Source organism: Dendronephthya gigantea, unplaced genomic scaffold, assembly GCF_004324835.1.
Source record: "Dendronephthya gigantea isolate DGI-Jeju-01 unplaced genomic scaffold, DenGig_1.0 000052F, whole genome shotgun sequence".
In the NCBI taxonomy this organism is placed as follows: Eukaryota; Metazoa; Cnidaria; class Anthozoa; order Malacalcyonacea; family Nephtheidae; genus Dendronephthya; species Dendronephthya gigantea.
In genome coordinates, this window is record NW_021163062.1 from 306148 (window position 1) to 378236 (window position 72089).

A 72089-nucleotide genomic window follows, 5' to 3' on the forward strand; every position below is an offset into this window, starting at 1 on the left:
CCTTGCAATTTTTTAGAATTATTAACACTTTTCTTCCCCTGTCAGTTTTTGAGCTTTGAACATGGCATGTTCTTTCTACATTCGGTGACTATTTCATACAGATCTAGGCTTGCTTGGCTTTGCATATTTTTGGCGCGAAAAATGTAAACAAACGCAGTCAAAGTTGCGTTAGTCAGTCTAGTGAGTCTACGACGTTGTATTTTCACTTGTTGTGTAAAGTTTTGCTTGTTTTTGTCCTGCAAACCTTTGTAGAAGTCTTGGTTCTTTCTTTCTATTTGCCAGCATAAAGTACGTTCTAAATTTATTCTTAAATTCGAGAATTTCGGCCACAAAATCCTTTTTTCGTGGTCAGGTTTTTAAAATATATTTGTAGGTTAAGCTAAATTTTTTAAATAAGTTCTATAGTATATTCTAGGTAGCATTTTAAATGTAGTATTTTAAATTAATTGAATAGGTAAATTATTCTGGTTATTAAATAGTATAGTTTAAAATATAAATATAGAGATATAAATTTAAATATATATCTGGCAAAATGGGAGATGAGCCTAGCACCTCAAAGTATGTAGACAATACGCAAGCTAATTCAAGCACAAGTGCCTGCAAAGGTAAAAGTGGAGGGGTCAACTGCTGTGTTCCACAATGCAATAATAATTTACCATCAATTTTAGAAAGGTAAAAGTTTTTGTCCTTGTAAGCTTCATCTATAGTCATATCACATTTTGAATATGGACATTTAATTTCTCCAAGTCTGATTGACTGATTGGGTTCACTAGCATCATGCACAAGAAAATCTGGGCTGGCCCCCAACCAAGGTGACGTTTTATTAACAATAAAACCACATGATGAGCAGACATTCACACAATTTTGTTTATGTGAAATATACTGTTTCAATGCTTCACTTTCATTTTGTTTTCCCCATGTACAAGGCTTACGACATGATGGATGATTTTGCACTACTTGTTAGTGTTTTAATTATTGATTTTGGCAAAATTGTTTTTCTTCTTTTTATCACTAATCCAAAATTCGAGGCAGTGATACAATTGTTTTTTCATCGTGCCACCTATCACAAGAGGCCTGTCCGCGCGTATTTCTTTCTATTTCCAAAAACTGGTCATGATTTACTTCCAAACCAGCAGCATGTGCTTTATGTTTTGAAGGAATATCTGTTAGATCAATATTTTTGGGTCCCAATTGCTTCAGTGTTTGGTTTCGAACATGAGTGTCATTTAGGTTGCATGGAGCTTGTTTAGTGCAATGTTTTTTAGAAGGAAGCTTATTGTGTGTTTCTTCAAACAAAACTGGTTGACAATCATTAGATTGTAAAACAGTACTTAAGTACTCAGCCTTTCCTTTGCATTTTAAACTATCAACCAATGTTTTGATGTTGTCTTGTGATATAGCTTCATTAGATGGTGTTGGATTAAAGTCAGAATTTCTCTCATTTCTATGTTTTTGCTTTGAATCTTTTTGATAGGTTGATTTTTTTAATATTATATCTTCAAAAAGAACAGTGTCATCAGTGACTTGCCCACTAGGAACATTCCATTGTTGCAAAACCTGGGTACATGTCAAAACATCTGGGAGCTCTAGTAGTTCTAATTGTACATAGTCAATAAATTTAGAACGTACTTTATGCTGGCAAATATAGAAAGAAAGAACCAAGACTTCTACAAAGGTTTGCAGAACAAAAACAAGCAAAACTTTACACAACAAGTGAAAATACAACGTCGTAGACTCACTAGACTGACTAACGCAACTTTGACTGCGTTTGTTTACATTTTTCGCGCCAAAAATATGCAAAGCCAAGCAAGCCTAGATCTGTATGAAATAGTCACCGAATGTAGAAAGAACATGCCATGTTCAAAGCTCAAAAAACAGGGGAAGAAAAGTGTTATAATTCTAAAAATTGCAAGGTTTAGCGATACAATATGGGGGATTATTTCCATGTTAGAATAATGTTTTTATCGCGTATTGATAGAGTAACTCACCACTTGGAAGTGACTGGGAGCCTTGATTCGAAGGCCATTTTCGTCAAATTGGCGGTTCACTCCTTGGCATTTGAAAGGCCGTTTTGTCGTTTAAACTAGCCCGATTGCTTCTAAATTTAGATTTGCGTATACCTGCGACTCATATTTTTCGTAAGAAACGATTGATGTTTACTTTCGTTTAGAAAAAGGGCTAAAATCGGCACGATTTCTTTCGGAAAAAATATCGCTCCTACCGTCCTACGCTTAACGCCATGACAACTAAAATGAAATTCGATAATCAACTACCGTCATGCTTAGCGCGCGTGCTAAAAGTGAAAGGTCTATTGTCGGGTTGGGTACGCCACTGGTTTTCTTACTTCGAGATATTTTGAATTTCTGAAGTTACAATTCCTTTTTCGATTCCCAAGGTACAGGTATGTGTATAATAATATTTCAGTTCCGCTCTCGCAAACTGAAACTGGGGTATCTTAACCTCTCTATAGACTCTATTCTATCCTTCAAACGTTTCGTAACATCATAGCGCACGATTATATAACTTGAAGTCGTTCGGTCGTAACATTTGAATGATATAGATGCAAGTGTAGATGTATAGCTATAGCTGTCTGTGGCTGTATATAGCTGTATGGGAAACCTTTAAATAACCATTGTTATCTTAACAAGACTGTTTCGCTGAAAAAATTGGAAAATGAATTCATAATAATTATACATGTTTATTCAGTTACTTACTTGACATCGGCAGAATTTCAGAGTATACTATCCGCGTGACGGCAAAACATCTTATTCATACTTGAATGAGGCGATTGAAATATGCTTTGGCACTGTGGTGTGTATATTTTAATATTCGTTGTCTTGAAAAATATAACAATAAGATGAAAGAATTAAAGAAATCTTGAAAAGCAATGACGAACATGCAAGGTGTTCTGGGAAGCAAGACTAGTTATGTGGCGCGCAGCGGGGTCTAAACAAAATATTCGATTGTTATTCAAATATATAATACGGTGCTTTTTAATTACTTTGTTATAAAAGTTTGGTAAATTTAAAAATCAGTATAGGTTCGCCGAGAGAGATGTTTTGCTAAAAAATTTGTCACGTTACGCGCCCGAAATAATTTCATGATTGAACCTAGTTCCTTTGCCCGTACTTATTGGTACTTTTCACGTTTTATTGAAACTATGGAGGCATTTAATTAGCATGGAAAGATTTGTAAGAGCCTATACTCATATCTTTATTCTTTTCTCTCCGGACTTTGTGACCGGGCAGTTCGCAACTCGGGAGATACCCTCCATTATGTTATCTTCTGTAGATTGTATGCATGCGTGCACCTGTAAGGTTAGAACGAAACGTGCAGGCTCTCTTGTGTTTAGGGATGTTTCTAAAACAGCTGACAAGCGAATTCTTTTCAAACTTCCACCCGGTTGCTATACATACGCCTCTGTGTACGCCAACATGTTCCTTACTGACGTGCTGTTCCTCGGATCCCTGTTCATTTTCATTCGGTCCGATTATTTAGTTTATTAATAGCTCCAAGGAACAGAATCTTAGCTGCTGTAAACCCTTTTTGAGGCCATGATACTATCAACCAAAGGTATATCGATCAGTGTGTAACAAAATATAACACTCGCGCAGCTAGTGTAAAGTGTATTATTTACTAACAAAGCTTTAGATTTTAACTTCTAGTGACAATTTTAGGCCTTTTAGCAGTTTATATGAGGCAGTGTTGCCCGGCACTGGGCTGATTAATATATTATTATAAATGATATTGATCGAATAATACAATAATGCAGTAGCTATTTCATTCAGTTTTCACTTTATTTCACACGAGTTTTGATTAAGCGACAGCAAGTAGGTAGCGAAACAATTATACGCCTACACCACAATCGGAATACCGTAATTACTCGAATAAACGCCTCCCTCGAATGTATGCCGGGTCATATGACTGACTTGCAAAAACAGCTTCAGGGAAAACCCCCAAGAAGTAAATGTCAATATATATAAATATATATATAGATACATATACTTTGCCATCATATATAATTGTATACGTAATGCAGTGAGAAATGTTTTAGTACAAACATTAAAGTGGCGATGTATTATAAAAATCTGCAGAGTTACAGTGTGTTGAACGTCAACGACAAGCAATTATAATGCAGCGCGTAGATTAGACTGAACAAAAATATGTTGTTATTACCTTTCTTCTCAGCAGAGTAAGAGCTAAATGAAATAAATATCTAAAATAAACATGACATTCCTGTGGTATTAATCATTGGCTATATATCTACTGATATGATGCGCAAAATGAATAATTTGACAGAAATTTGACTGCCATGCACTGGCAAAAAAATTAGCTTGACGAGTAAAGACTGGTAATCAAGAACGTTCTTATTGGCTAAGACGGAAAGTTTACATTTTAATGGGAACGTCAGCAGTTTAAAAGTCAAAAAATAAAGTGTGTAAAAAAGATAAAGATTAAAAGTTACATAAGCGAATACCTATTTACTTTGTTTATTCCGTATGTTAAAATGAATATATGAAAATGTGCCCCCCAATTATCGTCTCCTGTACGCCACTGCGTGTTTTTGAGGGCGTAATTTGAATTTTGATAGAACAAATGCAACTACAGGGTGTCTCAAAAAAAACGCAACCACTTAAATATGCAGAACATTAATACAGCTCTTAAGCGCAATAGATAAGCACCTCTGGGAATTGAAAATGGCTCTTAATCCTTCATTTACAATGCTAAAAGCAGAACTATGGCAGAACTATGGTGCAAACCCGAACAATATTAATATTCTTGCATATTTAAGGGGGTTTTTTTTGGTTGGTTTGCGTTTTTTTTGAGACACCCTATATACTCAGTTGTCGTCACATATTGGATCGTGTTCCTATACCAAAACCAGTGTCGCCTATGCTATGGGGCAATTTAATAATGTAAACAACACGACAGAGGGTGCGTGGTTGAACAGTTTGCACAGTCTCGCGACGCGACATCCTTTGGCGACGGCTTCAAACATTTGTTGATAGTTTTTATCGCCCAACAGCCGCAATATCAGCGATTTAAAATATTCCTGGAGCATGTCGCTTATTGCTCGTGCAGTTTGGAACGCCAGGCGGTAGTATAATCCTTGTTCATGCCTGGTTGGCCGGTATTGTGTGCCGTCTTTTGTAAGGTTTCGATGTGGCTAACGCTCGTGTATTTATCGAATTCCGTTGGTGGACAGTTGGCGTAATCTATGGCTTTCTTTAATAGTTCTGCCACGTTCAATTGCCTAGTTGCTGCAGGGACCGTTTTAATAAATCCACCTCTGTTCTCAGTATCTATAGACTCTATATATAGACGGAAAAAATGCGTTTACTCATCTTTTATGCAAAAATTCTGCGTTACTTTATTGCCACCTACGACGATTGTGACAATATTCATGCGATCTACCGGATCACTTGGATAGCTGATCGCATGCACTATGAAATTGACACTTAGTCAGTTGTTCACCGGCGAGGACGACTTAACACACGAGGCACACGAGCACACACGTCACACGTGGCTTGGGTGAGGCTTCACCGGCATATCTTTGAGTGCGCTTGCAATGTCTATGCCACTCCATATTTGAGGTAATTATGCAATGTTTGGGTACGTTTTTATTAGTGTAACATAGCGTGAGTTTTCACTAAATCTGGTGCTAATGATCAATGTCGGTTTTTGACTTTTTGATATTGTGGGCGAGTTGGTCTCACCTGTGGTCTCACTCATGTGTTCCTGTAGATTATTGGTGACGGTGTGATATGGATGACGACGACTAAAGCAGTCGCATTAACTATAACAAAAGGACTAACATTATATGCATGATCATATGTTTAGTGTAAAAGTAAGGTGTTATTACACGCATATTTGCCAAAGCACAGGAACTAACATCAGGTGCCTGTTTGAAAAAACACGAGGGCGTATGAAGCGGTCATGTTTGAACACGAATTCGAGTGTTAGGAGGCCTTACAACATCGGTGTAAGGAGGTCGGTGCTGCCGTATTTTTGTTCACGCGGATATATAAGGCGAATACTTTTGATTCTTACCTCAAGCTCTTCTTTTGGTTGTGGCTGGGCGGCTGGCTGTGGTTCTGTGACAACTGGCTAAGTTGGGCTGTCACATGAGCTGGCGCTTCGGCCGGTGTTACAGCGGATAGTGTCCCCCCGCGGATAGTGTCTCCCCGCGGATAGTGTCCCCCCATAGTGTCCCCTTTAATTACTTTACCGCGGATAGTGTCCCCCATGTGAAAGTCCAAAACAAAAGTTAATATTTGCTAGAAAAGATATTTTATATAAAAAATTTGCTTAGTAATACATTTTAACTACACAACAACATACTTAACTACATAAAGGAACAAGAATAGCAATAATTTATCTAAACATTTAACTATGATACAGTACTTGAAAGTTCGTCATGCATATAAATTGTTCAGGATGCAGGAGGCGTGCATTCAGGGCACAACCACTGTTCATTTTCGTCCATACTTTCCACATTGACGCCACCAAAGTGAAACCAATGGTCGCACAAATCACACAAAATCATGTCGTCGCATTCGTGAAATGCTTTAGTGCTTTTGTTTTTGAGGAATGCCTTGCAAGTCATTAGTCATGTTTATGTCGTATATTAAAGTTATGATATTGTGTAATAACATGTTTAAATTTTTAGTCACTAAAATTCGAAATACAAATTTAGAACTTTTTCAATCACGTAATCGTGATCGACCAAAGAACTAAATCTTCTTTAGTTGTTTTTATGGGGGGGACACTATCCGCGAAAGGGGGCATTATCCGCGTCGCGGATAGTGTCCGGAAGGACATAATCCGCTAGCGGATAGTGTCCGGGGGGACACTTTCTGCGGGGGACACTATCCGCTAGGACACCGGTTCCTGGTCGTGTATCTGTTGTCGCACTTGCCTCTCCTAAGCTGCGTCTTGTTGAGGAGGTACACCGTACCCGCTGGTTTGGGTGCCGAACAATAGCTATAGGTCGCAAATTATGTTGCAATTATGCGGTCCGCATCGTACGAAGGCTTCGTCTGACTATTCTGTATTTAGTATACACCCGACTATTGTCTATTACACATCCTACATTCTGATTGGCTACTCAACCATTGTCTATTCGTGATGGTGATCGTTTGGGAAAAATTCGCTCGCACGACCGTATAAAATTGAATTAATTAAATTATTTTTCGGTGTAATTGCGGTGTATTGATTATTTTCTCGAAATTAATATATCTACAATCCTGGAAAAAAATTCGTAGACTTTCCTAATTTTGATATTTCCTCCCCCCTCCCCCCCCATTACAATGTTGAACTAGTGTTGTATCTCTTCCAAATTGTCATTAAACTGAACAACATTGTAATTGGGGGAGGGGGGGGGAATTTATGGCAACTTGTCTTTTAGTTGAGAGAATTGGTACATTTGCTGTACATAACTGGAAATCTGATTGGACTTCGAAAAAAGTCTCCCAATATTTTTTCCAAGATTGTCTCAGTTTAAATATTCAGTTAAAAAACGTTTCGCTAGCCTATTCGTTGTTTATGATAAAGTTCTGCTGTGTAGGTCTTTTTTTTAAGTGTGAGATGCCAGGGTGCCGTAAATACAAGTTTTTGCGTTTTTAGGGGGGGGGAGCTAGAGTTTATAAAGGGGGGATACATGTCTATATAAATATTACATAACGTCTCACCACCATGTAGAAGGCTCAGTGCGATCTTTGTTTTGCATTCTGAGTGGTAACTTTAAACTATTTGTTCACGAGTTTGCTATGTTATTTAAAGTTTAATGGATGAAATTGATAAATCTAAACCAAGACGAACATATTTGGTCACTTACAGTAGAGCGGATTTGAAGAAATTTCCTTCAAGGGAATCTTTTGCTAAAGTTGTAGTCGCGGCTTTTACATCGAACCGCAGCAAAGTCGTTCCACAACATTGGGCATGTTGCTTAGAAAAGCACTCAGATGGTGGTCTTCATTACCACGTAGCCTTGAAGCTTAGTGGTCCCAAAAGATGGCTGGAAGCCAAAAAAAGTCTTGAAGCACAACACCGTATAATGTCAATTTCTCTGACCACGATGGATACTACAGCGCGTATCAGTATGTAAACAAATGCGATGATACGGTTTATCACAGCACAGGCCACCCAAACCTGCAGGAAATTGGCTCTCCCAAAACCAAGAGATGTCAACAATTATATGCCAAACGGCGCCGTGAGAAAACGCAATGTTCAACGTTGAACAACGCTGGTGAATGTTCGACAGCTTCGAAAAGAAAGAAAAAGCTGTCGAATTTAGAAGTGGCTGAATTTCTAGTCAACGAAGGGATTAAATCTGAGACCAAATTGTTAGCGATTGCTAATGAGCGGCGCGAACAAGGAAAGAAAGATCTCGCAGATTTTGTGCTGTCGCGTAATTCTAAATGTCTTAACGACCTTATCCAGCAAACATGGAAGATGAATGACGCCTCTTCGACCCTAGAACGAGAAAAGAAATCACGAATTGACGTAATACGGAAAGCAGCTAGTGGCGAATGTGTAACGACCTGTGAAGGCCGATGGTTAAAAAGTGCTCACGAAGTGCTTATGAATAATAAAGTTCATCCGATAGTTTTTGCTGCTGCTGTGAGAGAGCTACTAGGGAGGTTAAGATCGACTTCCGCTACGAGTACCGATACCAATATTCCGTCACGCACATGCGCAGACGTAACAATCGTCCAAAATGTGATAACACTGGAAGTCGCGAGTACCGTTTTGGGGCTGAAAATGGAAGTCGATAGGTAGGCGAAGTACCGAATTATATTTACTGTATTATTACATTTCCTGCAGTTTTTTCTAATAATGTTATTTAGTTTTTAGTTGTGTAATGTTTCTGCTTTGTTTGTTGAGACTTAAGGATTGTGATTAGAGTTTTTGATGTGAATACAGCCGCTATACTCCGCCATGTTTATTCACTTCTTACGGAAGTCACAATCTTAACGCTTTAGATTTCCGCGCTGCCAAACAGTAATACGTCATGTATTTTTGTATCGGTACTGGTAGTGGAAGTAGATCTTAACCTCCCTACTGTTGCTGGGAAGAGGAAAACATAGGAATATTATTATAGTTGGCCCGACGAACTGTGGCAAAACATTCCTATTGAAGCCATTGCAGTTAATTTTTAAGACATTCTTAAACCCTGCAGCCGACAAATACGCTTGGGTTGGAGCCGACACCGCCGAGATTATTTTGTTGAATGATTTTCGATGGAGCAAAGAGGTTATTGAATGGAAGAGCTTGTTGTTGCTGTTGGAAGGAGACGTTGTAAAACTACCTGCTCCAAAAAACCACTTCAGCGCCGATGTCTGTATCGATAAGGACACTCCGGTATTCGCTACTTCAAAGTGCATAATTAAGTACAGGGGCAATTACAACTCAGAAGATCAAAATGAGGACGCAATGATGGCGTCAAGATGGAAAGTGTTTTACTTTTCATATGGTATACCGGAAAGCCAGCAGAAAGATATGGCACCCTGTGCAAAATGCTTTGCTGAGCTTGCTCTCTTAGGTGAAATAAACTAGAGTACGTTATAAACTTACACCTTTCATAAGCTGTTCTGTTAGTAAGCGCTAACGGTAACAATGGAGTCTACGATACTGTTGTGTTTATTTTAATTCTCGTGTGTGAGATACTGTTTGGACTAGAAACATTAATTTAATAACCATTACTTTCGTGCTTTATACTATATACACTTTATAAGAAGTCTAAAATATACATGTTACGCCATGTTACACTACATGTTACACTACATGTTACACTAAAATTACTATATTTTACTATAGTTTTTAACATGTTACAACATGTTACACCTAGTCTTTAAATAACTATAGTTTCTTTAAAAAGTAGGTGTAACATGTTGTAACATATCAAAAACTATAGTAAAATATAGTAATTTTGGTGTAACACGTTGTGTAACACACAGTGTAACATGATGTAACATGCGATAATTTTAGTCTAAGCCTTGTATGCTTAGAGTGTTGCTAGAACTAATATTAGTTTTTACATGGAAAAGTTTATAAAAAGCAAATGTTTCTGCATAATAGTTATACATGAGTTAAAATTAGCATTAAAGCACGTATAATGTGCAATTAGCTGAGTTATTTACACTGGTAAAAGTTCAACACTCTTGTCAAAGACTACAAAGGATAAATGACATTTTAAACTATCCACTCAGTACTTGGTTCTTTGACCCTTTTTCTTATAACCGCCGTAATCCTTCCATCCATGCTGTCAATGATTTTATCAATTTCCTCAGGACTGAAATTCAGCATGGTTGTTTTGACCCGATTAGACAGTTCTTTAATGTTCGTTTACGATTTGTTTTTCAAAATGCATCTGATTAAACGAACAGTAAGCGAATGAAAAAAATTTTCAATTGGATTAAGATCAGGGCTTCTAGGAGGAATTTTAAACACTAAACCACCGACTTTTTTGATAGCTTGCTTTGCCATCTTGGAATTTTGCCTTGGGCATCCATCCATGAGGAATCGTTTTCCTTTTGGGTTTGAAGATTTTTTAAATGTTTCGGGAAAAGATGACTTAACAATTTCGGCAAACTTATTCCCAGTAATCGTTCCATCATATTGCTCACACAAGACAACGCCTTTGCCGTAAGATATAGCAACCATGAAATTGACATTAATACCACCTTCCTTTTTTCCCTTGGCTGTGCAATTGAATTTTAAACCTTCTCCCCGTTTCCTCCATTCTCGAGCACCTGGTGCACGTGCTTGGTCGTAAGGATTACGTTTGTACTGAAATCCTTTCCCATCTAAATAGAAGGATATACCAGTTCTCCAAAATTCGACACCTAATTGTTGCCTTCTTATCTTTCTGCAAAAACTGGCTCTAGATTTCAGATCCTTGGCATGAAGAAGACCTTTTTTTTTGTTTGTAAATACCAGTAGCCTTCTGCATTTAAATGATTCCGTACCGTACGGCTGGTTACATGCTTTAAACCACTGTCCAGCTGAATACGCTTGGACGTAAACGAACCTTCATTCTTTCGGAGATTTTTTAACGAGCGTACCACACTCCTTTTGTCTTGAGGGGATAACTTTGTTGGTCTTCCTTTATTTTGTCTTCTTTTATCAAAAACAGGCTCACCATTTAAAGGTTTCTTGGCATGTTTATATATAGCAGCTTTAGAGTACTGAGGAAACATTTTTAAAAGCCTCGACCCGCGGACTTTTGAAAGCTGATATGCCGCCCTAATTTGAGCAGAATGCGCCAAAGACACCTTTTTGGCAGTTTTTTTAACCATCTAAAGTACAAGATACATAAAATAAGAAATTGCAATAAGAGTTTTTTTAAATATTGCCAACTCGCGACCTTTTATGCCAGTAAAATCAAAACGTATACAAAACGCTCATTTTAGAAAATATCATTTATGTAGAAAATTGAACGCAAATTAACCGTCCCCCCCCCCCCCGATTTTCCTCCATCATCCCCAAAATGCCTACTGCAACCGAAAAGTAGTTGCCACGATTATATCACTGCAAAATTGTGGAATTATAGTTTCAAATTTATTTCTAATTACCATTACAAACTTTTAGCTATTTCCCATTCTTCAGACAATCCTGGAAAAAAATTCGTAGACTTTCCTAATTTTGATATTTCCTCCCCCCTCCCCCCCCATTACAATGTTGAACTAGTGTTGTATCTCTTCCAAATTGTCATTAAACTGAACAACATTGTAATTGGGGGAGGGGGGGGGGAATTTATGGCAACTTGTCTTTTAGTTGAGAGAATTGGTACATTTGCTGTACATAACTGGAAATCTGATTGGACTTCGAAAAAAGTCTCCCAATATTTTTTCCAAGATTGTAGGTACAGGGTGTATACTAAAATAAATAAACAACTCGCCTTCGTTGTCTATGAGCGAATAGTCAACTCAGGCTTCTCCGTCGTTGACTATTCGCTCATAGATAACTCGGACTCGTTTTCCAATTTATTAATTGGACAGACACCTGAGTGACCGATTGACAAACCGAGAAGAATGGTTACCCGTTCCTGCATATTCCTCGATCTCCTGTGTTTTTCTAGCCTATACCTGATGCATTTTAAATTACATACTTGACCTTATGATATCTGTGCATATCATCAGTGCAAGGGTTGTGAATAGCAGCAGTATCAACCAAATAGCAATTGGAAAGGTTTACCCACCACCTAAAGCTAAAGATATTATTAATTTAAGAAGATAGGAATTTAAAGAGTGATCTAGTATTTGTTACTTTATTAGTAAGACTACGACTAAGAAGCATGCATGGTGATATGCGATATTTCTATCTATCAGGCAGGAACGCAATTTCATTTGCCTAGTCGAACGTATTTTTATTTAAATTATTTCTCTGCTGTCTGTAGCTTTGCAAAATTTAGGTAAAATTATTAATTACGTTTTAAAAACCATATAAATTGTATATATTCGTTCTATTTATTTCACGTTTAGAATACTTTTTACTGAGCATGGGGAGCACTGTTCGCAAATCTACCAGTCAGATATTTGAAAGAGACCCAGTTGATGATAAAGCTACATGTGCTCAAACACAAGGGCAGGACGTCACTTATCATTTGAAGGACATGAACTTCACGCCAAGCGTTTCTAATAGTGTTCTACGCAAATTTTCGAAAAACAGCAGTTTTCCTGGAGTATTAACAAAATACTTAAGTCGCCAGGAGATGCTCAATTTTGATGCTAAGCATTCCGGAAAAAGAAGTAGGTTTTTGAAGTTAGAAATACGAAAGGGCATTATACACATCATATCCATTCAACTTGCACAAGAGGGGCAATTAACGAAATTTTCGCAACATCAACTTTCTCAACAAATTGATGGTTTTAACTTACAAATTCTATCGCGTGTTATATACATATTATACAACCAGATAACGACTATCTCTACTGAAATGCCAAAACTAAGGGCCGAAGATTATTGTAATAAGCTTAAGTTAAGCGAAGATTTAATATTGGAAAATAAAAGGTTGTTAAATGAAAATGAGTCGGTAAAACAGTTATTACGAGAAAAAAATGACCTCATTGAAAAACTTCAGGAAGAGTATCTAGAAAAAGAAAGTCACTTCAAAGAAGAAAAAAAACATTTGGAAAGTGGAATACGGCAGTTCAAGGAAACAATTCTCAGTCTTGAGGAACATATAAAGGGACTTGAAAACGATAAAAAAGATCTGTTATCCGATATAGGAAGACTCTCGGTTGAGATCGACTCCAAAATAACCAAAGAAAAAGATATCGAGAATTTTAAGAAAATATTTTCCAGCAAGTCCGCTTCCTCTGTAAACGCAAGTGAAGAATCCGCCGAGATAGTCGTCTCTCCTGATAATCATCGCACTGAAGAAAATATTCCTCGAAATCAAAACCAACCAGACCGTGTTGGATCAAGTTCAGGTGTGCTCCCTTCAAATGAAAGCAATGGTTCATCTGAACCGCTGCGTTTTCCAGTCCAAATACAAGAAACAGATGTTGCTGATGGAGGGAATACATCTCTTTCGTCAGCCATATCTTCAGTCCATAATGCATATAAACAACTATTGCTAGCCGTTGCCAATAGTTTGCTCACCGGTGATGTCATGAAGCTAAAAGATTGGGCTCATGAACAGTTTTCAGTCGCAACGAATCTTACTTCAACCGAAGTCATTCTTCAATTGGACCGAAAAGATGTTATCAACATATCGAATACAAGCGTGCTTCGCGAATTCCTCAAGTCAATTCTGAGAATTGATTTAGTTCACCTCATCGATGAATACAACAGCGGAAACTATGTTAATTTGAGAAGGTATGTTGTTAAAATTAAGGAAAAGAGCGTGAGCAGCACACGGGAAGTAAATCGGGCGTACGCATCTCGTAGAATTCCGTCTCAACGAGAGATATCTGAACAAAACCTCCCCCCTGTTCGTACAGACACTATGGTCATGCCTCCTGTCAGTAATCAACATGACATAGCCAATGTTCATCATCAGAAGCCCAGCACAGCGGTCTCAAGACGAAATAGATTGTGCACGCTTGAAGATGTCCCTAATGGCCGTGCAAGAGATACAGCAAGAGGTTGGTTTGAAATAACTTTTATCTAATTTCACAATTACTCCAAAATTTTGTTGCTTTTAGATGTGCCACTTTGGAATCAATGACCATTAAGCAAAGTTGGGCACTATTTCTACCGATGTAGAATAACTAACTTATAAAGCTACAATTTTTGCAATTATTTTCAGGTAACGAAAGTAGATCAAGAGAAGCAAGCAATGGGACTACAGAGAATTCAAGACATCAAGAGCACCGAACACGTGCCCGTAACCAAAACGCACAATTCAATTTTCCATCCACATCAAATAATCCAAATGGTCGGTCTGAGAGATCAAACAATGTGAAGAAACAACCAGATAGGTGGTTGTGTAATCACTACAAAAGACGTTGCATGGTGAAATTTGAATGTTGTGATAAATACTGGGCTTGTCATCGTTGCCACAACGAGACGAGCACGTGTCAGCAAAAGAAACTGAAATCACGTGATACGACGATGGTAAAATGCATGGAATGCGATAAAGAGCAACAGGTAATGAACAATAGCATAATAGCTAATTTATTTCATATGGAAAATTTCCCCCGCTTGAGGATTTTTAATTTTTTCAGCCTCGAATTTCCTATATTTTTTTGCAACTTTTCCATAGCAATTTTTCTCCATTACCTTCTTATAGTTCGGTCAATTTTGTGTTTCGTGTAACAGTCAATTCGCTGATTTTTACTGTGGTCTTTGCAAACATCTTACTGGAAGAGATGATCATCCCTATCATTGCGAGAAATGTGGAATTTGCAGGTGGGAATTTTTGCTATATAGTTAACTCTATAGATCAACTTAAAAAATAATTATATTCTTTAATTACGATGTCTCAACTGACTTCATGACAACTTAATATTGCAGAATCCACGGAGATCGTTCATTTCATTGCGACGTCTGTGGTGTTTGTCTTGATGTTCAGCTCAGAGGAAATCATAAATGTCGTCCAGATTCCGCTCATGACAACTGTGGTATCTGTCTAGAGGTATAAAACTATAAGCGATATTTAAAATTTACTTGCAAAATCTGAACCCTCCTTCATGACTTCACGTCACAGTAATTTGTTTCCGGACATCATTTTTCAGTTTAGGTTTTCTGCTTTAAGAAACCCGTGCAATTTACTATTAATTTCAGTGAAACAAGCTTGGGAAACTTGGGTACTCTCGTGTAATTAAATATATCAATACATTTTAAAAATGTCCTTCATTTTTTTGCAGGATGCGTTTACGGGATGTCAAATTTTGCCATGTTCCCACAAAGTTCATAAAGAATGCTCCAAGTTAATGATTCAAAACGGAATGTAAGCTGAAGGTTACATTATAATATATACCCCTCATAGTTACGACTTTCCTGCTGGCAAAAAGTCCCCTTTAACAACACTACGTTTAGTTGTATACGAATGTCATTCTGACGTATGGAAATTGGTTTTGGTGTGAAAACTGTTGCCACAATTTTGTGAAAATTATAAATCTTACTTGCAGCTCTTTTTAACATCAAATTGCTAAGAATAGCCTGCATCATTCATTACTATTTTTAAAAGGAATGATGTAATTATACGGTTGACCGTGAGAGGTGACATAAGAGTCTTTTTTCATGCTATTTCTTCAACCCTTTTCATTCTTTTTTCAGGACTCGCTGCCCAATATGTCGAGAAAGTTTTGCCCACAAACTTCAAAGAAAACCAGTTAGAAAACAAACAATAAAAACAAGGTGATTTAAGTCAGTAAATCACTCTGCTCTCTTGGAATTATGGGGTGAACTGAAGATTTTTAGACTGATTGGGACATGCATTGATATCATTACGATAGCGTAATTATCGTATTTTTACGTCACTGAACCATTATCAGATTCCCGAGAAGGCAGAAATTTGTGGCAAACTCGTTATCAACCACATGATGCACGTGAGCAAGTAAATAAATTAAGATTTTGGATGGAATTTAACATGCACGCGCATGGCACGTTGATTGGGTGGATTCATTCAGAGATCGAGGAGAACATACATTTTCGGGAAGCAATGAAGAGCAAGTGAAGAAGCTATCAATATAATCGTAATTTTTGGGTCTTTTTTAATTTTTCGCATAACATGCAGTATATTAGCGATTTAAAAATTTTCAAACTAGGGCATAAAGAAATAAGTCTCCTTTAATTAATATGAGAGTATAATGAAGATGGAAGCTTTCGATCATTCTCATTTAACTTTCCATGGTAGATAGATAGATATCAGATGATATCAGACTTACAGATTTCTTTTGTAAGTGCAATAGCTCACAATGGAAATCCGTCGGGCAGAACTGAATATATGAATGAACACCCCCCCAATTATCGTTCTAGTTACGGCCCTGGATCGAAGGCCCTCTGCTGAGCACGATCTTTTTCTTTAGAGACCTGTTTATCCAGGGTGGTTCATTTACTACGATTGTTTAGGAAGACATAGGAATGATAATATCCATAACGGTTGTAACCACTTCTTCCAAGATATTTACTTTAGCGTCGCACGTAGTTTTGTTATGTACTAGTGCAACTACATTGCCAGACGCTTGGTTGGTTATCAATCTCAGGTTTTAATTGAGAACTTGGTCTGGTAGGTTTCTGGTTTAACTTTAGTTTGGACTTTAACTGTGACATGATCTGAGAGCCAAAATCGGGAGAGCTTTATTGGGGTGTCTTAATAAGGGTTTAGGTTAGTAAGGATAATATCTAACTTATTTTGTCCCCGAGTTGCATGCATGCAAATTTGATTATATATTTTTTTCAGCTTAAAGTCATTTTTCAATCTAGTCATGTCTATAGCATGTTGAAATCACCGAGTAGGATAATTCCAGTATTCCACTATTGAAGTACTGTGCTTTAATCAATGACATACTTTTAAGAAGGTAGTCTAACACGAGGGAGTCAACTGCGCTTGTTGGATGGTAAACAGTACCTGCTACATATATCTTACAACATATATAATTATTATATTCGCGTTTATTCAATAAAAACTTTGCGTATAGCTACACATAAGTTTAAATAATTGTTTCAAATTTCGAAAATGTTGATATTTCAACTCTTGTTAAAGCATTTCAAGTCCTAACATACGTTAGATGTAAAATTCCGCCATATTGACCGCGCTCCCCAATTTCTCCTCGATGCCCCCTCTTGTTTTATTTATAATCTCTATGGTCCGATGCATGTCTGTGTGAATCATTATTTTCAACGAAAAAAACCATCAGTGATCCATTGGAACTTCGCGGAGATCTAAATCGTAGTGAGGAAATATTTCTTTAACAAAGTTTTCATCTTTGGTACGTTCTAAGTCTTTGCATATCATATTGAACGGAACAGTGTATCTTTGGTTTAGTGTCTCTGAAATCGAGTGATCGCTGACAACAACGCATGTTTCCTGATGAAGTTGTTTTCCTTCTGGATGACCGACAATAACACTCTGTCTTTCCTGCAGTGGGCGACCTCTTATCAGCGCATTCTTTTTTCTGCGAGTTGTCGCATGAAGCTACTTTCAATGTTGCTGACTGGCTAACCATACCCGTGTTGCATTCCACAAAACGAACCAAATTTTCACTACCTGACAATTCTTTCTTGTTTTCCTGTTGATGCACTATCAAATCCTCTATTGGAATGAAAACATTTCAATCACACTTTATATATCATGATGTATGTAAATGTTGGTCAACTATGATAATTTGGATTTTAGCGCGTATATCCCGAAAATAGGAAGTTTTGTAGGTAAGAGACTTCTGTTAGGCAATTTTTTCTGTAAATCAAAGCATATATTACTATAGGATTTGGAAACGCACTTTCAATGTGGTTGCTCCGTTAAACACTTAATAACACTAAATTAATAACAGGAGTCTGATGATGCAATGATATTTTTGTTGTGATCCATTTTGTTTCTAGATGGAGAACGCCCTGTTCTCCTGGGAGCTTGTCAAAATCACGAGTCAAATAAACCGCTGTTCTTAGCCGCTCAACTGCGAGACAAGTTGCAAGAGAGATGTTACACTGCATGCGCAATGCTCTAGAAAAGCATTACTGCGTTGCCGCAATCATTGCGAAAAGCGTAGAAGAACTTGATTCTACTTCGTGATTGGTTGCTGCAACAAAAATGTAGCGAAACTTGATGATTGCGTGGTATGTTACACGTGGTATGTTATAATTCTGCAATGTTTGGGTGAGTTTTCGCCAGTTATAGGATGAATTTTCACTAATTCTGGGGCTAATGATCAACGTCGGTCATTGATATTGTGAAAGAGTAAGTCTCACTCATGTGTCTCAGATTATTGGCGACATACGATGTGATATAAATGACGACGACTATAGAGCAGTTGCATTACTAACATTATATGATCGCATGTTAAATGCCAAAGTAAGGTGTTCGCAGATCTACCAAAGCACAGGAACTATCCGCCGGTATCCATTGAAAAACCACGAGGGCGTATGAAGCGCTCAGGTTCGACCACGAATTCGAATATAAAAGGCGAATACTATAGATTCTTACCTCAAGCTCTTCTTTTAGTTGTGGCTGAGCAGTGAGCGGCTGGCTGTGGTTCTGCGACAACTGGGTGTAGTTTGGCTGGCTACTCGAGCTGGCCCTTCGACCGGTTCCTGGTCGTGTATCTGTTGTGGCAGTTGGTCAATTTCTGGTTACAGCTCCTAATTATAAGCTTCGTCTTGTTGAGGAGGTACGCGCTGGTTTGGGTATTGTACCCTAGGTCGCAAATTGCCTGCCATTATGCCGTGCCACCGTACGGAGGTTTCGTCTTGACTATTCTGTATTTGGGCACATCAACTTTTTCAACAAATTAATGGTTTTAACTTACAAATTCCATCGTGTGATAGATACATATGCAGCAGGATAACGATTGTCTCTACTGAAATGTTAACACTAAGCGCCAAATTAGGTGACGATTTGATAATTATCAAAGTTGTTAAATGAAATGAGTCGGTAAAACTGTTATTACAAGAAAAAATGACCTCATTGAAAAACTTCAGGAAGAGTATCTAGAAAAAGAAAGTCACTTCAAAGAAGAGAAAATACATTTGGAAAATGAAATACTGAAGTTCAAGGAAACAATCCTCCGTCTTGAGGAACATATAAAGGAACTTGAAAACGATAAAAATGATCTGTTATCCGATGTTGGAAGACTTTCATGTGAGATCGAATCCAAAATAACCGAAGAAAAAAACACACGAGAATTTTAAGAAAATATTTTCCAGCAAGTCCGCTTCCTCTGTAAACGCAAGTGAAGAATCCGCTGAGATAGTCGTGTCTCCTGATAATCATCGCACTGAAGAAAATATTCCTCGAAATCCAACCAAGCAACCAGACCGTGTTGGATCAAGTTCAGGCGTGCTTCCTTTCCTAAACGACGGTACTGATTCTGACCGGAGATTCAGTTACACCCGGGTATAGTGAACGAACTGCGAAATCAATGTTGCGGATCATGTCGTCAATGTTGAGTTACGCGCATGCGCTACACGTGAAAGGCAGAAAACTAGTAATTGCTGATATTGTATGAAAAATATCAGAATAATTGCTTTCTTAACAGATTTCATGCTTTTACTCTTCGCTTAGATTTGCTGCCACTAGAATGCCATTCGTATAATCAAAGGTAAAGTTGTCGCATCACCGCATTTATTCGTCATTTTAATGTCATCTTAATTGATAGATAGATTATTCTTCTTTTGATAGATGGATTATTTAATGAGAAATGGTGAATTTTACACCATTATTACAGTAGGTTAAGAATGTTAAAATACAAGAGATAAATGCACTATGATGAGTTTTATAGATTACTACTTGCTGTAATAATAAAGAAATTGAAAAAACGTTCTGTCTTTACAAGTGGAACGTTCAGTTTCCTGCTATAGCGCAAATCATGGTTTACTACAAATATTCGCCAGAATTAAATGATTGAGTTTATTATTAGAATTGGGTTTATTATTGATATTCACGTCCTTGGAGTAAATATTAATTTACCTGGGGCCGGTTGTATCAAGCCCGTTTCGCTTAAACGATGGATAAGTCAAATTTAAATAACACTCTTACATCTCTCTTGAATGAGTCAACTTAAATATTATGCACTGAATATGTAGTTGTAAACAGTATCTTTGAATTAAGGTTAAAAACATTTAGTTTGTTTCTTGAAGTTATACACACATTGACTATATCAAGGTAGTTGACCATTAGAATACTGTTACACAGTGGCGTAGCAAGCCTTCGTTTAATTATTCGTGTCTTTAGAAGTATACTGTCCGATATATGCGTGTCTGCGTGAATCATTATTTTCAACGGAGAAAACAATCAGTGATCCATTGGAACTTCGCGCAGATCTAAATCGTAGTGAGGAAAGATTTCTTTAACAAAGTTTTCATCTTTGGTACGTTCTAAGTCTTTGCATATCATATCGAACGGAACAGCAAATTCCATCAGGGAATATGTCTTCCCGTCCGCCAGGTTCTTCAGTGTGTGTCCTTTGGAGTGCATAGCGACAATATATCCATCCATATCAAATATAGGAGAACCACTTGCACCTGAAAAAAGACTTGTATCGTAGGAAAGACTTTCCTTGTACTCCTCGTAAAATTCCTTTGATTTCTGGTCGCTCACGGGATCACCGGAAATCATTTTGTATCTTTGGTTTAGTGTCTCTGAAATCGAGTGATCGCTGACAACAACGCATGTTTCATGATGAAGTTGTTTTCCTTCTGGATGGCCGATAATAACAATTTGTCTTTCCTGCAGTGGACGACCTCTTATCAGCGCACCAAGTTGATCGCGATTCTCAAGCCTCTTGTCCTTTTTCATTCTTAATAATTTATAGTCAACCTCTTTGCTCTCAATTTGAGGATCTTGTGCTTCATCAACCTCTACGTCGACAAAATTTTCTGTTTGTCCCGGGTAATAATAATCAAATGAAATTATGATGGGCAAATTCTCATTTTGAGGCTGACATCTTTCACGTTTTATATTGTCATAGACATGATGGTTAGTTATCACTAATTCATCGGTGACAAGGAAGCAAGTTCCAACCACCTTTCCACATGCAATTCGACCAATTGATTTTATGTAATGTCCAAATCTTTCCAGCAGTATTGCTGGTATTTTAGTTGATTTGTTTTTTTGTAGGTGGCTGCTGGTAAGGTTTAATATTGAACCGTCTTCGTGTACAAAATTTTGGCATTCCTTTTCCAGCAAGTTTTTGCGAAAAGCTCCTTTCAATGTGGCTGACTGGCTAACCATACCCGTGGTGCATTTTTCCAAACGAACCAAATTTTCACTACCTGACAATTCTTTCTCTTTAGCTTGTTGCTGCACTGTCAAACACTCTATTGGAATGAAAACATTTCAATCACATTTTATTTCAAATGTTGTTCAACTATACAATTTTGAAATCAGTTTTAGCGCATAATATTATACCGAAAATAGGAAGCGTGTACTTAAGAGACTCCTGTTAGGCAATTTTTTGTAGATACAAGCGTATACTAGCTGCCAAGAAATAACTTATCAAAATCCGCGTCCAAGACGCGGGTAATTTGCGTCTACAAACGCCTGCGGTCGCGTCCAATCCGCGGGCATTTTGCGTCCACTTTGCGTCTGCGGGCACTTGCGGTTGCGCTCGTCTGACGACTAGTTTCATTAAAATATGTGAAGTCTCAGAGAAAGATATAATCGATCAAGATCTTCGCCGGAATTGGCCCACTTACGGAAATGTTCTTGGTATTACAAGAACACCAGATTAAATTAAGCTCACCTGATATCTGAGGTATTTGTTCAAGTTGTACCTCATCTCTACTAGAAATGTCTGAACCAATTGCTCTCATCTTTCCATCTCCCTCTTCGTTTGAGAATTTTTCAGCATCTCCCAAACCAAGCAAAGCTTCGGTTTCCTGTCGTTCATCCCCTTGCTTTCTGGCAAATTCCATTGCGATCTCGTACTCCTTAATTGCCAGTTGAAGTCGATTCTCCGACTTATAAATATGTCCTAACCATAGGCGTGCGTCTGTCATTTGCCGCATATCTCCACGTTTCTTCGCCATTTCCAAGGCTCTATGATAATTCTCTCTTGCTTGTTGCATTTTATCGTTTAATCGGTAACTATCTGCCAAGCCAAAATAAGCTTCAGTTTCCTGCCTTCTATCTTTTCGTTCGATCGATAATTCTAAGGCTTCTCTGTAGTAATTAACTGCTAATTGTACGTTCTGTTTCATTTTATGAGCATGTCCCAATCCAAAGTAGACTTCTGTTTGTTGTCTCGTATCATAACGTGCCTTTGCAATTTTTAGGGCCTCCTCATAGCTATCAATTGCTGGTTGAATTTTATTATTCAACCTATATACATTACCTAGCCAAATGTAAGCCTCGGTCTCATGTAAACTATCTTCTTGCTTCTTTGCAGTGTTCAAGGCTTCCGTAAAATTCGCAACTGCTTTTTCAATCTGATTGCTCAACTGAAAAGCATCTCCCAAACCAATATAGACTTTCGCTTTCAGCTGTGTGTCTTCTTTAGCCTTTGTTACCTCTAAGATTTTTTGATAGTATTCAATCGAGGTCTGGTATTGGTTATTCAGTTTATAAGAAACTGCTAGCCCAAGGTAGGCCTTAATCATTTGCTCTTCATCTTTTCGTTTGTTTGCAATTTGCAATGTTTTGTCGTAGTAATTGATTGCTGTTGGAAAATCCTTTGCATATTCAGTATAAGCATATCCTAATCCAAGACATGCCTCTCCAACCTGACGGTCATCTCTGCGTTTTTTCGCTAGTTCAAATGCCTTTTGATAGTACTCCATTGACATGGACCTGTGGAGTTAGATATAAAAATATTTATGATCTGAAATTGTTATCATATCTGAATAATAAAATGTGAAATTCGTGTTTTTGACAAGGGCACAAAAAATAGCTTCAACAAGAATTGCAACAAATGATTCTAACTCCCACGTTGCAGTGTTATTTTGGATTGTTGGGATTAAGGGCCTCCACAGACTAAAGATTTAGTTGTCGACGACTATTTGTGATCGACAACTAAAAGTTATCGACAACTAAATAAGTCCGATAAAGGATTCCACACAGTGGCGCTCAAATACTGATTTAGCAACCGAAATAGCGCGGAGATTAAAAGTAGTCGACAACTAAAACAAAGGTTTTCACACACTAGAAAAACGCCAGAAAATGAGGCCGTCGACAACTATTAGTTGTCCACAACTACGCAGTTCCCCTTTTCGAAAAGGGAAACTGCTTAGTTGTCGGAAACTTTAATTTAGAGTAACACAGTCTGCGGAATGAACTCAATAAAGTTAACACAAAACGTTTCTTTCGCAAAATTTCCAAGCTAATGCAAGAATTGCATACAAATCAAAACAATAACGCACTGAAAGTTCTAACACACAGGCGGCCCAAACCTCGATTAATTCAAAAAGATTTTACAAAAACGTCGCGTAGAATGACAGCAATTTTCAAAAAGAAGTGCATATCTCCAAAACTGCAGGGTGTCCCCAAAACAACGGAATCCGCTTTAATAGTTATGTATTCGTTGAAACTATTATTTACTGGAATCAGATTGGATGTTGATACTTTTTAATAAACCTGACATTTCCGGGGCTCTGAGATTTCATATATTTTGTACTGTAACAGTGTTAGTGAACGCAAAACAAACCAAACCTATAAGAACCAGTCATTTTCTATTAATAACTACATTATGTATGCCGGTTTGGTGTTTTGGGGCCCACCCTGTATATATCTGAATTAAGGCGGTCCACAGAAAAAAACCCCGATTTATAAGGGATAGAAACTTAAAGGTTTCCCCAATCTATCCTGATTATTTTTCTCTAAGAAATATAGAAAGGATTAAAAAGACGCATAAAGAAAGAAAAGTTTTATTGATCACGAGAAAACAAAAGTATTTGATTGGCTTATTCGATTCTATTGTTTAATGTTCTAGTTGTTATCTAAAATTTTTGAATATAAATGCAAAATTTTTTTGTCGCTTTTCATTCTCATTCCCTTTACTTGCGTACAAGTTTCGGAATTAAGTGGAAAAAGCTAAGGATTTATGGCTGACTTTAGGAATTTGGTTTGGAGTTGAACCTAAAGAAGCGTATTCCGTTCAGCTTGAGTGAAATAGCGACAGTTTTTCTTTAACAAGCGTCTTTACTTGTAATTTCTACCCGTTTGACCATTTCCTCTGGGTAAACCATAGCTGAACGTAAACGGCAAACGGGTTAGGGTGTTGTATATTTACTATTGCATTAAACTTGCAAAAACTTAACAATGCTTGTTACAGTGTTAAACAATCTAGTATTACTATTTTCTAATCGGTTTTCTTCAGTGGCGTAGCCAGCCTGACGATTTAGTCATGCTATGCAAATTTTATGTTATTTATTTCTTTAGAAATTCATTGTTTTCACAGTCAATGAACACCAAAATATTAGCATAGCATTGCAATGACTAAATAGACCTTTCCCACCTTTCCCCTTTTAGCAGCACGCGCGCTAAGCATGACGGTAGTTGATTATTGAATTTCATTTTAGTTGTCATGAGCGTAGGAGCGATATTTTTACCGAAAGAAATCGTGCCGATTTCAGCTCTTTTTCTAAACGAAAGTCACATTAATCGTTTCTTACGAAAAATATGAGTCGCAGGTATACGCAAATCTAAATTTAGAAGCAATCGGGCTAGTTTAAACGACAAAACGGCCTTTCAAATGCCAAGGAGTGAACCGCCAATTTGACGAAAATGGCCTTCGAATCAAGGCTCCCAGTCACTTCCAAGTGGTGAGTTACTCTATCAATGCGCGATAAAAACATTATTCTAACATGGAAATAATCACCCATATTTTATCGGTAAACCTTGCAATTTTTTAGAATTATTAACACTTTTCTTCCCCTGTCAGTTTTTGAGCTTTGAACATGGCATGTTCTTTCTACATTCGGTGACTATTTCATACAGATCTAGGCTTGCTTGGCTTTGCATATTTTTGGCGCGAAAAATGTAAACAAACGCAGTCAAAGTTGCGTTAGTCAGTCTAGTGAGTCTACGACGTTGTATTTTCACTTGTTGTGTAAAGTTTTGCTTGTTTTTGTCCTGCAAACCTTTGTAGAAGTCTTGGTTCTTTCTTTCTATATTTGCCAGCATAAAGTACGTTCTAAATTTATTCTTAAATTCGAGAATTTCGGCCACAAAATCCTTTTTTCGTGGTCAGGTTTTTAAAATATAATTGTAGGTTAAGCTAAATTTTTTAAATAAGTTCTATAGTATATTCTAGGTAGCATTTTAAATGTAGTATTTTAAATTAATTGAATAGGTAAATTATTCCGGTTATTAAATAGTATAGTTTAAAATATAAATATAGAGATATAAATTTAAATATATATCTGGCAAAATGGGAGATGAGCCTAGCACCTCAAAGTATGTAGACAATACGCAAGCTAATTCAAGCACAAGTGCCTGCAAAGGTAAAAGTGGAGGGGTCAACTGCTGTGTTCCACAATGCAATAATAATTTACCATCAATTTTAGAAAGGTAAAAGTTTTTGTCCTTGCAAGCTTCATCTATAGTCATATCACATTTTGAATATGGACATTTAATTTCTCCAAGTCTGATCGACTGATTGGGTTCACTAGCATCATGCACAAGAAAATCTGGGCTGGCCCCCAACCAAGGTGACGTTTTATTAACAATAAAACCACAGGATGAGCAGACATTCACACAATTTTGTTTATGTGAAATATACTGTTTCAATGCTTCACTTTCATTTTGTTTTCCCCATGTACAAGGCTTACGGCATGATGGATGATTTTGCACTACTTGTTAGTGTTTTAATTATTGATTTTGGCAAAATTGTTTTTCTTCTTTTTATCACTAATCCAAAATTCGAGGCAGTGATACAATTGTTTTTTCATCGTGCCACTTATCACAAGAGGCCTGTCCGCGCGTATTTCTTTCTATTTCCAAAAACTGGTCATGGTTTACTTCCAAACCAGCAGCATGTGCTTTATGTTTTGAAGGAACATCTGTTAAATCAATATTTTTGGGTCCCAATTGCTTCAGTGTTTGGTTTCGAACATGAGTGTCATTTAGGTTGCATGGAGCTTGTTTAGTGCAATGTTTTTTAGAAGGAAGCTTATTGTGTGTTTCTTCAAACAAAACTGGTTGACAATCATTAGATTGTAAAACAGTACTTAAGTACTCAGCCTTTCCTTTGCATTTTAAACTATCAACCAATGTTTTGATGTTGTCTTGTGATATAGCTTCATTAGATGGTGTTGGATTAAAGTCAGAATTTCTCTCATTTCTATGTTTTTGCTTTGAATCTTAGGTTGATTTCTTTAATATTATATCTTCAAAAAGAACAGTGTCATCAGTGACTTGCCCACTAGGAACATTCCATTGTTGCAAAACCTGGGTACATGTCAAAACATCTGGGAGCTCTAGTAGTTCTAATTGTACATAGTCAATAAATTTAGAACGTACTTTATGCTGGCAAATATAGAAAGAAAGAACCAAGACTTCTACAAAGGTTTGCAGAACAAAAACAAGCAAAATTTTACACAACAAGTGAAAATACAACGTCGTAGACTCACTAGACTGACTAACGCAACTTTGACTGCGTTTGTTTACATTTTTCGCGCCAAAAATATGCAAAGCCAAGCAAGCCTAGATCTGTATGAAATAGTCACCGAATGTAGAAAGAACATGCCATGTTCAAAGCTCAAAAAACAGGGGAAGAAAAGTGTTATAATTCTAAAAATTGCAAGGTTTAGCGATACAATATGGGGGATTATTGTGTTATTATGTTAGAATAATGTTTTTATCGCGTATTGATAGAGTAACTCACCACTTGGAAGTGACTGGGAGCCTTGATTCGAAGGCCATTTTCGTCAAATTGGCGGTTTACTCCTTGGCATTTGAAAGGCCGTTTTGTCGTTTAAACTAGCCCGATTGCTTCTAAATTTAGATTTGCGTATACCTGCGACTCATATTTTTCGTAAGAAACGATTGATGTTTACTTTCGTTTAGAAAAAGGGCTAAAATCGGCACGATTTCTTTCGGAAAAAATATCGCTCCTACGCTTAACGCCATGACAACTAAAATGAAATTCGATAATCAACTACCGTCATGCTTAGCGCGCGTGCTTCTAAAAGTGAAAGGTCTATTGTCGGGTTGGGTACGCCACTGGTTTTCTTACTTCGAGATATTTTGAATTTCTGAAGTTACAATTCCTTTTTCGATTCCCAAGGTACAGGTATGTGTATAATAATATTTCAGTTCCGCTCTCGCAAACTGAAACTGGGGGATCTTAACCTCTCTAGACTCTATTCTATCCTTCAAACGTTTCGTAACATCATAGCGCACGATTATATAACTTGAAGTCGTTCGGTCGTAACATTTGAATGATATAGATGCATGTGTAGATGTATAGCTATAGCTGTCTGTGGCTGTATATAGCTGTATGGGAAACCTTTAAATAACCATTGTTATCTTAACAAGACTGTTTCGCTGAAAAAATTGGAAAATGAATTCATAATAATTATACATGTTTATTCAGTTACTTACTTGACATGCAGAATTTCAGAGTATACTATCCGCGTGACGGCAAAACATCTTATTCATACTTGAATGAGGCGATTGAAATATGCTTTGGCACTGTGGTGTGTATATTTTAATATTCGTTGTCTTGAAAAATATAACAATAAGATGAAAGAATTAAAGAAATCTTGAAAAGCAATGACGAACATGCAAGGTGTTCTGGGAAGCAAGACTAGTTATGTGGCGCGCAGCGGGGTCTAAACAAAATATTCGATTGTTATTCAAATATATAATACGGTGCTTTTTAATTACTTTGTTATAAAAGTTTGGTAAATTTAAAAATCAGTATAGGTTCGCCGAGAGAGATGTTTTGGTAAAAAATTTGTCATGTTACGCGCCCGAAATAATTTCATGATTGAAGCTAGTCCCTTTGCCCGTACATATTGGTACTTTTCACGTTTTATTGAAACTATGGAGGCATTTAATTAGCATGGAAAGATATGTAAGAGCCTATACTCATATCTTTATTCTTTTCTCTCCGGACTTTGTGACCGGGCAGTTCGCATCTCGGGAGATACCCTCCATTATGTTATCTTCTGTAGATTGTATGCATGCGTGCACCTGTAAGGTTAGAACGAGTAGAACTGAGTAGCGTGTACGCGCGCGGACCACGTAGTCAATAAATTTAGAACGTACTTTATGCTGGCAAATATAGAAACATTTAGACATTTATTAAGAATTTGTCACCCAGAATTACATAGAATACAGTACAATAGAATATAATGAAAAAATATATAAAGGTGACAAGCTAACTGTTATAACCATAAAGGGCTAAACTGGACAGTTAGCCAGTCAGAAAAAGGAACTTACTTAATAAACTGGAGAGCTAGAATAGCAATTACTTTAGACAAAATAAGATAATACATAATAAACCAGTAGCAGCATAAGAGAACAAATTACAATTAATAATAACAATTAAGCAGAATACACAACAAAGAAACAATTAAAGAATACTGACATTAAAGAATTCAAATATACAATAAAAGATCAACTAGAATTGATATATATTGTTGAAATATATTGTTTTTTATACCAACCTTAAAACGGGATTTAGTTTGTCTTTTCATATCTGATTTAAAACTACTCAATGAGACAAATTGTTTCCTATTGCATAAATATGATTTGAACCAATCATTGGTAATGCCCCTTATACCATAATATTCAAGTTTTTGCAATAAAATTTGGTGATTCACAGTGTCAAATGCCTTAGACAAGAAAGAAAGAAAGAACCAAGACTTCTACAAAGGTTTGCAGAACAAAAACAAGCAAAACTTTACACAACAAGTGAAAATACAACGTCGTAGACTCACTAGACTGACTAACGCAACTTTGACTGCGTTTGTTTACATTTTTCGCGCCAAAAATATGCAAAGCCAAGCAAGCCTAGATCTGTATGAAATAGTCACCGAATGTAGAAAGAACATGCCATGTTCAAAGCTCAAAAAACAGGGGAAGAAAAGTGTTATAATTCTAAAATTGAAGGTTTAGCGATACAATATGGGGGATTATTTCCATGTTAGAATAATGTTTTTATCGCGTATTGATAGAGTAACTCACCACTTGGAAGTGACTGGGAGCCTTGATTCGAAGGCCATTTTCGTCAAATTGGCGGTTCACTCCTTGGCATTTGAAAGGCCGTTTTGTCGTTTAAACTAGCCCGATTGCTTCTAAATTTAGATTTGCGTATACCTGCGACTCATATTTTTCGTAAGAAACGATTGATGTTTACTTTCGTTTAGAAAAAGGGCTAAAATCGGCACGATTTCTTTCGGAAAAAATATCGCTCCTACGCTTAACGCCATGACAACTAAAATGAAATTCGATAATCAACTACCGTCATGCTTAGCGCGCGTGCTTCTAAAAGTGAAAGGTCTATTGTCGGGTTGGGTACGCCACTGGTTTTCTTACTTCGAGATATTTTGAATTTCTGAAGTTACAATTCCTTTTTCGATTCCCAAGGTACAGGTATGTATAATAATATTTCAGTTCCGCTCTCGCAAACTGAAACTGGGGTATCTTAACCTCTCTATAGACTCTATTCTATCCTTCAAACGTTTCGTAACATCATAGCATATGATTATATAACTTGAAGTCGTTCGGTCGTAACATTTGAATGATATAGATGCAAGTGTAGATGTATAGCTATAGCTGTCTGTGGCTGTATATAGCTGTATGGGAAACCTTTAAATAACCATTGTTATCTTAACAAGACTGTTTCGCTGAAAAAATTGGAAAATGAATTCATAATAATTATACATGTTTATTCAGTTACTTACTTGACATCGGCAGAATTTCAGAGTATACTATCCGCGTGACGGCAAAACATCTTATTCATACTTGAATGAGGCGATTGAAATATGCTTTGGCACTGTGGTGTGTATATTTTAATATTCGTTGTCTTGAAAAATATAACAATAAGATGAAAGAATTAAAGAAATCTTGAAAAGCAATGACGAACATGCAAGGTGTTCTGGGAAGCAAGACTAGTTATGTGGCGCGCAGCGGGGTCTAAACAAAATATTCGATTGTTATTCAAATATATAATACGGTGCTTTTTAATTACTTTGTTATAAAAGTTTGGTAAATTTAAAAATCAGTATAGGTTCGCCGAGAGAGATGTTTTGGTAAAAAATTTGTCACGTTACGCGCCCGAAATAATTTCATGATTGAACCTAGTTCCTTTGCCCGTACTTATTGGTACTTTTCACGTTTTATTGAAACTATGGAGGCATTTAATTAGCATGGAAAGATTTGTAAGAGCCTATACTCATATCTTTATTCTTTTCTCTCCGGACTTTGTGACCGGGCAGTTCGCATCGGGAGATACCCTCCATTATGTTATCTTCTGTAGATTGTATGCATGCGTGCCCCTGTAAGGTTAGAACGAAACGTGCAGGCTCTCTTGTGTTTAGGGATGTTTCTAAAACAGCTGACAAGCGAATTCTTTTCAAACTTCCACCCGGTTGCTATACATACGCCTCTGTGTACGCCAACATGTTCCTTACTGACGTGCTGTTCCTCGGATCCCTGTTCATTTTCATTCGGTCCGATTATTTAGTTTATTAATAGCTCCAAGGAACAGAAACTTAGCTGCTGTAAACCCTTTTTGAGGCCATGATACTATCAACCAAAGGTATATCGATCAGTGTGTAACAAAATATAACACTCGCGCAGCTAGTGTAAAGTGTATTATTTTCTAACAAAGCTTTAGATTTTAACTTCTAGTGACAATTTTAGGCCTTTTAGCAGTTTATATGAGGCAGTCTTGCCCGGCACTGGGCTGATTAATATATTATTATAAATGATATTGATCGAATAATACAATAATGCAGTAGCTATTTCATTCAGTTTTCACTTTATTTCACACGAGTTTTGATTAAGCGACAGCAAGCAGGTAGCGAAACAATTATACGCCTACACCACAATCGGAATACCGTAATTACTCGAATAAACGCTTCCCTCGAATGTATGCCGGGTCATATGACTGACTTGCAAAAACAGCTTCAGGGAAAACCCCCAAGAAGTAAATGTCAATATATATAAATATATATATAGATACATATACTTTGCCATCATATATAATTGTATACGTAATGCAGTGAGAAATGTTTTAGTACAAACATTAAAGTGGCGATGTATTATAAAAATTTGCAGAGTTACAGTGTGTTGAACGTCAACGACATGCAATTATAATGCAGCGCGTAGATTAGACTGAACAAAAATATGTTGTTATTACCTTTCTTCTCAGCAGAGTAAGAGCTAAATGAAATAAATATCTAAAATAAACATGACATTCCTGTGGTATTAATCATTGACTATATATCTACTGATATGATGCGCAGAAATTTGACCGCCATGCACTGGCAAAAAAATTAGCTTGACGAGTAAAGACTGGTAATCAAGAACGTTCTTATTGGCTAAGACGGAAAGTTTACATTTTAATGGGAACGTCAGCAGTTTAAAAGTAAAAAAATAAAGTGTGTAAAAAAGATAAAGATTAAAAGTTACATAAGCGAATACCTATTTACTTTGTTTATTCCGTATGTTAAAATGAATATATGAAAATGTGCCCCCCAATTATCGTCTCCTGTACGCCACTGCGTGTTTTTGAGGGCGTAATTTGAATTTTGATAGAACAAATGCAACTACAGGGTGTCTCAAAAAAAACGCAACCACTTAAATATGCAGAACATTAATACAGCTCTTAAGTGCAATAGATAAGCACCTCTGGGAATTGAAAATGGCTCTTAATCCTTCATTTACAATGCTAAAAGCAGAACTATGGCAGAACTATGGTGCAAACCCGAACAATATTAATATTCTTGCATATTTAAGGGGGGTTTTTTTGGTTGGTTTGCGTTTTTTTTGAGACACCCTATATACTCAGTTGTCGTCACATATTGGATCGTGTTCCTATACCAAAACCAGTGTCGCCTATGCTATGGGGCAATTTAATAATGTAAACAACACGACAGAGGGTGCGTGGTTGAACAGTTTGCACAGTCTCGCGACGCGACATCCTTTATCGACGGCTTCAAACATTTGTTGATAGTTTTTATCGCCCAACAGCCGCAATATCAGCGATTTAAAATATTCCTGGAGCATGTCGCTTATTGCTCGTGCAGTTTGGAACGCCAGCCGGTAGTATAATCCTTCCGTTCATGCCTGGTTGGCCGGTATTGTGTGCCGTCTTTTGTAAGGTTTCGAATATGGCTAACGCTCGTGTATTTATCGAATTCCGTTGGTGGACAGTTGGCGTAATTTATGGCTTTCTTTAATAGTTCTGCCACGTTCAATTGCCTAGTTGCTGCAGGGACCGTTTTAATAAATCCACCTCTGTTCGCAGTATCTATAGACTCTATATATAGACGGAAAAGATGCGTTTACTCATCTTTTATGCAAAAATTCTGCATTACTTTATTGCCACCTACGACGATTGTGACAATATTCATGCGATCTACCGGATCACTTGGATAGCTGATCGCATGCACTATGAAATTGACACTTAGTCAGTTGTTCACCGGCGAGGACGACTTAACACACGAGGCACACGAGCACACACGTGGCTTGGGTGAGGCTTCACCGGCATATCTTTGAGTGCGCTTGCAATGTCTATGCCACTCCATATTTGAGATAATTATGCAATGTTTGGGTACGTTTTTACCAGTGTAACATAGGGTGAGTTTTCACTAAATCTGGTGCTAATGATCAATGTCGGTTTTTGACTTTTTGATATTGTGGGCGAGTTGGTCTCACCTGTGGTCTCACTCATGTGTTCCTGTAGATTATTGGTGACAGTGTGATATGGATGACGACGACTAAAGCAGTCGCATTAACTATAACGAAAGGACTAACATTATATGCATGATCATATGTTTAATGTAAAAGTAAGGTGTTATTACACGCATATTTGCCAAAGCACAGGAACTAACATCAGGTGCCTGTTTGAAAAAACACGAGAGCGTATGAAGCGGTCATGTTTGAACACGAATTCGAGTGTTAGGAGGCCTTACAACATCGGTGTAAGGAGGTCGGTGCTGCCGTATTTTTGTTCACGCGGATATATAAGGCGAATACTTTTGATTCTTACCTCAAGCTCTTCTTTTGGTTGTGGCTGGGCGGTTGGCTGTGGTTCTGTGACAACTGGCTAAGTTGGGCTGTCACATGAGCTGGCGCTTCGGCCGGTGTTACAGCGGATAGTGTCCCCCCGCGGATAGTGTCCCCCCGGACACTATCCGCTAGCGGATAGTGTCCCCTTTAATTACTTTATCCGCTAGGACACCGGTTCCTGGTCGTGTATCTGTTGTCGCACTTGCCTCTCCTAAGCTGCGTCTTGTTGAGGAGGTACACCGTACACGCTGGTTTGGGTGCCGAACAATAGGTCGCAAATTATGTTGCAATTATGCGGTCCGCATCGTACGAAGGCTTCGTCTGACTATTCTGTATTTAGTATACACCCGACTATTGTCTATTACACATCCTACATTCTGATTGGCTACTCAACCATTGTCTATTCGTGATGGTGAACGTTTGGGAAAAATTCGCTCGCACGACCGTATAAAATTGAATTAAATAAATTATTTTTCGGTGTAATTGCGGTGTATTGATTATTTTCTCGAAATTAATATATCTAGGTACAGGGTGTATACTAAAATAAATAAACAACTCGCCTTCGTTGTCTATGAGCGAATAGTCAACTCAGGCTTCTCCGTCGTTGACTATTCGCTCATAGATAACTCGGACTCGTTTTCCAATTTATTAATTGGACAGACACCTGAGTGACCGATTGACAAACCGAGAAGAATGGTTACCCGTTCCTGCATATTCCTCGATCTCCTGTATTTTTCTAGCCTATACCTGATGCATTTTAAATTACGTACTTGACCTTATGATATCTGTGCATATCATCAGTGCAAGGGTTGTGAATAGCAGCAGTATCAACCAAATAGCAATTGGAAAGGTTTACCCACCACCTAAAGCTAAAGATATTATTAATTTAAGAAGATAGGAATTTAAAGAGTGATCTAGTATTTGTTACTTTATTAGTAAGACTACGACTAAGAAGCATGCATGGTGATATGCGATATTTCTATCTATCAGACAGGAACGCAATTTCATTTGCCTAGTCGAACGTATTTTTATTTAAATTATTTCTCTGCTGTCTGTAGCTTTGCAAAATTTAGGTATAATTATTAATTACGTTTTAAAAACCATATAAATTGTATATATTCGTTCTATTTATTTCACGTTTAGAATACTTTCTACTGAGCATGGGGAGCACTGTTCGCAAATCTGCCAGTCAGATATTTGGAAGAGACCCAGTTGATGATAAAGCTACATGTGCTCAAACACAAGGGCAGGACGTCACTTATCATTTGAAGGACATGAACTTCACGCCAAGCGTTTCTAATAGTGTTCTACGCAAATTTTCGAAAAACAGCAGTTTTCCTGGAGTATTAACAAAATACTTAAGTCGCCAGAAGATGTTCAATTTTGATGCTAAGCATTCCGGAAAAAGAAGTAGGTTTTTGAAGTTAGAAATACGAAAGGGCATTATACACATCATATCCATTCAACTTGCACAAGAGGGGCAATTAACGAAATTTTCGCAACATCAACTTTCTCAACAAATTGATGGTTTTAACTTACAAATTCTATCGCGTGTTATATACATATTATACAACCAGATAACGACTATCTCTACTGAAATGCCAAAACTAAGGGCCGAAGATTATTGTAATAAGCTTAAGTTAAGCGAAGATTTAATATTGGAAAATAAAAGGTTGTTAAATGAAAATGAGTCGGTAAAACAGTTATTACGAGAAAAAAATGACCTCATTGAAAAACTTCAGGAAGAGTATCTAGAAAAAGAAAGTCACTTCAAAGAAGAGAAAAAACATTTGGAAAGTGAAATACTGCAGTTCAAGAAAACAATCCTCAGTCTTGAGGAACATATAAAGGGACTTGAAAACGATAAAAAAGATCTGTTATCCGATATAGGAAGACTCTCGGTTGAGATCGACTCCAAAATAACCAAAGAAAAAGATATCGAGAATTTAAGAAAAATTTTCCAGCAAGTCCGCTTCCTCTGTAAACGCAAGTGAAGAATCCGCTGAGATAGTCGTCTCTCCTGATAATCATCGCACTGAAGAAAATATCCCTCGAAATCAAAACCAACCAGACCGTGTTGGATCAAGATCAGGTGTGCTCCCTTCAAATGAAAGCAATGGTTCATCTGAACCGCTGCGTTTTCCAGTCCAAATACAAGAAACACATGGTGCTGATGGAGGGAATACATCTCTTTCGTCAGCCATATCTTCAGTCCATAATGCATATAAACAACTATTGCTAGCCGTTGCCAATAGTTTGCTCACCGGTGATGTCATTAAGCTAAAAGATTGGGCTCATGAACAGTTTTCAGTCGCAACGAATCTTACTTCAACCGAAATCATTCTTCAATTGGACCGAAAAGGTGTTATCAACATATCGAATACAAGCGTGCTTCGCGAATTCCTCAAGTTAATTCTGAGAATTGATTTAGTTCACCTCATCGATGAATACAACAGCGGAAACTATGTTAATTTGAGAAGGTATGTTGTTAAAATTAAGGAAAAGAGCGTGAGCAGCACACGGGAAGTAAATCGGGCGTACGCATCTCGTAGAATTCCGTCTCAACGAGAGATATCTGAACAAAACCTTCCCCCTGTTCGTACAGACACTATGGTCATGCCTCCTGTCAGTAATCAACTTGACATAGCCAATGTTCATCATCAGAAGCCCAGCACAGCGGTCTCAAGACGCAATAGATTGTGCGCGCATGAAGATGTCCCTAATGGCCGTGCAAGAGATACAGCAAGAGGTCGGTTTGAAATAACTTTTATCTAATTTCACAATTACTCCAAAATTTTGTTGCTTTTAGATGTGCCACTTTGGAATCAATGACCATTAAGCAAAGTTGGGCACTATTTCTACCGATGTAGAATAACTAACTTATAAAGCTACAATTTTTGCGATTATTTTCAGGTAGCGAAAGTAGATCAAGAGAAGCAAGCAATGGGATTACAGAGAATTCAAGACATCAAGAGCACCGAACACGTGCTCGTGACCAAAACGCACGTTTTAATTTTCCTTCCACATCAAATAATCCAAATGGTCGGTCTGAGAGATCAAACAATGTGAAGAAACAAGCAAATAGATTGTTGTGTAATCACTACAAAAGACGTTGCATGGTGAAATTTGAATGTTGTGATAAATACTGGGCTTGTCATCGTTGCCACAACGAGACGAGCACGTGCCAGCAAAAGAAACTGAAATCACGTGATACGACGATGGTAAAATGCATGGAATGCGGTAAAGAGCAACAGGTAATGAACAATGGCATAATAGCTACTTTATTTCATATGGAAAATTTCCCCCGCTTCAGGATTTTTAATTTTTTCAGCTTCGAATTTCCTATATTTTTTTGCAACTTTTCCATAGCAATTTTTCTCCATTACCTTCTTATAGTTCGGTCAATTTTGTGTTTCGTGTAACACTCAATTCGCTGATTTTTACTGTGGTCTTTGCAAACATCTTACTGGAAGAGATGATCATCCCTATCATTGCGAGAAATGTGGAATTTGCCGGTGGGAATTTTTGCTATATAGTTAACTCTATAAATCAACTTAAAAAATAATTTTATTCTTCAATTACGATGTCTCAACTGACTTCATGACAACTTAATATTGCAGAATCCATGGAGATCGTTCATTTCATTGCGACGTCTGTGGTGTTTGTCTTGATGTTCAGCTCAGAGGAAATCATAAATGTCGTCCAGATTCCGCTCATGACAACTGTGGTATCTGTCTAGAGGTATAAAACTATAAGCGATATTTAAAATTTACTTGCAAAATCTGAACCCTCCTTCATGACTTCACGTCACAGTAATTTGTTTCCGGACATCATTTTTCAGTTTAGGTTTTCTGCTTTAAGAAACCCATGCAATTTACTATTAATTTCAGTGAAACAAACTTGGGAAACTTGGGTACTCTCGTGTAATTAAATATATCAATACATTTTAAAAATGTCCTTCATTTTTTTGCAGGATGCGTTTACGGGATGTCAAATTTTGCCATGTTCCCACAAAGTTCATAAAGAATGCTCCAAGTTAATGATTCAAAACGGAATGTAAGCTGAAAGTTACATTATAATATATACCCCTCATAGTTACGACTTTCCTGCTGGCAAAAAATCCCCGTTAACAACACTACATTTAGTTGTATACGTATGTCATTCTGACGTATGGAAATTGGTTTTGGTGTCAAAATTGTTGCCACAATTTTGTGAAAATTACAGTGGCATAGCCAGCCCGACAATTTAGTCATGCTATGCTAATATTTTGGTGTCCATTGACTGTGAAAACAATGAATTTCTAAAGAAATGAATAATGATAATAACATAAAATTTGCATAGCATGACTAAATCGTCAGGCTGGCTACGCCACTGGAAAATTATAAATCTTACTTGCAGCCCTTTTTAACATCAAATTGCTAAGAATAGCCTGCATCATTCATTACTATTTTTAGAAGGAATGATGTAATTATACGGTTGACCGTGAGAGGTGACATAAGAGTCTTTTTTCATGCTATTTCTACAACCCTTTTCATTCGTTTTTCAGGACTCGTTGCCCAATATGTCGAGAAAGTTTTGCACACAAACTTCAAAGAAAACCAGTTAGAAAACAAACAACAAAAACAAGGTGATTTAAGTCAGTAAATCACTCTGCTCTCTTGGAATTATGGGGTGAACTGAAGATTTTTAGACTGATTGGGACATGCAGTGATATCATTACGATAGCGTAATTATCGTATTTTTACGTCACTGAACCATTATCAGATTCCCGAGAAGGCAGAAATTTGTGGCAAACTCGTTATCAACCACATGATGCAGGCGTGAGCAAGTAAATAAATTAAGATTTTGGATGGAATTTAACATGCACGCGCATGGCACGTTGATTGGGTGGATTCATTCAGAGATCGACGAGAACATACATTTTCGGGAAGCAATGAAGAGCAAGTGAAGAAGCTATCAATATAATCGTAATTTTTGGGTCTTTTTTAATTTTTCGCATAACATGCAGTATATTAGCGATTTAAAAATTTTCAAACTAGGGCATGAAGAAATAAGTCTCCTTTAATTAATATGAGAGTATAATGAAGATGGAAGCTTTCGATCATTCTCATTTACTTTCCATGGTAGATAGATAGATATCAGATGGTATATTAATTTTCACTAAAACATTGCAGCTTTAGGCTGAATTACGTTTAGTTTAATAAACTGCTGCCATCTGTTAATAGCTCCTCAGTGAATTTGAGAAGTAGGCGTAAATTTGACATACCTAAAGTTAAGACGAACCGTTTTAAAACCAGTTTTATAATTAGCAGCTAAATCTTTCAAAGCATATCAGTAATTAATTTTTTCTCTACTCATCTACATGCATGCATTTAAAACCTTTATATATATTTCTAAATAATTTTTATTCCATTTGTAAGCTTATGATTCTCATCGTTTGAAATCTGTTTAAAAAGTTTATCTGTATACGGTACTGGCGGCGTACGACGAAAGGGACCTAATGAATTCAGCAATTGATAATGCTTCTTGATATGATGTTGATGCCTGATGGATATACTATATGCATAGCGCGCTCGGAGTTTGCATTCTTTGAGATCGTGTGAGAGGTACTCGGGTAAGCTATCATAAAATGCTGGGCAAGCATATCCAAACAGAGATCTAATACACGGTTTAAAAAAATCGATTAACCAATTCTTTAGTTCCAACATTAGAACGTTTCAGCTGAGATAAAAAAATAAAGTCGTTTGGACGCTTTTTTAACAATTTCAGTAACATGCTCGTTCCACTTCAAATTATTTGATACTCTCAGACCTAAGATCTTAGCATGGACTACAATTTCCAGAACTTTATCATTTATTGTGATAGGTTCCATGGGCCAGTTGTATCAAGCTCGTTTAGCTTAAATAACACTCTTACAACTCTCTTGATCATGAATGAGTCAACTTGAATATTATGCACTGAATATGTAGTTGTAAACATGCAGTATCTTTGTATTAAGGACAAAAACATTTAGTTCCCTTGTTGAATAAAACGTTAGACTTGCTTTCTATTTTGAACTTATCCGCCGTTCAAGCTAAACGGGCTTGATACAACCGGCCCCAGGTCTTTCTTCACTTTGGAAAAGCAGATCCGCATTTCTTTGCACTTAGATTCATTAAGTTGGAATTTATCTGCTCTGGACTGGTTGGCAAGGTCGTCCACTGCATCTTTTATTTGACTTACTTCATTTTTCAGGATGGTTTCACTAATGGTTGAATCTTCAACAAACTTCCGCATATCTTTACCCAGAGAGACAAGGTCATTAATCATAATAACGAACAGCCATGGCCCAAGTTTTGTGCCTTGGGGTACCCCTGATGGTATTGCACCGAACTCCGAATAACACTGCTGGCCAATAAACTCTTTGCTGATGACAAGTCAAAAAGTCGGCAATCCACATTTTTAACACGGCTGGTTTAACAAATTCATCAACGATGAAATCTTTTGCTAGTTAAGTTTCGATCCCCGCGAGCAAAGCAGGGCCGTAACTAGAACGATAATTGGGGGGGGGGGGGTGTTTATTCATATATTCAGTTCTGCCCGACGGATTTCTTTTGTAAGTGCAATAGCTCACAATGGAAATCCGTCGGGTAGAACTGAATATATGAATGAGCCAACTCATTGAAGCAAGACGTGTACTTTTGAGCTCCTGCATTTTACAGTTTTTATACCGATTTTACAAGTTTATAACTCATCTATAATATATACCTTGGTCTGAGTTGTAATATGTCGTTGTCAGACAATGTGTGTCTTGCCTGGACGGGAGAATACGATCTATTAAAGAAGTTTGTATCTGAAGACTTAAAGTTAATTGGAGTATGGGATCAACCAGGCGGCGACAAGAAAGTATTTAAATCATCTAATACTTCGATTTCTTGGCGAAGATCTAAATGTTTGCTCTACATAGATGGCCCCGAAGCGAGCGATATCACACAGCTTATATGTTCCAAAATTGTGGGAAGTTTAAATGCTGTAAGTAGACCTAACGACACTAATAAAGACACAAATATCTCAGACTTTTCATGTCAGACGGCGGCCGATCTGCAACCTTGTTTATGCAAATGCGTAGATGTTTGTCGCGATATCAAAGATCTTAAGTCGAGTCAAAGTGCTAGTAATGAGGCTATTCAGGCGTTGTCAGAAACTGTTGATCTCATTGCTGAGACTTGTGCTGATTTTCACGGGAAGTCCTACATTGAACCAAAACGAAAAAACAAGTCTCACGCTGTTAAGAGCCTACATGAATCGCTTCACGAATTTGAATTGCATATATCTGATAATGAACAAAACACATTTGAGACAATAGAAATTATTGAAGCAACTAATTCTATTGAACCCAAGATCAAAAACACTGCGGTACAAATTCAGACTAACCCAGATCCTCTTTTGGAAAACGTAATCGAGAGTCCAAACTCGACTGAAGAAAGTGTGTCTATGGCTACTGAGTTTATACCGAGTCGCAACGCAACTAGAAAAAACAACTTAAATGTACCTACTCAGTTGGCTACCACTACTGCTCCCCTACCGAAACATTTGACACCATGTCCCTTCCTTCGCAGAAAAGGCCATTGTCTAAAAGGTTCAAAGTGTGATTTTTTCCATCAATTAGACCCACATCGGCGCAATAAATTCTCTCAACCACATAGTACAGCACCTCTGTCTATTAATCCAATGTCATCTTTCCCCACCTGGTCTTCATCAAGAATGAGTCCCCCTTTTTTTCGGGCCCACATGAACTACCCATATATTCCACCGCAAATAGGATTTCCTCCATTCAACGGTACGAGGCCACCTATCTTCCACCCTTGTATGGACTACCCCTACCATCCCCTTCCACTAATGGGAATCCCTACAAGGCCTCCTCATTACTAAAACCCTCACGGTCGGTAATGGTAAGATGCCTAGCTCTACACCACCCCATGATACTATGTGTCTCCCTAACATGTCTACTTCCACCACCCCAAGACAGGATGTTGAATCGTCTAAATTATATTTGCCTAAGCTATTGTTATCAAATGCTCGTTCCTTAGCCCCTAAAATTGATGAACTCGAACAGGTTGCGAAATTGAATGAGGCTAATATTATTTGTATTACCGAAACGTGGTTGTCGCCGAATATACCTGATTCCGCCTTATTATTACCTAATTTCTTTTTATTTCGTAATGACCGTGAATTTTCGAGTGGTGGCGGTGTCTGTATTTATGTCAGCTGTGAAATCTCCTGTACGAGACTTAAAAAGTTTGAGAACCCCAATATTGAATCCTTGTGGTTGTCGTTAAGACCTAAACGACTACCCAGATCCATCTCAATTATTCTTGTGGCTGCTATATACCACACGACATCATCTGGTGCATCTGAGAACTGGGATTTATACAATCATATCCAAAGTAACGTCGACATATTTCTTAGAGACCACCCCGATGCCATTGTTTTGATTACAGGTGATTTCAATCCAACCAGCACTGGCTTCGACGTTAATCGTGTTAAGAGGCTAACAGGTCTCTCTCAAATAATACGCGTGGGTACTAGAGAAAACGCTATATTGGATTGGTGTCTAACTAATGCAAAGAAGTCTACCTTGGATGTTTCTAAACTGCCCCTCTTGGTCTTAGTGATCATAACACCATCCTAATTAAACCTTACTTAAATAAACAACCTATTCAAGCGAACAAATCTGTGCTGAAAAGGGATCTTAGAGATAGCAATTTACGACTTTTTGGTCAATGGATTACTGCTTACGATTGGTCTGATGTTTTATCAACTTCAGACTGTGAAGAAAAGTATGCTAAATTTGATGAAATGATTACTTTCGCAGTTGATTACTTTTTTCCAGTTAAGAAAACTAAAATTAAAAAGTCAGACAAACAGTGGATGACCCCTGCCTTAAAAGTTGCAATATCCAAACGTCAAAAAGCATTTTTCAAATATTGGGAAGACGTCGAAAGCCTTTAAATATTGGCGAAATTTAGTCCAACATGATGTTAAAATTGCACGGGCTAAATATTATTGGAAATCAGTAGAAAAACTGAAAGACGGTAATCCATCTAAGTGGTGGAGAGAAGTTAAAAGCTTGGGTGGTTTGTCGTCTACTAATACATGGCACCAACAGTTAATAGGTGATGACCCTTCTGTAACACATCTGGCTGAGTCATTTAATGATTTCCTGGTCAACCTTACCTCTCACTTTTCCCCGCTTACACGTGATACCAGCTCCATCGACCCCGACGTACCACACCAGTTCCTCGTCAATCCTGGGATTGTTTTGTCATCCCTTCGTCAGATTAAGACCAATAAGTCCACAGGACCAGATAGAATTCCTAATATACTGCTCAAAATGTTTGCTATCGAATTTGCTCCTGTTCTGGCTGATATATACAATTCATCAATACAACAAGGAATTTTTCCACATCAACTAAAGCGTGCTGTCGTTATTCCAGTTCCGAAAGTGTCACCCCCAGCAACCCTCGAGAACGATCTGCGTCCAATTTCTCTAACATCCCAAGTGGCAAAGGTTTTAGAAGGTTTTACCCTTAAATCCTTGTTGTCGCAAGTTGCTAACAAAATGGACCCTAAACAATTTTCCCTTCCGAGAAAATCCACAACCCATGCCTTGGTCTACCTATTACACTCAGTCTTAGCAGCTCTCGAGTCAGGCCAGTGCTCTATTAGAATATTCTTTGCAGATTTTAGAAAAGGTTTTGACCTGGTTGACCATAATATTATAATTGAAGAATTAAAGCGTCTCGATGTCCATCCTTCTATTGTTCGGTGGATCAAGGATTTTCTTACTGGCCGCGAACAACGTGTAAAAATTGACAATTGCTATTCCTCATGGAAGAAAACTAATGGTGGTTTACCGCAAGGTACCAAACTTGGACCCATTTTGTTTGCAATTCTCGTCAACCAGCTTCTAAATAACTGGCAGGCCGTATCAAATTTGTAGACGATTCGACAGCTTTTGAGATCATTCCGCGGGGTTCGCCTAGTTTTCTACCCATAATTGTAAATGAGATTTCCCTGTTCGCCATGAAAAGAGGAATGGAACTCAATCCAAAAAAATGTAAGGAGATGATTATAAGCTTCTTGAAATATAACCATACCTCCTTCAGTCCTATCTACGTTGCAGGCGTTCCTATAGAGCTTGTGTCTACATTCAAGTTACTCGGCGTTCATTTGTCTAATGATCTTACATGGAATACCCACGTTGATTATATAATTAAAAAGGCTAATTCACACGATTATATTCTCTTCGCAAATTACGGAAGCTGGTTTAAAACAATCCGACCTGTCCATGGTATATTGTTCCTTCGTCTTCGCTACTGGATATGCATCGCCATCGTGGGCTACCTTGTCATCCGCATTGTCAGATGAAATTGAATCTATCCAACGGCGTGCTCTCAAATATTTACCCGACGTTGTCATATGCTGATGCGCTTGTTGTTACAGGACTTGATAATTTGATAAATCGTAGAGACATGGCTTGCAAACTGTTCGTTCATAGGTTAAGGAATCCAAGACACACTTTTGTAATCCATTAGAATCTATTGTTAAAGTAGAATCCCAAAACCCGCTCATGATTATTATCTACGAAATCAAACAATATTCGATCTCCACCGCTTATATGCACTGAGCGTTTCGTAACTTTGTTACAGTTAAAGTATAATATTTAAAAAAATAATATTGAACTACAATATTCAATTCCATTTTAATCTAGCTAAGTATGTAAATAAGTCATTTTACCGTTGTATATAACTTCTCAATTAGGCCTACCTATGTAGACTATATTGATGATTATTATATTTATATTATTAATATTCTGTAACACTTTACAATATTTAATACCCTATGTAACGATAATCGTGTAATTCAGTTTGTACTGCGATACGATTTTAATAAACTAATAATAATAATAATAATAATAACACCCCCCCAATTATAGTTCTAGTTACGGCCCTGGATCGAAGGCCCTCTGCCGAGCACGATCTTTTTCTTTAGAGACCTGTTTATCCAGGGTGGTTCATTTACAACGATTGTTTAGGAAGACATAGGAATAATAATATCCATAACGCACACAAAAAACAGGTGTGTAGAATTACACACCAAGGTGTGTTTGACTACACACCAAGGTGTGCTCAATTGCACGCCATGGTGTGTAATTTCTGCACACCTTTCTACGCGCTTTTAGAAAACACACCTTGGTGTGTATGGAAACACACCTTTGTGTGTACGCAAACACACCTTCGTGTGTTCGAAAACACACCTTCGTGTGTTAGCGAAAACACCTCCTTTTGCACACCTTTTCTTTTACTCATTAAGGTGTTTTAAGTAACACACGTTTTCACTGAAAACACACCTTGGTGTGTTTGACAGCACACCTTGACCCATCCAAGAAACACATCTTTTGGCGTGTTATAAAACACACCTTTAAATTATTAACAATATGCTTGATTGGCCTTATTTATTATACTTATAGTATTTTAGTGCGTCGATAAAAGCGTCAGCCTTACGAGGAATTACACAAGTCACAGGAAATTTCACGCTTTCCATCGCATTTAAATTTAACTTTTTGCTTTAATTAAATTCCTGTTATCTTTGGCCTGCGTTTCAGCTTTGATCAGTATTAAAAACTCCAAACATTGCATAAGACATAATTTAAGGAATTTACAGATCGTTGTGGTTTACTTAAGTAAGAATGATTAACGTGGGTTGTTTTTGAATATCGATCTGCCATACAGACTTGTATATACAGGTCAGTGATCTAATACGTCATACGTTTTTAACCAATAAGAATGTCGCGAGGTGTGAAACCCACGCGCACGAAATACAAATTACAAACCACTGTTTAGTGTTTACATTTCCTTCTCTACTGTGACAACTGTGCTTCGAGTCTGTTACAAGTTTAAATTATGTTTATTGTGAAGGCGATTTTAAGATTTTTTTGGAGATGAACACACGAGAGCTTATGATGTTGTATAAAGAAGAAATTATAAGAGGGTAAGTTGTATTGCTGTGCTTTTCAAATCGTTTGTGTCAAACATTTGTATCAATTTCAATATGGCCAACGAGTGTAATCAATATGGTTGTCTCTATCTATTTGTAGCGAATAAATTGATGGTTCCGTTACAAACGATGCAAAGAAATTCAAGACTTCGAAGGTCCCGAATAGCTTGAAAGTGAAAAGTCTGCTTCATTCTAATAATTCAGAGACCACCGAAGCGCATGGCGACGCGAACAGATTCGACATCACAAGAGAGACTTGGTGAGTGTTACGTTTTATCTTTCAAAATTGAATTGTTCTAGGTGCTTTTAGAAGGAGATTTACACGTATATCGGTGTATACATAAGGCTGTTTATGCCATAGTTTATGCTTGGTATAAAGAAAGCATATAATTCGCTAGGTGTAATCTTGATGAATTGTTTTGTGTCTTAATTTATGTTTAATATTTTGTATTCCTTTTGGGGGTTAGTAACATTCCAAAGGACCAATTTTTGTCCTCACTATACTGCATTTGCTTTCTAAATGTTGTAAATATTAGATAGTTGATTTGACTTGAGTGTTCCAGAATGGTTTATGATTTTTAATACTATAGACTTGACTACTTATCCTGAAAGATAGCTATATATACATATTTAAATAAATCTTTCCCATTTTAAAGAAACTATAGGAAATGTGCCTAGACCCCAATTTTTCAAATTTCAACAGAAGGTTATAATTCATGTAATTATACCTGCCTATACCTGACAATACATCCTAAATTCTTTTACCAAAAATAAATCTAACTCATAAATTGGGTATCATTTAGCATGTTCCATTAATTAACAGATGCTTGTGCACATCTTAAATTGGAAAATTCTAAATACCAGATCCTCTTATGCATTTATTTTATATTTTCAGGTGACCTTTGTTGATTATGAAGATCATGAATTAAGGCGATGATGTTATTGCAACAGTTGAGCAGGCACCATACACTCCAACAAACAAGAACAAGGGTGACCAACAAGACAAGAAAACACCACCAAGTGTCAAGTCGAGACGACATCAAGTCAATAAACTGTTTATAGAGTAAGACATTATTTTAAAATAAACTGCATGCTTCAAGATATTTATATAATTCATTACTGTGACTTCATGTTAATTCTTAATAGTATTGGAACTTAAAATATATTTATAAATTAATATTGTGTTTGTGTGTTTTCTAGCCCTGTTTATATGTTACTTTTAGGAAAGGTGTGCAACTTTTTACTTAAACAATTTGTGTGTTCTCCAGCACAGCTTTAGCTGTGTAATGAAACACACCATGGTGTGTATGAAAACACACCTTCTTTGAAAACACACCTTAGAACGTGTTAAAATTTGGACAAGCCAAAAACACATCTTTTGGTGTGTTTTTTGACACACCTTTTAGTGTGTTCTACACACCTTTTGGTGTGCACAAAAACACACCTTGCTTTGTGTTAACACACCTTTGAAGATGCTTTTTGCACACCTTATGGTGTGTTAAGCACACCTTTAGGTGTGTTTCAAAACCCACCTTTAGGTGTGTTAAAATTTGGACAAAAAAGGTGTGTAAATTTAACACACCTTTTTTTAGTGTGCGGTTGTAACCACTTCTTCGAAGATATTTACTTTAGCGTCGCACGTAGTTTTGTTATGTACTAGTGCAACTACATTGCCAGACGCTTGGTTGGTTATCAATCTCAGGTTTTAATTGAGAACTTGGTCTGGTAGGTTTCTGGTTTAACTTTAGTTTGGACTTTAACTGTGACATGATCTGAGAGCCAAAATCGGGAGAGCTTTACTGGGGTGTCTTAATAAGGGTTTAGGTTAGTAAGGATAATATCTAACTTATTTTGTCCCCGAGTTGCATGCATGCAAATTTGATTATATATTTTTTTCAGCTTAAAGTCATTTTTCAATCTAGTCATGTCTATAGCATGTTGAAATCACCGAGTAGGATAATTCCAGTATTCCACTATTGAAGTACTGTGCTTCAATCAATGACATACTTTTAAGAAGGTAGTCTAACACGAGGGAGTCAACTGCGCTTGTTGGATGGTAAACAGTACCTGCTACATATATCTTACAACATATATAATTATTATATTCGCGTTTATTCAATAAAAACTTTGCGTATAGCTACACATAAGTTTAAATAATCGTTTCAAATTTCGAAAATGTTGATATTTCAACTCTTGTTTAAGCATTTCAAGTCCTAACATACGTTAGATGTAAAATTCCGCCATATTGACCGCGCTCCCCAATTTCTCCTCGATGCCCCCTCTTGTTTTATTTATAATCTCTATGGTCCGATGCATGTCTGTGTGAATCATTATTTTCAACGAAGAAAACAATCAGTGATCCATTGGAACTTCGCGGAGATCTAAATCGTAGTGAGGAAATATTTCTTTAACAAAGTTTTCATCTTTGGTACGTTCTAAGTCTTTGCATATCATATTGAACGGAACAGTGTATCTTTGGTTTAGTGTCTCTGAAATCTAGTGATCGCTGACAACAACGCATGTTTCCTGATGAAGTTGTTTTCCTTCTGGATGACCGACAATAACACTCTGTCTTTTCTGCAGTGGGCGACCTCTTATCAGCGCACCAAGTTGATCACAATTCTCAAGCCTCTCGTCCTCTTTAATTCTTAATAATTTATAGTCAACCTCTTTGCTCTCAATTTGAGGATCTTGTACTTCATCAACCTCTATGTCAACAAAATTTTCTGTTTGTCCCGGGTAATAATAATCAAATGAAATTATGATGGGCAAATTCTCATTTTGAGGCTGAGATCTTTCACGTTTTATATTGTCATAGACATGATGGTTAGTTATCACTAATTCATCGGTAACAAGGAAGCAAGTTCCAACCACGTTTCCACATGCAATTCGACCAATTGATTTTATGTGATGTCCAAATTTGTCCAGCAGTATTGCTGGTATTTTAGTTGATTTGTTTTTTTGTAGGTGGCTGCTGGCAAGGTTTAATATTGAACCGTCTTCGTGTACAATATTTTCGCATTCTTTTTTCTGCAAGTTGTCGCTTGAAGCTACTTTCAATGTTGCTGACTGGCTAACCATAACCGTGTTGCATTCCCCAAAACGAACCAAATTTTCACTACCTGACAATTCTTTCTTGTTTTCCTGTTGATGCACTATCAAATCCTCTATTGGAATGAAAACATTTCAATCACACTTTATATATCATTATGTATGTAAATGTTGGTCAACTATGATAATTTGGATTTTAGCGCGTATATCCCGAAAATAGGAAGTTTTGTAGGTAAAAGACTTTCTGTAAATCAAAGCATATATTACTATAGGATTTGGAAACGCACTTTCAATGTGGCTGCTCCGTTAAACACTTAATAACACTAAATTAATAACAGGAGTCTGATGATGCAATGATATTTTTGTTGTGATCCATTTTGTTTCTAGATGGAGAACGCCCTGTGCTCCTGGGAGCTTGTCAAAATCACGAGTCAAATAAACCGCTGTTCTTAGCAGCTCAACTGCGAGACAAGTTGCAAGAGAGATGTTACACTGCATGCGCAATGCTCTAGAAAAGCATTACTGCGTTGCCGCAATCATTGCGAAAAGCGTAGAAGAACTTGATTCTACTTCGTGATTGGTTGCTGCAACAAAAATGTAGCGAAACTTGATGATTGCGTGGTATGTTACACGTGGTATGTTATAATTCTGCAATGTTTGGGTGAGTTTTCGCCAGTTATAGGATGAATTTTCACTAATTCTGGGGCTAATGATCAACGTCGGTCATTGATGTGAAAGAGTAAGTCTCACTCATGTGTCTCAGATTATTGGCGACATACGATGTGATATAAATGACGACGACTATAGAGCAGTTGCATTACTAACATTATATGATCGTATGTTAAATGCCAAAGTAAGGTGTTCGCAGATCTACCAAAGCACAGGAACTATCCGGTACCCATTTGAAAAACAACGAGGGCGTATGAAGCGCTCAGGTTCGACCACGAATTCGAATATAAAAGGCGAATACTATAGATTCTTACCTCAAGCTCTTCTTTTGGTTGTGGCTGAGCAGTGAGCGGCTGGCTGTGGTTCTGCGACAACTGGGTGTAGTTTGGCTGGCTACTCGAGCTGGCGCTTCGACCGGTTCCTGGTCGTGTATCTGTTGTGGCAGTTGGTCAATTTCTGGTTACAGCTCCTAATTATAAGCTTCGTCTTGTTGAGGAGGTACGCGCTGGTTTGGGTATTGTACCCTAGGTCGCAAATTGCCTGCCATTATGCCGTGCCACCGTACGGAGGTTTCGTCTTGACTATTCTGTATTTGGGCACATCAACTTTTTCAACAAATTAATGGTTTTAACTTACAAATTCCATCGTGTGATAGATACATATGCAGCAGGATAACGATTGTCTCTACTGAAATGTTAACACTAAGCGCCAAATTAGGTGACGATTTGATATTGGAAAATCAAAGGTTGTTAAATGGAAATGAGTCGGTAAAACTGTTATTACAAGAAAAAAATGACCTCATTGAAAAACTTCAGGAAGAGTATCTAGAAAAAGAAAGTCACTTCAAAGAAGAGAAAATACATTTGGAAAATGAAATACTGAAGTTCAAGGAAACAATCCTCAGTCTTGAGGAACATATAAAGGGACTTGAAAACGATAAAAAAGATCTGTTATCCGATGTAGGAAGACTTTCATGTGAGATCGAATCCAAAATAACCGAAGAAAAAAAACACGAGAATTTTAAGAAAATATTTTCCAGCAAGTCCGCTTCCTCTGTAAACGCAAGTGAAGAATCCGCTGAGATAGTCTTCTCTAGCTCCTGATAATCATCGCACTGAAGAAAATATTCCTCGAAATCCAACCAAGCAACCAGACCGTGTTGGATCAAGTTCAGGCGTGCTTCCTTTCCTAAACGACGGTACTGATTCTGACCGGAGATTCAGTTACACCCGGGTATAGTGAACGAACTGTGAAATCAATGTTGCGGATCATGTCGTCAATGTTGAGTTACGCGCATGCGCTACACGTAAAAGGCAGAAAACTAGTAATTGCTGATATTGTATGAAAAATATCAGAATAATTGCTTTCTTAACAGATTTCATGCTTTTACTCTTCGCTTAGGTTTGCTGCCACTAGAATGCCATTCGTATAATCAAAGGTAAAGTTGTCGCATCACCGCATTTATTCGTCATTTTAATGTCATCTTAATTGATAGATAGATTATTCTTCTTTTGATAGATAGATTATTTAATGAGAAATGGTGAATTTTACACCATTATAAAAACCATATAAGTATAAAAATTACAGTAGGTTAAGAATGTTAAAATACAAGAGATAAATGCACTATGATGAGTTTTATAGATTACTACTTGCTGTAATAATAAAGAAATTTAAAAAACGTTCTGTCTTTACAAGTGGAACGTTCAGTTTCTTGCGATAGGCGCAAATCATTGTTTACTACAAATATTCGCCGGAATTAAATGATTGAGTTTATTATTAGAATTGGGTTTATTATTGATATTCACGTCCTTGGAGTAAATATTAATTTAACTGGGGCCGGTTGTATATCAAGCCCATTTAGCTTAAACGATGGATAAGTCAAATTTAAATAACACTCATACATCTCTCTTGAATGAGTCAACTTGAATATTATGCACTGAATATGTAGTTGTAAACAGTATCTTTGAATTAAGGTTAAAAACATTTAGTTTGTTTCTTGAAGTTATACACACATTGACTATATCAAGTTAGTTGACCATTCGAATATGTTACACAGTGGCGTAGCCAGTCTTAGTATAATGTTATTCGTGTCTTTAGAAGTATACTGTTCGATATAAGCATGTCTGCGTGAATCATTATTTTCAACGAAGAAAACAATCAGTGATCCATTGGAACTTCGCGCAGATCTAAATCGTAGTGAGGAAAGATTTCTTTAACAAAGTTTTCATCTTTGGTACGTTCTAAGTCTTTGCATATCATATTGAACGGAACAGCAAACTCCATCAGGGAATATGTCTTCCCGTCCGCCAGGTTCTTCAGTGTGTGTCCTTTGGAGTGCATAGCGACAATATATCCATCCATATCAAATATAGGAGAACCACTCGCACCTGAAAAAAGACTTGTGTCGTAAGAAAGACTTTCTTTGTACTCCTCGTAAAATTCCTTTGATTTCTGCTCGCTCATGGGTTCACCGGAAATAATTTTGTATCTTTGGTTTAGTGTCTCTGAAATCGAGTGATCGCTGACAACAACGCATGTTTCATGATGAAGTTGTTTCCCTTCTGGATGGCCGATAATAACAATTTGTCTTTCCTGCAGTGGACGACCTCTTATCAGCGCACCAAGTTGATCGCGATTCTCAAGCCTCTTGTCCTCTTGCCTCTTTTTCATTCTTAATAATTTATAGTCAACCTCTTTGCTCTCAATTTGAGGATCTTGTGCTTCATCAACCTCTACGTCGACAAAATTTTCTGTTTGTCCCGGGTAATAATAATCAAATGAAATTATGATGGGCAAATTCTCATTTTGAGGCTGACATCTTTCACGTTTTATATTGTCATAGACGTGATGGTTAGTTATCACTAATTCATCGGTGACAAGGAAGCAAGTTCCAACCACCTTTCCACATGCAATTCGACCAATTGATTTTATGTAATGTCCAAATTTTTCCAGCAGTATTGCTGGTATTTTAGTTGATTTGTTTTTTTGTAGGTGGCTGCTGGCAAGGTTTAATATTGAACCATCTTCGTGTACAAAATTTTGGCATTCCTTTTCCTTCAAGTTTTCGCGAAAAGCTCCTTTCAATGTGGCCGACTGGCTAACCAGACCCGTGGTGCATTCTTCCAAACGAACCAAATTTTCACTACCAGACAATTCCTTTTCCTTTGCTTGTTGCGGCACTATCAAAACCTCTATTAGAATGAAAACATTTTAATCACATTTTATTTCATTATGTATGTAAATGTTGTTTAACTATACAATTTTGAAATCAGTTTTAGCGCATATTATTATACTGAAAATAGGAAGCGTGTACTTAAGAGACTCCTGTTAGGCAATTTTTTGTAGATACAAGCATATACTAGATGCCAAGAAATAACTTATCAAAATCCGCATCTAAGACGCGGGTAATTTGCGTCTACAAATGCCTGCGGTCGCGTCGAGCTCGCGGGCATTTTGCGTCCACTCTGCGTCCACTTCGCGTCCTCGGGCACTTGCGGTTGCGTTCAGCCTGCGGACGCTTGGCCGCAATGAGAATAATTTATTTTCGGAAATCGTCGGAAAATTTCGCTGTTTGGTTTTAAAGTGGGCGTCTAAATAACATTTCATGCCCTTAATTTCAGAAACGCGTTATCGCAATCGCCAACTTTCAGCAGTGACTATAGAATTATTTGTTTTTTGACTATATTAATAATTTATCTTATTATTTGGATGCAACATGCGGGTAGACGCGAGGTTGGCTGTATTTCCGTACAATGATATTTTTGTTGTGATATTCACGGCAAAGTATTTTAGATTACTTTATATCTTCGGAACATGTCGCAGTGCTCGAAAGCTTTCGTCCAATTGGATAATGCTTTTCTATGCTTTCTAAAGAACGAAGCTATGCTATTCGTTGAAACAGAAATGTATTGTAAAGTTCAGCCAATGAAAATCATTCCTATTCCTACGAGGAGCTGCGACACTACCCATATCTTCTACTAATGTTCTCAAAAATGAATGAAACATCAGTAAAGAACTGACATTTATATGCGATGATAGTCCGAAGGAAAGCAGAGAGAAAAATTATTGATCAATCCAGGTGATTAAAGTGCCTATATCAGTGATATCACTCGTGGGATCTTTATGCTTTTGAAAAGAGCGTAAAAAGTTAGTTAATATGTTAAAAAACGTTTTTTGATTTAGTGCAATAATTTCGAAGATACAAGCCTCTAAACTACCTGCGGTTCCTGAGTCCCAACCTCCTTGGTTTAAACACGGCTATTCAATTTAAAACTGTCCATTGTTTACTGGAGCCTGGGACTCAGGAACTGCAGGTAGTCTAAAGGCTGGTATCTTCAAAGTTATTGCACTAAATCAAAAAACTTTTTTAATATATTAACTAACTTTTTACATTCTTTTCAAATGCATAAAGATTCCACGAGTGATATAGGCACTTTAATGTAGGAGAGAAGAGGGACTGGTCATCAAATAAAACTGAATCCATTTCCCGATTGAAACAACGTAATATCTCTAGAAATATACTTTGTTTCGATTTCAAATTTATGTCAGAGCTCTTGAAACTAAACATAATCACAAAAATCGACTAGTTTCATAAAAATATGTAAAGTTCCAGAGAAAGATATAATCGATCAAGATCTTCGCCGCAATTGGCCCACTTACGGAAATGTTCTTGGTATTACAAGAACACCAGATTAAATTAAGCTCACCTGATATCTGAGGTATTTGTTCAAGTTGTACCTCATCTCTACTAGAAATGTCTTGACCAATTGCTCTCATCTTTCCATCTCCCTCTTCGTTTGCGACTTTTTCAGCATCTCCCAAACCAAGCAAAGCTTCGGTTTCCTGTCGTTCATCCCCTTGCTTTCTGGCAAATTGCATTGCGATCTCGTACTCCTTAATTGCCAGTTGAAGTCGATTCTCCGACTTAAAAATATGTCCTAACCATAGGTGTGCGTCTGTCATTTGCCGCATATCTCCACGTTTCTTCGCCATTTCCAAGGCTCTATGATAATTCTCTCTTGCTTGTTGCATTTTATCGTTTAATCGATAACTATCTGCCAAGCCAAAATAAGCTTCAGTTTCCTGTCTTCTATCTTTTCGTTCGATCGACAATTCTAAGGCTTCTCTGTAGTAATTAACTGCTAATTGTACGTTCTGTTTCATTTTATGAGCATGTCCCAATCCAAAGTAGGCTTCTGTTTGTTGTCTCGTATCGTAACGCGCCTTTGCAATTTTTAGGGCCTTCTCATAGCTATCAATTGCTGGTTGAATTCCATTATTCAACCTATATACATTCCCTAGCCAAATGTAAGCCTCGGTCTCATGTAAACTATCTTCTTGCTCCTTTGCAGTGTTCAAGGCTTCCGTAAAATTCGCAACTGCTTTTTCAATCTGATTGCTCAACTGAAAAGCATCTCCCAAACCAATATAGACTTTCGCTTTTAGCTGTGTATCTTCTTTAGCCTTTGTTACCTCTAAGATTTTTTGATAGTATTCAATCGAGGTCTGGTATTGGTTATTCAGTTTATAAGAAACTGGTAGCCCAAGGTAGGCCTTAATCATTTGCTCTTCATCTTTTCGTTTGTTTGCAATTTGCAATGTTTTGTCATAGTAATTGATTGCTGTTGGAAAATCCTTTGCATATTCAGTATAAGCATATCCTAATCCAAGACATGCCTCTCCAACCTGACGGTCATCTCTGCGTTTTTTGGCTAATTCAAATGCCTTTTGATAGTACTCCATTGACATGGACCTGTGGAGTTAGATATAAAAATATTTATGATCTGAAATTGTTATCATATCTGGATAATAAATGTGAAATTCTTGTTTTTGACAAAGGCACAAAAAATAGCTTCAACAAGAATTGCAACAAATGATTGCAACAACTCCAAAGTTGCAGTGTTATTTTGGGTTGTTGGGATTAAGACTAGAGATTTAGTTGTCGACGACTATTTGTGATCGACAACTAAAAGTTATCGACAACTAAATAGGTCCGATAAAGGATTCTACACACTGGCGCTCAAATTCTGATTTAGCAACCGAAATAGCGCGGAGATTAAATTAAGTAATCGAAAACTAAAACAAAGGTTTTCTCACACTAGAAAAAGGCGGTCCACAACAAAAACCCCCGATTTATAAGGGATACAAACTTAAAGGTTTCCCCCAATCCATCCTGATTATTTTTCTCTAAGAAATATAGAAAGGATTAAAAAGACGCATAAAGAAAGAAAAGTTTTATTGATCATGGGAAAACAAAAGTATTTGATTGGCTTATTCTAAATTACCTAAACTTTTTGAATATAAATGCAAAATCTTTTTTGTCGCTTTTCGTTCTCACTCCCTTTACTTTCGTGCAAGTTTCGAAATTAAGTGGAAAGAGCCAAGGATTTATGGCTGACTTTAAAGGAATTTTGGCTTGGAGTTGAACCTAACTGAGAAGCGTATTCCGTTCAGCTTGTGTAAATTAGCTTGTGTAAATTAGCGACAGTCTCTGAAGTTGTCTCTCCGGCAAGTCATGCAAGACCAACTACCCATTCTAATTCGTCTAAATAGACGAAGTATATATGCATATAATTCGTGTTGGCGGATGATATCGATCCGTCTGTTTTCCCTTTTTGCACACAGACGAAGTAGAAGACAAACCGCTATCTTTCGCTTGCCACTAGACGGAAGATCCGTCTCAGTATAAATTGAGCCATTATTAGCATAAATGAGTAACTCGTATAATTTATCCGTATAAATTCGAATTTATGGCAAGTTTCTTGGCCAAATGCATAACCAGAATAACGTACTTGTAGTGAGCTACACGGGAAAGTTCGGACGAGAAAATGTCTGTTAATTTATTCATATCGGCTATATCAGTAAGCCTTAACATGATTAAAGAGGTTAAGACACCCGGTCCCGGGTACGAGTTCGCAATATTGTTTACATAACACTAATGTCTGCTGATGCAAGCGTCTTTACTTGTAATTTCTACCCGTTTGGCCGTTTCCCCTGGGTAAACCATAGCTAAACGTAAACGGCAAATGGGTTAGGGTGCTGTATATTTACTATTGCATTTAACTTGCAAAAACTTAACAATGCTTGTTACAGCTAGTGTTAAACAATCTAGTATTACTATTTTCTGATCGGCCTTACTTCGAAATATTTTGAATCAGTTCTCAAATTACAATTCCTTTTTTGATTCCCAAGGTACAGGTACCGTGTATAGTAATATTTCAGTTCCGCTCTCGCAAATTGAAACTGGGGTATCTTAACCTCTCTAGACTCTATTTTCTCCTTCAAACGTTTCGTAATATATTAGCGTATGAGTATATAATTTGGAGTCGTTCGGTCGTAACATTTGAATGATATAGATGCATCTGTGTATAGCTATAGCTGTTTGTAGCTGTATATATAGCTGTATATAATCTTTCAACGCCGGTTATCCTTTATGGGAAACCTTTAAATAACCATTGTCATCTTAACAAGACTGTTTCACTGAAAAAATTGGAAAATGAATCCAAAATAATTATAATGTTTATTATTACTTACCTGACATGCAGAATTTCTGAGTACACTATCCGTGTGACGCAAAAACATCTTATTCATACATGAATGAGGCGATTGAAATATGCTTTGGCACTATGGTGTGTATTTTAATATTCGTTGTCTTCAAAAATATAGCAATAAAATGAAAGAGTTGAAAAGCAATGACGAACATGCAAGGTGTTCTGGGAAGCAAGATTAGTTTGTGTGGCGCGACGCAGCGGGGTCAAAACAAAATATCCGATTGTTATTCAAATATATAATACGGTAGCCTGCGTGCAGTCCCAGACTTCCAAAGGAAGAAGGGAATTTCTCCTCATCATCATTTGCTTTAAGAGCAGCAGTTTTCAGCACCATGAGAAGCAAGGGGGCTCTTTCTTGTAATTCGGTTATTAAATTGTCAAAGGAAAAGTTTATAATGCTTTCTTTATCAGTTTTCCTCAAGCAGCTATCTTCTCTCTTTTTCATTTTTTTGGTGCAGGCTTTTGCACACATGGCCACACATTCTTTATGTATTTGTTTCACAACTTCTTCATAAATATGCTTGCGTACCATTTCGCAACGCCATGCAGCTCTTGCTATTTGTTTCTTTGTACCACGACATAACATTTTCCCTAAGGCACTCAGTTCAGGTGGTAAGACTTTTGTCTTAATTCGGTCGGCCCACTTGATTGAAACAGTGACAGGACATTCATTTGGCATTAGCTTTGGTACATTGACTTCTGTGTGGATTGGTGATATCGGAATTTCAGGAATTAATACAGAGCCCTTGCTTACTGGTGTTGATGCACATCCTTGGTTTTGTTTTTCGGACTTGGGTGGGCTAAAACAAACAAAAAATCACAATAAAATACTAAAGCGGGCATATTTGGGAAAATTTATTTTAATTGATTTATCAGAAGATACTGGTTCTGTAACCCATACACCCATTAATTGGAAGTAATAAAAATGTTTCACTGACTGGTAAAATTATTTGGTGTAAAATATTGATGTGTATGGAAGTAAACAGTTTTTACAACAGTACCTTGATCTGAATTGATTATTTTCTAAATTTAGCATTGCTTCGTTGTGGATTCCAACACACTGAACTTGAATGTCATGCTGCATGTGTTTCGTTGTATTGGTTGGGTTGTTTGGAAAACTTAACTTTCTGGTTACTGCTGATCCACTTTCTCTTCGTTTCATCGAAAAGCCATAATCTCCACATTTCTGGCGATATAATAATATTAGCTGTTCGTCGATGTTAAGCAAATTTTCCTTCAAAATCTTACGTTTCTTTATCAGCCGGAGACATCCTTTACATATATAAGGCGACGAACCGTGAACAACAAACGGCAAATCGTTTAATTCAGCGTTTATATTAGCTTTTCCATGAACCAAATTAAGATCTGTTGGCTTTAACAACGGTTCGAAACATAAAACACAAATTTTGGAGGACATATTAACAATTTATTACCTTTCGCGAACTATGGCACGCCAAAACACTCTTTGCTTGCCGCCATATTATTAGGTTTACATATTCGAGCGGCTGCATATTTAGCGCATTAATTATCTTGCATAAATTATTTTCCCCAAAATCGGGAAAGCTGGCGTAGCAAGCTTTCGGCCCAAGTTGCGCAGTCCTTTCTTCCTTTGGAAGTCTGGGACTGCACGCAGGCTAATAATACGGTTCTTTTTAATTACTTTGTTAAATTTGGTAAATTTAAAAATCAGTATAAGTTCGCCGAGGGAGATGTTTTGGTAATGGCCGTTTTCACACAAGAGACGCATAATGGGACTGGACGTATAATGCGTCTTCAATATTTTTTATCTGGTTATTCGTTTTCATTATAAAGACGGACAACAGAGGAATTATTAGAGAGGTTAAGATACCCCGATTTCGGTATACGGGTACGGATAGCCACATTTTGTTCATTGGAATTTCTTGTTGTTTTCACGTTTCAAGATACAAATAATGCTTACCTCAAGAGGCTAAAGTGTACTGGAAAAGAATTGTCGAGTTAATGTCTAAAAAGGGGAAACACTAATGGAAATTCATTGAACAAAATAAGGCTACCCGTACCCGTACACCGGAACCGGGGTATCTTAACCTCTCTATTCGTCCAGACGAACTACCATTGGTTATGCGTCTCTAAGACGAAAAACCGAACATTAAACGTCTGGACGTATTATGCGTCTGTTGTCCGTCTTTATACTGAAGACGAATAAGCAGACAAAAAATATTGAAGATGCATTATACGTCCAGACGTATTATCCGTCTCTAGGGTGAAAACGGCCAATTGTCATGTTATAAGCGCACGAAATAATTTCTTGTTTGAACCTTTGCCACTTGCCCGTACATATTGGTACTTTTCCCCTTTTTTTCAAACTATGGAGGCAGTTATAATTAGCATGGAAATATATGTAAGAGCCTATACTCATATCTTTATTTTTTTTTCTCTCCGGACGTTGTGATCGGGCGGTTCGCATCCCGGGAGATACCCTCCATTATGTTATCGTCTTAAGATTAACTAACTAAGCATGCATGCGTGTGTTTAAGGGGAATAGAACGAAACGTGCTGGTGCTCTTGTGTTTAGGTGATCATGAAACAGCTGACAAGCAAATTCAAATACTCGAAAATTGGCACTTTTCGGATGAAAGTACTTCGACCCGGTTGCTATATATACGCCCCTGCGTACGCCAACATGTTCCCTACTGACGTATACTGTTCCTTTTCGTTCAGTCTTAATAGTTAGTTTATTAATAGCTCCAACGAACAGAAATTTAACGTCGTAATCCATAGCGTGGTTTCCATATCGCTAATATCAGCCATGATATTATCAACCAAAGGCGATCAGTGTGTAACAAAATATAAGACTCACGTAGCAAGTGTGAAGTGTATTCATTACTCTTTTCACATCTAACAAAGCTTTAGATTACGAGCTTCTATATATGAGGCAGTGTTGCCCGGTACTGGGCCAGGGACGCCGGAAGGATCACGTTCGGTTAGGGGTTCGAAAATGAGATTTGAGGGGCACTGATAGAGTTGAAATTAGTAAAAACAAGTGAAAACCAAGAGACAATTGGCGAATTCCCCCCCCCCCTTCTCCGGCGTCCATGCGCAAAGCTGATTCCAGTCACGGAAATATTATATATGAATGATTTTGATCGAAAATATATACAATAATGCAGTAGCTATTTCATTCAGGGACAGCAAGCAGGTAACGAAAAAAAACGATAGGCCTACACTGGCTACACTCAGGAACGGCTGGATCATATGAATAAACAGAGCTATGGTCAGGGAAAATCCGAGGAAAAAATTATCAATATAAAAATCAAGGGACTTTCCCGTGCGCGGATTTTGCAATTATCATACATAATTGTATGTCGTAATAGTAAAAAATATTTTATTACAAAGCCTAAAGTGACGATGTATTATAAAAATCTGCAGGGTTATAGTGTGATGAACGTCGGTAGACGGCAGCCAACAACGACAGCTATAGTGACGCGTGTAGATTAGACTGCATGAGCAAACATATGGTGTTATTGTCTTTCTTCTCAATGGCCACAAAATAAGAGCTGAATGAAATGAATATCTGAAATAGATAAATATGAATAAGACATTCCTATGCCTATGGTATTAATATTTGGCTATAATATATCTATATGTTGCGCAAAATGAATAATCTGACAGACATTTTCACCCCCACCGGACAAACGATTAGCCTTAGGGAACGTCAGCAATTTATATTTTCGCCTGGTCAGGGCAAGCGCATCACAAAGTCGTTTGTCCGGATCTCGAGCCTGGGACTGGCTAAGGCCAAACTGTGAACTAGATCTTATAGACTAGTGTAAACGGCACAATATTATTATACTCTAGGTAAAATTCAAGGGTGACATTATAGGGAAATTACCCGCACGTCAAATTAAATCTACTTTAAGTCTCAAATGCAGGAAGCAATAAATTCCGGCTCTATTGGTATGCCAATAATTCCTTTATAGTATATATAGGATATTACACGGTTGAAGCGAACGAATAAGATGACACAAGAACATAAAAGCCATATCTTCGAGCGAACAGTGTAATGTTCTGTTTATTATACAGACTAAATTATGAGCGACAAAAATACACATGCAAAGACGACAAGTAAATAAACCGCGAAAGACCATTATGAAAGCGAATGTTTTTTAAATTATAGTCTAATTATAGCCTAATTATAGATATATTTTAAGTGTTTTCGTTTGCATTTCTAACGTTAATTTCCTTTTATATACGAACAAAAAACAGTTTGTGTTTTCACAACAACAGCAATAAAAAAGACGGGAAAATTTTTCGAACTCCTTATGTCACCCCTAAATATGAAATACTGAAAATATCCGCACTGTATCACAGATGTAGTGGCGTATGCGTTCTACGAGTGTTTTAGTCCTCATGCAATAAAATACCCCCATCCATATAATAATAATAAATACAACTAAGTTCCCGTGCGCCCATTTCGAGCCTAGTTCAGTGAATTAGATAAAAGCACGTCTGTGTCAATACCTATAGATGCATGATTATGAACATGGTGATTATTATGATGTTTTGAAACGGATGCCCGTTTACTGTGAAAGTCAAGTTCCAAGTTATATATGTTCAATGAGGTCATTTAATTTACTTTGCAACTCGTAGATAAATTCGACATGCATGTATGTATGTCTTATGACTCTGTTTTTAGTGAAAGTGAAAGGTAAATAATCAGTCACAATTCATTATGCACCACGGAATATTTCGTGTGTATATAGGTAGCTATCTCTGTCTTATTTTACGGCAATTTTGAAGCCATAGGCATAGAATGTGCAGAAAGAAACAAATCAACGCGGTCTAGCTTCTATATGGCCTTTGAACTTCTTGCATTACTTATTGTGAAACCTGCTAAATTATGCAAATTACTGTCAGCTGTGTGAAAAGGGGGAATACCCATAGACATAGTGGGAGAACCAGACTTTCCCTACTTGATATGAGTTCGTAACTTAAAATTCTTCTCAAAATTTAGATAATTTGGATTCATAAAACCGCTCCAGAATACTTATATTAATTCTTATATATTATTTCGCCAGTACATGCTATATTTCGGGCAAATAGCATCGTGGTTTAGTAGTTAAATAATCGCGTGAAATATTGTGATGCTGCGACCTGAGTTGCCAACCGGGCAAGCTTAAAACTGATTAGCCATATAGTTTTACCACAGTGAGAATGGAACATGCGACCTTCAGTTTGCTAGTGGAAATGTCCTATGTTGTTCCAAATGAGCTACTGCCAACTGTTTTGCAGCTTTCCCGGTTGGTAACTCAGAGCAAGAAAAAGTGAGCCTTTTGTTGCCGAATTTGTTCAGGCGTTTTAAGTTTCCTGGGTACTGCTACTGGCTTTGCAATTAATAGGTCTGCTAACGTTTAGATCACGTTATTCAATGCACTAAGTAGCTATAGGTAATATCATGCGATGGCGAGTACAATTCGGAATTACTGATAGTACGGTGATGCATGTTTGAACTGAAATTTTGCCAAAATTAGATGAGCAGCTGTGGCGAGTACTTAAATGATCCTTGTTTTCTTTAGCCGACCCGTGCAGGTATATTGTTCCGGTCAGTTTGTCTAGCAAACTTGACTCTTATCTTGCTTTAAACTTTTTGTCTTTTGCAACTGCATGAGGGCGCTTTCCATCCGCATACATGTTTTGTAAGAAGTCAAAGTAGGACATGTTTACTAGTTTTCAGGCCGGATAACTGATATATATTACATGCATCATTTCGTTATTGAATTTTTTATTATTCGGGAATGCACCGTGTAGTTAGGGAATTCCCCAGCTATGCATTGTGCTGATTATATAAATAGTGGTCATGACTGAATACAAGTCAGAAAGTAACTGAGATTGTTGAAAAGGTGAAGCTAACTTACCCTCTTCAAGAAGAAGCTAGATATAAGCAGATATAGGACATTTTTAATTTAAGAAGGTAAGCCTTAGTAAGGATTTAAAAACGATCTAGTATCTATAGTTACTATTTATTTGTTACTTCAGTGATACGTTATATTTCATGTCTGTAGAACTTCTATCCATAAAACGTTTTGAGAACTTTGCAATTCCTGATAGGAATGTTATTTTGACTGTCTATGCGAACCTTTGATTTATTGTAAATTATTTCTTTATTGTCCACGGGTAATTTTGAAAAATATTACAAATTATCGTCTGCGATATATTCGTTTGGTATAATTTTGAATTACCTTTTATAAAGTGTTGAAAGTTATGTATCCGTTCTATTTGTTTCAATTTTAGTGTGCTTCTTTCAACTGAGTATGGGAAGCATGGTTCGTAAATATGCCAGTCGTATTGGAAGAAACACAGTTGATAAAGCTAGAAGTGCACAAGGGCAGCACAGCATTTATCAATTATGCGATATGAACCTGACGCCAAACATTTCCGGTAGTGATTTACCCATTTATTTCAAAAACAGCAGGTTTTCTGCAGTATTAAGGAAATACTCAAGTTGGTCCGAGCTACTCTACCGTCTCATGGTGAATTATGTCGCTAGTTCTTTTGATAAGTATTCCGAGAAAAGGAACGGGTCTCTGGAGTTTATTTTCTCCGTTAAATTACTGAAAATGCAAAAGTGGATTATACACATCTCGATTGAACTTGAGGAACAGGTGCAATTAACGGAATTTCATCATTGGGTCTTGTTTCACAAATTGGGCGACGCGTTAATTTTCACTTTGAAAAATTTTCCAATCCCTAAAAATTTTCTCACATGTGATGATTTCCTGACACACATTAGAATTGGGTTAACGGGAGAAATAGAATCGTTCTCGGTTATTAAAATACATGCTATACCTATAATGCTGAGTTACGAACAATTCAGGTTATGGCTTTTGGACTTTAAAACTGTAAATATGACACCAAATATTTCATTATGCATCTTTATCAGTGACGTTGAAAACTTAAAAATCATCTTCAGAAACGCTAACCCTTTCATATTTTGTTGGGAGAACAGCAAACAATATAATAAGGACCGCCTTTCTCAACAAATTGATGGTTCTAATTTACAAATTCTATCGAAGTTAACTGAAATGTTAACACCAAGCGTGGAAGATTATTGTAATAAGTTAAGTGAAGATTTAATATTGGAAAATCAAAGGTTGTTTAATGAAAATGAGTCGGTAAAACAGTTATTACAAGAAAAAAATGACCTCATTGAAAAACTTCTGGAAGAGTATGTAGAAAAAGAAAGTCACTTCAAAGAAGAGAAAAAACTGTTGGAAAATGAAATACTGAAGTTCAAGGAAACAATCCTCGGTCTTGAGGAACATATAAAGGGACTTGAAGACGAGAAAAAAGATCTGTTATCCGATGTAGGAAGACTCTCGGTTGAGATCGACTCCAAAATGACCAAAGAAAAAGATATCGAGATTTTTAAGAAAATATTTCCCAGCAAATCCGCTGTATCTGTAAACGCAAGTGAAGAATCCGCTGAGATAGTCGTGTCTCCTGATAATCATCGCACTGAAGAAAATATTCCTCGAAATCAAAACCAACCAGACCGTGTTGGATCAAGTTCAGGTGTGCTTCCTTCAAATGAAAGCAATGGTTCATCTGAACCGCTGCGTTTTCCAGTCCAAATACAAGAAACAGATGGTGCTGATGGAGGGAATACATCTCTTTCGTCAGCAATATCTTCAGTCCATAATGCATATAAACAACTATTGCTAGCCATTGCCAATAATTTGCTCACCGGTGATATCATGAAGCTAAAAGATTGGGTTCATGAACAGTTTTTAGTCGAAACGAATCTTACTTCAACCGAAATCATTCTTCAATTGGACCGAAAAGGTGTTATAAACGCATCAAATACAAGCGTACTTCGCGAATTCCTCAAGTCAATTCTGAGAATTGATTTAGTTCACCTCATCGATGAATACCACAGCGGCAACTATGTTAATTTGAGAAGGATGGTAGTTGAAATTAAGCAAAAGAGCGTGAGCAGCACACGAGATGTCAATCGGGCGTACGCATCTCGTAGAATTCCGTCTCAACGAGAGATATCTGAACAAAACTTTCCCCTTGTTCGTACAGATACTATGGTCATGCCTCCTGTCAGTAATCAACATGATATGGCCAATGTTCATCATCAGAAGCCCAGCGAAACTCTCTCAAGACGAAATAGATTGTCCACGCATGAAGATGTCCCTAATGACCGTGCAAGAGATACAGCAAGAGGTCGGTTTGAAATAACTTTTATCTAATTTCACAATTACTTCAAAATTTTGTTGCTTTTAGATGTGCCACTTCGGAATAAATGACCATTAAGCAAAGTTGGGCACTATTTCTACCGATGTACTTTGCTTAGCGATATTTTTTTCGTAAGAATAACTAACTTATAAAGCTACAATTTTTGCAATTATTTTCAGGTAACGAAAGTAGATCAAGAGAAGCAAGCAATGGTACTACAGAGAATTCAAGACATCAAGAGCACCGAACACGTGCTCGTAACCAAAACGCACGTTTTAATTTTCCATCCACATCAAATAATCCAAATGGTCGGTCTGAGAGATCAAACAATGTGAAGAAACAACCAGATAGGTGGTTGTGTAATCACTACAAAAGACGTTGCATGGTGAAATTTGAATGTTGTGATAAATACTGGGCTTGTCATCGTTGCCACAACGAGACGAGCACGTGTCAGCAAAAGAAACTGAAATCACGTGATACGACGATGGTAAAGTGCATGGAATGCGGTAAAGAGCAACAGGTAATGAACAATAGGATAATAGCTAATTTATTTCATATGGAAAATTCACGCACTTGTGAGGATTTTTAATTCCCCCCCCCTTGAATTTGCCGTATATTTTTTGCAACTTTTCTATAGCAATTTTTCTCCATTATCTTCTTATAGTTCGGTCAATTTTGTGTTTCATGTAACACTCAATTCGCTGATTTTTACTGTGGTCTTTGCAAGCATCTTACTGGAAGAGATGATCATCCCTATCATTGCGAGAAATGTGGAATTTGCAGGTAAGAATTTTTGCTATATAGATAAACTCTATAGAGCAACTTAAAAAATAATCATATTCTTCAATTACAATATCACAACTAACTTTATGACAACTTATTATTGCAGGATCCATGGAGATCGTTCATTTCATTGCGACGTCTGTGGTGTTTGTCTTGATGTTCAACTCAGAGGAAATCATAAATGTCGTCCAGATTCCGCTCATGACAACTGTGGTATCTGCCTCGAGGTAACTATAAGTGATGTGAAAAAAATTACTTTCATTATACCATTGTCCTATCTTCGCCCGGAACGCATAACCAATCCAATCTGGCTATCACATTGACCAATCAAAAAGGCAAGAGGTCAGCGAATAGTAGCGGTGGAGGAATCAAAATCGGAACCCTCCTTGATGACTTCACGTCACAGTAATTTGTTTCCGGACATAATTTTTCAGTTTAGGTTTTCTGCCTTAAGAAACCCATGCTATTTACTATTAATTTCAGTGAAACAAACTTGGGCCACTTGGGTACTCTCGTGTAATTAAATATATCCATGCATTTTAAAAATTTCCTTCATTTTTTTGCAGGATGCGTTTACGGGATGTCAAATTTTGCCATGTTCCCACAAAGTTCATAAAGAATGCTCCAAGTTAATGATTCAAAACGGAATGTAAGCTGAAAGTTACATTATAATATACACCCCCCATAGTTACGACTATCCTGCTGGCAAAAAATCCCCGTTCACAACACTACATTTAGTTGTATACGAATGTCATTTTGACGTATGAAAATTGGTTTTGGTGTGTGACCGTAAAAGTCTTTTTTCATGCTATTTCTACAACCTTTTTCATTCTTTTTTCAGGACTCGCTGCCCAATATGCCGAGAAAGTTTTGCGCACAAACTTCAAAGAAAACCAGTTAGAAAACAAACAATAAAAACAAGGTGATTAAAGTCAGTAAACCACTCTGATCTCTTGGAATTATGGGGTGAACTGAAGATTTTTAGACTGATTGGGACATGCAGATGATTACGATAGTATAATTCTCGTATTTTTGACGTCACTGGACCATTATCAGATACTCCAGAAGGCAGAAATTTTCGTTTCCAGCGAGTGTGGCAAAACTCGTTATCTGAAACCAAACCACATGATGCAGGCGTGAGCAAGTAAATAAATGAAGATCTTGGATGGAATTTAACATGCACGTGCATGGCACGTTGGTTGGGTGGATTCATTCAGAGATCGACCAGAAAATACATTTTAGGGAGGCAATGAAGAGCGAGTAAAGGAACTATCAATCTAATCGTAATTTTAGGGTATTTTTTAATTTTTCGCATATAGAATTACACGCAGTATTTTAGCGATTTAAAAATTTTCAAACTAAGGCATGAAGAAATAAGTCTCCATTAATATGAGAGTATAATCAAGCTGGAAGCTTTCGATCATTCTCATTTAACTTTCTATGATAGATAGATAGATATCAGATGGTATATTAATTTTCACTAAAACATTACAGCTATTGGCTGAGTTCAGTTTAGTTTAATAAACTGCTGCCATCTGTTAATAGCTCCTCAGTGAATTTGAGAAATAGGTGTAAATTTGACATAGCTAAAGTTAAGATGAACCGTTTTAAAACCAGTTTTATAATTAGTAGCTAACTCTGTCAAATCAGTAATTAATTTTTTCTCTACTCATCTACATGCATGCATTTAAAACTTTTATATCTATGTATATATAAATAATTTTTATTCTATTTGTAAGCTTATGATTCTCATCGTTTGAAATCTGTTTAAAACAGTTTATCTGCAAGGTACTGGCGGCGTACGACGAAAGGGACCAAACGAATTCAGCAATTGATAATGCTTCTTGGTATGATGTTGATGCCTGATGGATGTACTATATGCATAGCGCGCTTTTGCATTCTTTGAGATCGTGTGAGAGGTACTCGGGTAAGCTATCATAAAATGCTGGGCAAGCATATTCCAACAGAGATCTGATACACGGTTTAAAAAAATTGAACCAATTCTTTAGTACCAACATTAGAACGTTTTAGCTGAGATAAAAAAATAAAGTCGCTTGGACGCTTTTTTAACAATTTCAGTAACATGTTCGTTCCACTTCAAATTATTACTTGATGCTCTCAGACCTAAGATCTTAGCATGGACTACAATTTCCAGAACTTTATCATTTATTGTGATAGGTTCCATGCGCCAGTTGTATCAAGCTCGTTTAGCTTAAATAACACTCTTGACATCTCTCTTGAACGAGTCAACTTGAATATTATGCACTGAATATGTTGTTGTAAACAGTATCTTTGTATTAAGGACAAAACCATTTAGTCAGTCCCTTGTTGAATAAAACGTTAGACTTGCTTTCTATTTTGAACTTATCCGCCGTTCAAGCTAAACGGGCTTGATTCAACCGCCCCCAGGTCTTTCTTCACTTTGGAAAAGCAGATTCGCATTTCATTGCACTTAGATTCATTAAGTTGGAATTTATCTGCTCTGGACTGGTTGGCAAGGTCGTCCAGTGCATCTTTAAAATGACTTATACTTCATTTTTCAGGATGGTTTCACTAATGGGTGAATCTTCAACATTGAGTTAAACTTAACACAGGTTATTGAAGACTATACAAGAGTCACGGATAAAAGTGCATCGTTATTAGATGTTATCATGTCGTCGTCTTCTTCTTTAATAGAGTCAAGTGGCGTAGTTGGTACCTGCATCAGCGACCACCTCCCAGTTTATGCTATTGTTAAATTGAAAGCTCCTAAACCACAACAATCCTTTAAAACTATTCGTAGTTTCAAGAAATATAATCCAATGGAATTTAGATCTGACCTGCTTCGTCAACATAACACATTGGACTCGATCCTCGAACACGTCGACGTCAACGATAAGGTATTCATCTTCGATAAGTTGTTAAAGAGCACCTTGGAAAAACACGCCCCGCTAATTACAGTTAAGATAAAGAATCGGCCTTGCACATTCGTAACTAATGAGATAAAAAACATGATGAGAAACAGAGATCATTTGCATCGAATTTTCTTAAGTACTCGCCGTCAAGCTGACTGGATGGAGTTCGTGTCTGCCCGTAATGTTGTTAAGTCCGCACTAAGACACGCTGAAAAGGATAACTACACGTCTGAAGTATTAAAGAATAAGAACAATTCGGGTTCTTTATGGAAAATAATTAACAATTGTATCCCATCGAAGGAGAGAAACACTCTTACCTATGCAAAAGATTCAACTCTGGTAGCAGAAGAATTTAACTACTACTTCACCTCCGTAGGTTCGTCTACCGCCCTTGCAGCAGAGAACATCGCCAAAGATCATAACTTGCAGTTGACTGATCCCTCACGACGAACCATGGTGTTTCCAGTAGATGAACAATTTCACTTCGAACATGTCTCTATACCGCAGATGTTCAACGAATTGTCTTAGAAATGCCACTAAATAAATCACCTGGTATCGACTTCATCCCGATACGTGTACTTAAAGATTGTTTACCTATTATATTACCCGCATTAACTAACATTATCAACAGCTCTTTGACCTCTGCTACTTTCCCTACAAATTGGAAGACGTCTATGACAATCCCATTACTTAAAGAAAGCGACCACGAGATACCATGCAATAATCGCCCACTATCACGTCTGGTAATGGTTTCAAAAATCTGTGAAAAGATCGTCTTAAAGCAGTTCAATAGCTATTTACTTTCAAAGCAGAGGCTTACTTCTCACCAGAGCGGTAATAAATTATTTCACTCTACCGCAACACTTAATGTTGCGGTAACTGATGAGATTCTTGAAGCAATGGATAAAAAAATGTTGATGGCCATGGTTTTATTAGACCTTTCGAAAGCTTTCGATAGCATCGATCATCGAATCCTATTACATTAACTGTCCAACGTAGGCGCATCAAATTTAGTGGTGAATTGGTTTGAAAGCTATTGAACCGGAAGAAGTCAAATGGTGCGGATTGGTTCTACCCTTTCGTCACGACGTCCGGTGACACATGGAGTTCCCCAAGGAGCAGTTATTTCTCCTTTGCTTTTCTGTATATATATAGACGGCTTGCCATCAATTACACCGAATTGCCATTTTGAATCTTATGTTGATGATTCGAAATTGTTCCTCTCCTTCTCAACTCAAGATGCAAACTTAGCCTTAGAAACCATGAGACAAAATCTATTGGAGGTCACACGTTGGTGTTGTGGACATAGTCTTTTAGTGAATCCCGGTAAAACTAAATTCTTGATAATTGGAACAAGACAACAATTGCAACACATTGAAGCCATAGATCCAACTATCTCCTTTTTGGGTGAGAATTTAAATGTCGTCGCTTCCGCTAAGGACCTTGGTATAGTTCTTGATCCAGTACTATCATATGATGAACACATAACCAAATTGGTATCAACATGCATGTCGAATTTATGTCAAATTTATAGAGTGAAAACCTGTTTTAATCAAGAAACTTTAAAGTTAATCATAGAGTCGTTGGTTTTAAGTAAACTATTTTACTGCTCGACAGTATGGGCAAACACGTCGGACTCAAACATCAAAAAGCTACAATTAGTCCAAAACTTCGCAGTAAGAATAATAACTGGTGCACAGAAGTATGACCATATCACTCCTCACCTGCAGGTTCTAGGATGGCTTCCAGTAAAAGATCATTTAATTTACAGAGACCTATATTGATAATGTTTAAATGCCGTAATGGTATGGCACCAAGCTACCTAAGTGATTAATTTTTTACCCGTTCCAGTGTCCACGACCGGGAAACACGTAATATGAACGAGCTAGACATTCCCTTTTTCAAAACGAAATCTGGGCAAAGGAGTTTTAAATTTCGAGCAACTAAGTTTTGGAATGACTTAGACGACGAACTTAAAGACATCATTAATTTTATAACTTTTAAAAAGAAGTTAAAGCAGATCATGCTTTCAAGTCAATTTTCTAAAGATTAGCTAATATTTATTATAGTTTATGTAAATATTATATAGTATTTTATATAGTTTTGTAAATTGATCTGAAAAGCCCGTTTGGGAGATCTATTAATTTATAATAATAATAATAAAAATAAAGACAAGGTCATTAATCAAAATAACGAACAGCCACGACCCACGTTTTGTGCCTTGGGGTACCCACGCTGGTATTGCACCCTACTCCGAGTAACGCTGCATGCTGGCCAAGGTTAACTCTTTGGTGACGACAAGTCAAAAAGGCGGTAACCACGGCTGCATGGCTCAACAAATTCATCAACGATGAAATATTCCGCTTGTTTGGATAGAATTGGTGTCAAGGAGATAGGTCTAAGGTGTTTGTTGTCGTCCGAGACAGGTTTTGGCTTGGGTATTGGAATGATTTTGTTTCTTTCCGTCTCCATATCTGCGTTTTCCTTTAAAAGCCAACCAGGTACGTAATGGATGGTTTCGGATGGTTTCGTTGGAAAAAGAGCGGATAATTTTTTAGAAACTTATTCTTCTGTCACGATAGGGTCGCTTTCCAAGACAGAATCTAGTGCATTGTTACGAGGGGATAAAGGGTTGTATTCTGTCATCGGAGAGATAAATACTTTATTAATAATGTTAGCAAAGTTATTTTGACTTTTCTCTTCCTGATCGCGGGCTATGTGTTCTAGTACAGATGTTATTTCGCGTTTCCATGTTGACGAAGACATGCCGCTCAATTTCTTAACTTCCCTCCACCACGTCGCCGGTTTGCAATGTTGTAAATGCTTCACTTTCGAGTCGCAGTAGTTAGCGCGATATATTTTTCTTTGTAGATTCACTTGGTTTCGCGGGGATTGAAACGTGTCGTTATCTCCTGGATCGAAGGCCCTCTGCCGAGCACGATCTTTTTCTTTAGAGACCTGTTTATCCAGGAGGGTTCGTTTACAACGATTAGTTTGGAGGACATTGGAATAATAATATCCATACCGGTTAACGTTCTAACCACTTCTTCCAAGATATTTACTTGAGCGTCGCACATGGTTTTGTTATGTACTAGTGCTTGTAAATCGATTTTTTCCAGGTAAGACAGCGATTGCCAGACGCTTGGTTGGTCGTGAATCTCTGGTTTTAATTGAGAACTTGGTGTGGGAGGTTTCTGGTTTAGCTTTAGTAATCATTTATAAAATAATCAATTCCTTTTGACTATAGTTGGGCCGGCAAGATGCATACCCAAAACGAAGATAATAAGTTTTTTCCTGGCAAAATAACCCCCCCCAAAAATTTTGAAATATTGTGAGTGGAGAAAATAGGAGTAGCCCAGAATTATTTTCGTTCTCGTGACGCTCGCGCGTGTACAAGAGTCTACTCGGTCTATTATTATGACATAATAATATTATGTACACGCGCGCGCGTGTCATACTAGTAGCCTAATTTTCCAACAACTTGCAACTGAGACCTGCTTTTTTTGAATTGGTCTATGAGCTAGAAAGGAAATGCTGAATTTCGGGCTTTTCCCTACAACACTCGAGAGGGAATATCAAGGTGTCGATTGA

At 37.2% G+C, this 72089-nt stretch overlaps 5 protein-coding genes and 1 long non-coding RNA gene across 8 annotated transcripts; 4 read left to right on the forward strand and 2 right to left on the reverse strand.

The window, feature by feature from the left end:
- Positions 1-12502: 12502 nt before the first annotated feature.
- LOC114528915 lies at positions 12503-16929 on the forward strand. Its single transcript, XM_028550626.1, has 6 exons — positions 12503-14093; positions 14258-14598; positions 14741-14859; positions 14965-15085; positions 15318-15400; positions 15730-16929. The coding sequence occupies exons 1-6, from the start codon at positions 12503-12505 to the stop codon at positions 15812-15814; spliced, it is 2340 nt and encodes a 779-aa protein (XP_028406427.1). The 3' UTR covers positions 15815-16929.
- A 3472-nt stretch (positions 16930-20401) lies between these two features.
- On the reverse strand, positions 20402-21340 carry LOC114528916 (protein FAM111A-like). Its single transcript, XM_028550627.1, has one exon. The coding sequence runs from the start codon at positions 21338-21340 to the stop codon at positions 20402-20404; it is 939 nt and encodes a 312-aa protein (XP_028406428.1).
- A 13928-nt stretch (positions 21341-35268) lies between these two features.
- Positions 35269-38667, forward strand: LOC114528961 (RING finger and CHY zinc finger domain-containing protein 1-like). The gene is made up of 6 exons (XM_028550671.1): positions 35269-36041; positions 36206-36546; positions 36689-36807; positions 36913-37033; positions 37266-37348; positions 37839-38667. Exons 1-6 carry the CDS (start codon positions 35903-35905, stop codon positions 37921-37923), a joined length of 888 nt encoding a protein of 295 aa, XP_028406472.1. The 5' UTR covers positions 35269-35902; the 3' UTR covers positions 37924-38667.
- A 332-nt stretch (positions 38668-38999) lies between these two features.
- LOC114528917 lies at positions 39000-40026 on the reverse strand. The gene is made up of 3 exons (XM_028550628.1): positions 40003-40026; positions 39383-39676; positions 39000-39176 (listed from the first exon to the last, which is right to left on the reverse strand). Exons 1-3 carry the CDS (start codon positions 40024-40026, stop codon positions 39000-39002), a joined length of 495 nt encoding a protein of 164 aa, XP_028406429.1.
- A 5094-nt stretch (positions 40027-45120) lies between these two features.
- On the forward strand, positions 45121-46766 carry LOC114528971. The gene is made up of 3 exons (XR_003687564.1): positions 45121-45325; positions 45432-45590; positions 46227-46766. It is a non-coding gene; the product is annotated as an uncharacterized LOC114528971 (long non-coding RNA).
- Positions 46767-62463: 15697 nt separating this feature from the next.
- LOC114528982 lies at positions 62464-68937 on the forward strand. Of its 3 annotated transcripts, XR_003687566.1 has the most exons (8): positions 62464-62551; positions 62872-64809; positions 65001-65341; positions 65486-65604; positions 65711-65831; positions 66171-66253; positions 66446-67531; positions 68148-68937. XR_003687566.1 is itself a non-coding variant. In XM_028550694.1 (7 exons), exons 2-7 carry the CDS (start codon positions 62892-62894, stop codon positions 66528-66530), a joined length of 2667 nt encoding a protein of 888 aa, XP_028406495.1. In that variant the 5' UTR covers positions 62464-62551; positions 62872-62891; the 3' UTR covers positions 66531-67580. The 3 variants fall into 3 exon arrangements, 2 of the variants coding, with proteins under 2 accessions (XP_028406495.1, XP_028406496.1); XM_028550694.1 differs by lacking the exon at positions 68148-68937 and having other exon boundaries at positions 66446-67580; XM_028550695.1 differs by lacking the exons at positions 66446-67531; positions 68148-68937 and having other exon boundaries at positions 66171-66257.
- Positions 68938-72089: the final 3152 nt, after the last annotated feature.

What these genes read in the sequence shown, in the direction of transcription:
- LOC114528915 (XM_028550626.1), top strand. Translation starts at nt 12,503, where the DNA reads ATGGGGAGCACTGTTCGCAAATCTACCAGTCAGATATTTGAAAGAGAC. An exon ending in GAGAAATGTGGAATTTGCAG is followed by an intron (nt 14,860 to 14,964) that starts GTGGGAATTTTT and finishes TTAATATTGCAG; the next exon opens with AATCCACGGAGATCGTTCAT. An exon ending in TTAATGATTCAAAACGGAAT is followed by an intron (nt 15,401 to 15,729) that starts GTAAGCTGAAGG and finishes TTCTTTTTTCAG; the next exon opens with GACTCGCTGCCCAATATGTC.
- LOC114528916 (XM_028550627.1), bottom strand. Translation starts at nt 21,340, where the DNA reads ATGGTTAGCCAGTCAGCCACATTGAAAGGAGCTTTTCGCAAAAACTTG.
- LOC114528961 (XM_028550671.1), top strand. Translation starts at nt 35,903, where the DNA reads ATGGTCATGCCTCCTGTCAGTAATCAACTTGACATAGCCAATGTTCAT. An exon ending in AATGCGGTAAAGAGCAACAG is followed by an intron (nt 36,547 to 36,688) that starts GTAATGAACAAT and finishes ACCTTCTTATAG; the next exon opens with TTCGGTCAATTTTGTGTTTC. An exon ending in ACTGTGGTATCTGTCTAGAG is followed by an intron (nt 37,034 to 37,265) that starts GTATAAAACTAT and finishes ATTTTTTTGCAG; the next exon opens with GATGCGTTTACGGGATGTCA.
- LOC114528917 (XM_028550628.1), bottom strand. Translation starts at nt 40,026, where the DNA reads ATGAGTTATAAACTTGTAAAATCG. An exon ending in GTTATAAACTTGTAAAATCG is followed by an intron (nt 39,677 to 40,002) that starts GTATAAAAACTG and finishes ATTGGCCAGCAG; the next exon opens with TGTTATTCGGAGTTCGGTGC. An exon ending in AGAAAGACCTGGGGCCGGTT is followed by an intron (nt 39,177 to 39,382) that starts GTATCAAGCCCG and finishes AAACGAGCTTGA; the next exon opens with TACAACTGGCCCATGGAACC.
- LOC114528982 (XM_028550694.1), top strand. Translation starts at nt 62,892, where the DNA reads ATGGGAAGCATGGTTCGTAAATATGCCAGTCGTATTGGAAGAAACACA. An exon ending in ACTGTGGTATCTGCCTCGAG is followed by an intron (nt 65,832 to 66,170) that starts GTAACTATAAGT and finishes ATTTTTTTGCAG; the next exon opens with GATGCGTTTACGGGATGTCA. An exon ending in TTAATGATTCAAAACGGAAT is followed by an intron (nt 66,254 to 66,445) that starts GTAAGCTGAAAG and finishes TTCTTTTTTCAG; the next exon opens with GACTCGCTGCCCAATATGCC.